Raw genomic sequence first — 65,720 nt, 5'->3', positions numbered from 1 at the left:
ATAAAAAAAATGGAAAATGAGTTATGATGAGGAGACATTGCTGATCCAGAAACCCCAGTAGCATAATAGTATTAATCTTTGTCTAAAAAAAATCACTTAAAAAGTGTATTAATAATCATCTTATTGTACAGATACATCCAAGTAGTAGGCCTACTTTAAAGAATAATGACCAGCGTACAGCCACTGTACACCTTGCAAAATTTACAGTACAAACTGTATACCAATTTAAAAAATGATCATTTCAGTGCCGTTGAAATTAAAGGTAAATGCCAGTTTTGGTAATGATATCAAAATGAGTTCGTACAGAATCCAATGAAATGACCACCAAAGTGTCTGTTTGTATAAATAAGAAATATGTGCCAAAGGCAAGGCTCGACATTAGCGGTGGCCCGGTGGCCCGGGGCCACCAAAAATTCATCTCGGGCAACCATTATTGAAAAAATGTTAAGTTTTGGTGGCCCGAATAGGGCAACCAATAATTTTCAAAGTAGCGCAATTTTTCTCCCGATTTTGCATGCATTTATCAACCTTCTACAGTTAAAATTGCAAGCCAATTCGTCATGCGCCTTTTTTGTTAATCTACACACAAATACACACACACAAAGATTGCATAGTCATGACAGTATGTAGGCCTACCGCTAGCATACAGTAACTATTATTCAGCCGGCCGCGCCGGCTGTCTGACTGAGCTTTGCATGCATGAAACCAATGCAGCTAGCTGTGCACGAGCAGACTATTCAGACCCAGGGAGCTGCGATACGAAATGTTACTGCTAAGCAGGGTGACCAGATTTCACAAAATGAAATACGGGACAATCGACAAAGCACGTTGCACGAGCGGATGAACCGAGCCAGGTCTTGAATAAAAATAGATCAACAAAAGGCTACAATGTTAGACTTGTGAACAAAAGTGTTAAGAATTGCAAGGGAGGGTGAACGAAAGAATAAAGGAGAGAAAGAATAGACGAAATAAAAGATTAATTGAGAAGAGAGAAAGAAAAAAAAAATAAAGGGAAAATGAAGGGGAAAAAATTAAAAGAAAGTTATAATAAAAGAAGGATGAAAGAAAGAATAAAAGAGAGAAAAAAGGTTTTCGTCATTCCTTGAAATGAATATGGAAAGAAAAAAAAAGAAATGAAGGGAAGATTAATAAATGTGCATGTGAAAGAATAAATAAAGGAGAGAAATGAAAAAGTAAGATAAAAGGAGGAAAGAAAGAATGAAATAAGGAAAGAAAAATGTTTCCTTCATTCTTTGAAAGAAAAGAAAGAAGAAAAACACGAAAGGGAGGAAGGAAGGAAGGAAAAGAACTAAGAGAAAGAAATATGAGAAAAAATTAAAGGATAAAAGAGAGGAAGAAAAGAATGGAGGAGAATAAAAAAGAAAGAAAATAAAGGAGAGAAAGAACGAAAAGAAATAGGAGAGGAAGGGAGAAGGAATCAAATAAAAGTTTAAGAAAATAAATAATGAAGTAAATAAATAAAACGTTAAAAAGGAAGGAAAGTACGAGAAAGAAAGAAAAATGAACAGAGAGAGAGAGAGAGATCAGGGGTGGTATTCTGAAAACGTTCTTATCTTTGTTCTTATCTTTTATCTTATCTCACTGAGATAAGAAGACGCTAAAATCATTGCAAATCGGTATTCTGAAAATCTTCTTAACGCGTTCTTATCTCTGTAAGGACTGCCCCCTTCTTATCTCCAACACGCCCATTTTTAAGATTTTACCAATCAAAATGCGCTCTATATTGGCAGTTTCACCAATAGACTGATAGAAGCGTTCCTTATGTGAAGAGAATATCCAGGTGCTACGCGTACACTGTTTCTGGCGCATTGCGCGAAATAGACATTTTATACGCAATGACTGATTTTATTATTTCGAGACGTCCACGTGCACAAAATAAAGAAAAAAAGTAAATAAAGAAGGTACGAATAAAGAATAATATATGAAGAAAGAAAGTAAGTATGTATTAAAGTAAGAAGACAGAAAAGGGTCAGAATGAAGCAGAAAAAAGATGAAAGGAACAAAGTAGAAAATAATGAAAAAATACAGAGTAAACGAAACAAAGCAAGCAAAACGAACTTAAAGAAAAATAGAATGAATAAAAGAAAGAAAGGGAAGAAAGAAATAGAATGATTATCAATGATAAATTGAAGGAACAAAAATGAAGAAACAAAGAAAGAAAAGAAAGAAACTAAAAGGAACACACACAAAAAAAAGAAAAAGGTCAAACTAAAAAGATGAAATAAAGTAACAAGGAACCGAAAAAGAAAAAAGTCTGAAAAAACGAATGAAAGAAGGTTAGAAAGAAAAAAAGGAATAAGAATGTAAAAAGTGAAGGAAGAGAAAAAAGGAAAATTAAACAAAGAAATAAAGATGAGAGAGAAAAACATGAAAGGAAAATTAACGCAGACATGAAGACTACAAAAAGATAAAAGAAAGAAAGGTAAACTCAAAGAAAGAAAGAAAGAGAAAAAAAAGGAAAATAAAAAGTTGTGAAAAGAAAACGAAAAAAATCATTGGAAAGAACAAAAAAAGTTTATAAAAGAAAGACAGAGAGAAGAAAAAGGAAAGTAAAGAAAAAGAATAAATAAAGAACGAACGAAAAAAGAATGGGCGAAATAAAGACACAAAAAGTGTCAGAAAGCAGAAATAAAAAAGAAATAAGAAAGAAAAATTAAGAATTATTAAAGAGAAGGAAGAGAAAAGGGGGAAAAGCATAAATAGAGACTTAGTAAAGGAAAAAAAAGAAAGAGATAAAACGAAAAGAGAAAATAAAAAAGGAAGAAAGATGAAGTATAAATGAAACAAATCAAAATAAAAAAAAATAAAAAAATAAAAAGATTCGAACAGAACAAAGGAAAATATATAAATGAAGAATGAAAGAAAAGAAGAAAGACAGACAGACAGAAAGGAAGAAAGACAAACAGAAAGGCCAGAAAAAAAGAAAAAGAAAGAAGGGATAGAAAAAAAAGACGGCCAAAATAAAGGGTGAACGAAAGAAATGGTGGGAGGAATACATGTGGGTACTTGTTACTACTAGTGGCCATCGATTTTGAGCAAGAAAAAACGCGGACATCGTGAGATGTGATAACCCTCTAGCTATCTTAAATATTATCTTAAATATCGTGAAAGATAAGAAAGAAAAAAGATAAGAACGTTTTCAGAATACCACTTATCTTGATTTTGTTCTTATCTTTTTAGCGCACTTTTGTATTATATGCGCGAGTGGTAAATTTACGCGCTCAGCATAGGATGGAAAGCAAGATAAGAAAAAATAAGAACAAAAGATAAGAAAAAGATAAGAACGTTTTCAGAATACGAATTTGAGATCATGACATAGATAAGAACAAAATTAAGATAAGAACGTTTTCAGAATACCGCCCCAGGAAAGAAAGATAGGAAATAAAGAACAAAAAGGCAATCAGTAAGGATAGAAGGATGAAGAAAGAAGGATAGAAAAGAAAAAAGAGGACAAAAGTTCAAATTTCAAGCAAACAAAAAATCTAATCATTAAACAAAAATCATAATGGTATTTGTTGTTTTTAATGTTTCTTTAAAATTGGAAAAAAATGAAATGTTTTAGAATTGAATAAAATTTCAAAGTGAAACGTCAAACTTAATAATTAGGTAAAAAAAAATGCGGCATCATACACAGGCATCTCTCCAATCCCATTATAAGTTCGCACCGACCACAAGACTAAAATCGAAAGTTGAGACAAGATTTAGTTATGAAAACTCAATAACTTGTTCCTCCGATTACATCTCCAAATCAGTAATATGAGAATCCATGATATGATTATGAATATTTCCCGCGTATTTTGTGATTATTTTGGTGGAAAAACTGTTTATCATGTGAGATTGTTTGCACCATTGAGAATCTGCTCCGATCCTACATAGCTAGTAGCCTGCGACACACAGGCAGGAGGCCAGTTTGTCTGCAATGCATTGGGTTAAGAAGAAAATTACCGCAGAACTTCCCAAAAGTTTACAATTCTCGATTTTATTGTAGTCTCTGCTTCGTCATAATTATGTCGGTTATTTGATGAAAATTTGACACTGAATGTATTGACTATATTTTGTTCAATATTCTGAAATACGGGACAAATAGGCGTCCCGAGAAGGTTTGTCGGGACGCCGGGACAAAGGAGCAAAATACGGGACGATCCCGGGAAATACGGGACGTCTGGTCACCCTGCTGCTAAGAAATCTTCCCCAGAGCTTTGGAAATCTACGTCAAAGTCACATTTTACACCAATGAAATGCCCTTCTACAGTCCATATTACTGAAACCTGATTAATTGCAAGCATTAAAAGGAGGAATTATGACCTCTCTTTTGACTCAAAAAGACCGATTTCCAAATGCATTAATACACATAAAACACATACATGCATTTGTATGTATGTTGATATTTGGTTTATTTCGAAGCTGTGTATCTTTGAGCCAAAAATACATAGGCCGCTCTTTCTTTCTTGTTTACAAATGACTTCTTAAACCATTCTTAAGGAAGTAAATACTTTGGGAAGGCATTTCATTGATATGACATGTGATTTTTTCCATCATTTTGTCAAATATAGGGAAGGAGTTTTCTCACTGTTTTTTCCAGATAACTTTTGCCACTTTATTTTTTTTTTCATTTTTTTCAGTGATTAAACCATTTATACCCCTTCCCATTGAAAATGCCTGATTAAAGAACATGTTTCTACTGAATAATAATAATTTTCCCCATTTTTTGATAATTTTTTTTTATTTATTTTTCTTAAATTTTCTTCTTTTTTTTCTCAAATTTTTTTATGACCTGTTCTTTGTTTTTTCTTTCTTCATTTTTTCTTTTGTTTTATTTCACTTACCGTATTCATTTTTACAATTTTTGTTTTCTTTTTTCAATATACTATTCTAAAAATTATTTTTGTTTATTTCCCCCTTTTACACATTGTTCTAATTCTGCAGCATGTGATTTTCTCCTGCTATAATATGCTGGAAAAGAGAAAATAAACTGGATTTGGGGCCTGCATAATCTAGGTTTTACAATCAAAAAGGAAGAAAGGAAAAATCATTGTTTTGTAAATCTATCTGAGTTTGATACATGTATATGCACTATTTATTTACTTTACCATTATGAGTATGTGTCTATACGGAGATTAAAAATCTACACAACCTGGGAACAATACAATTCTTTTATTCTCTTTCAATCATTTCATATTTACAATGATAGAACAATATATATTACCACAAAATAAGCAAAGTAAAATAACAGCAAGCACGATTTACATACAAGATGTACAAAGAATAGTGGTACGTGTTAGTGATTGCAGAATATTTCAGTTTGTTTTATTCATTTTTAATTAATGTTTTTCTTTATATTTTTCGGGCCACCAAACCTTATTAGTGGGCCACCAAAAAAAATTATTTGAAGGTTTTGGTGGCCCAAACGGGCCACCACCAAAAAAAGTTAATGTGGAGCCTTGCCAAAGGATTCTGAAAGAAATTGTGTAATTGCTGAGAAATTAGCAAATAAGCACATGATTCAGGTCAAGTGTCGGGCATGACATTCAAAGCAATAATAATACACTGTCCTACGTGCGCTTATCTGTGTTGGTGTTCTTTAGTGTGAACATTTTTCAGCGTAGATTTGAAGATTTCACAAAGTTCAGTTTATGTAACTGTATCAGATCTAGATCCTCGATGATATACTGACAATTAAGCCTTGTTTTACAGACTTTCTCATGAAATCAGTGTTTACTTCAACTACAGGCATTTCTCTTTAAACATTAATAGCAACATGTTCGCATTTACCTACAATTTAATGGCATATTTAAAAGTCATATGAATGACATGAACCTTGTTAGCACTTTCTCGTGATTTACGAAGACATAAGCATGCTTTAATCACATGCAAAGAATTTCAGAAACTGGATGGCAGAAATCCCTTATTTTTGTATAATAAAATGTCAACATTGTGTTTGTGCCTTTTCTGGTGTGCTGACCCACTAAAGTACTGTAAAGGAAAGGTGTGGGTGAAAAAAATCATGAATATAAACCATGGAAAATAAAGTTCTGAAAAATCTGAAGCACTTGAAATAATGGGTTCTCTCAAGGGGTCTTGGAAATAGGGTTACAACTTTAGGGAAAATCAGATCTAAGGTATTACATCAGCATTTCCCTAAAACACATGGTAATCCACATTTCTTGGCTGCATGAAGACGAGGCATGAAATCCCACCTTTAAGAGATTTGGGTGGGCAGCACAATCTCATCACATCACATTTCATCCAGCATGTTTTTTTTTTAAGGTTCATTCAATCATGTCAGCATGAAAGGGCTTCAAAGGCTCAGCGTTTGGTGCAATCTCATTCCAGACCCAATCATCAGCTTTGATCAGATCATCCCAAACCTGTTTGCGGTGTATTTTCAAAAACAACATAGGCCTACTATGTTGTAGAATGCAGAACTATACACATGTGTGTAGTTGGGGCATATAATGTACAGTATACAATATAACATTTCAATGTTGCTTCCCCCAACATGGTCTACGTTCATTGGCCCTACATGACTTTTGACCTTGGTCATATGACCTCAAACTCTGATAGGATGTTCAGGAATCCTTGATAACCCTTATTTCCAAGATTCATGAACTAGGCCTATACTTAAAGGGGACGTTCACCCTGACAAAAATTTTATTGTAAAAATAGCAGAAAAATAATTAAAAATATTGCCGAAGGTTTGAGGAAAATTCATCAAATAATTAAAAAGTTATTAGAATTTCAATTATTTGATTTGTGACGTCATATGCGAGCAGTATTCCTACATAGCGAATGGTAAAAAATCAATGAAATGTCATTTTCTCAGAAATTGAAAATGGTTTTCACTGTACCTTTTGTATATCAATAGACAAATCATTTCACACCTGATCATGAACAGAAAACAAATTTAAGTCATCAGGAACCATACAAAATTTGAAATTCATGCATTTTATATTACATAACACATGGGGCAGCTGCTCGTTTATGACGTCACAAATCCAAAACTTTGATCTCTAATAACTTTCTTACTCTTTAACGGATTTTCCTTAAACCTTCATCAATATTTTTTACTATTTTTTCTGCTATTTTTACAACAAAGTTTTCTTCAGGGTGAACTTCCCCTTTAATCCTAAAAAGACAGGGGGGATGATTCAGCCCCCAGACATTTTTCGCGATAAATGCGTCGCGCGAAATTTTTTGACCGCCTCACTAGCTGACTTTTTACTTTCGATTCTCGCGCGACTTTTGAGACCAAAATTGTGACCCCCGGGTACACAGTTCCAAAATTACACAACATTTTGTAAGTGCATGCAGACCAAAAATTACACAAAAGTGTGCATTTGTGTAAAAATCCAATGCAAATAGTGTTTTTTGCCAAAATTCATAAATGTACCATTTTTTTAATGGTCAAAATAAAATCCGAAAATTTCCATTGAAAAGACAAAAAAAAAAGTCGAAAAACAAAGAAATACATAAGAAATTTAGAAAACAATAGAATACATAAGAAAATGAATGTGATTTTGAAATTTAAAAAAAAAAATGAATTTGATCAGATGCCTATCTAGAGTATGTGAAACGAAAATTAGCATTTTAGGGGCATTATTTTATTAATTAGAGCAAACTCAATGATTTTACACATTAATTAGCATAATTAATGAGCAATGATATTTTTCGCAGAATTTGATATAATAAATTTGTAGATAATGCCATGGGTAACGCGCGTGCCAATTTTTGTCGCGATCGCGCGATTGACGGCTGAGATCATAAGGGGGACCGAATCAGCCCCCCCCCAAGTCTTCTTAGGCGTTGAAATAGCCCAGTCTATATAGGGTTAAGAGGGCCATCTGTACCATCCCGAGTTTTCAAATTAGCGCGCCATTTCTGATCCAGAAAATTATCCCAATCTGAACAATCTCAAAATTATTTGTAATGGAGACGCAGTTATCGTGCTAGTTCGTAGGATTAATCTCGAGATTGCAATCCCAAGTCAACTTGGGATTATTTGCAAAATAGCGCGCTATTGTACAAATCATCGCGCTAATTCACAGGTGCAGACCCACTCGGGATTATTCATTCACAGCGTCATACCATAATGCATCGATGCCTCGCTCGAGCAGGAATCAATCTTCTTGCTATGCTGGAGACGTGCTGGTTTCTTGAATCTCGAGATTAATCACGAAGAGGGCCGATCGGGCTAAAATCCCAAGATTGAGCAAACTCGGGATGGTGCAGCATTGCCTTATGATGACATTTCAAAAACTTAACCTTTGGTTAAGATTTGATGCTGACGATGACCACCTCTGCTATGCAGGCGAGACAAAAATGACCAAAATATCCTACCCTACGAAGAAGGCTTGTGCAATATTACACAGCGAGTTGTACATGTATCCGGACCATGCGTATGCTATTGTTCAATTTTCTTCTGTCAAATTAAGTTATTTTGAGACAAAATTTTGGATTATTGTTAGTACAGGAAGCTAAACAACATCTGCCAGACCAGGCCAGGTACCAGCATAGCAAGGTGCCGCTGACGTGGCTGGGCTCGAATCAGGACAACAGGAGATAATTTATTTCAAATGGACACCATGTATTCCTTCATTTTGCCGATAAGCTCGATATCTGAAAATAATAGGGCGAGGGTCACAACCATCCCAATTAATTCAGTATTCAAAGGGATATTGACATCATCTATAGGGAAGCAAATTCTAATGTACCAAACAAAACACAAAATCGAGGCACATGAACAATGAGCAAGGATTTGCAAAATGGACAGAATATAAAACTGTTTTCACGTTTCATGTAGTGCTGTCTATGGAGAAATCTAAACGGACAAAACTCTCCATTTTCTATTAACAATAAAAGAGCTTTAAAAAGGGAGAGAAAATGGCTATAAAGGGGAGCAAAAACTGGAAGTTGCTCACTGTGATGTACACAGTCAATATACATGTAGGTATCCTTTTTATCAGTATATACAAAGGAAAGTCTGTATCAGCCAGTTTTATTATTGGAATTCATGATGCATTTGTTTTCTGATCACACACATGTATATGTACAGGACTCCTTTTTGTAGTTCAGGTAGATAGGCCTACTGCAATAAGCAGCTAGACGTGAAACTGTTTACCTGGTGAAAATAATCGTTGTGGGAAAGTTCACCAGAAACTGAATCAAAATCCTACATGCCTAACGGCCAGCCACTGAGGGCAGTAGAGATTTTTCTGGAATCATGACAAGCACAGAGTAAGCCTTCCGGTACTGTACAGATGAAGTCCCACTGAGAATATTCCATCGTTGGCTGAGTGTGGCGAAAGGTCACTGAAACAGATTCAAATCTTTAATCATACATTCAAATGGTTCTTGGGGGGGGGGGAAATGGAGTGTGTGGTATAAAATTACTACACCAACGCACTCTTCAAGCGAAAGTGTCCTCTAAAATAAATTGAGGTCATGAAGACAGATATGCATTATGATGATGTATTTCTGTTAAAATGCTAAACATGGTCTTTATTCTTCAGCATAGTATGCTAATTATAGAAAACACTCAAGGCCTGGGAGAAATACATGGATGAATATACAACATGTGAATGTGTTGCAAACATGGAAGTATCATTGAAAGATCAAACTTTTTTTTTTAGAAAAAAAATTCTTTATAAAAATAAAAAATAACATGAAAATATCTTTTTTGATCTTTTTTTATTACAAAATGCAAACAAAAAATTGATCAAATATATATCATGATAGGTTCAAGTGATATTTAGTTGATGATTTTATGCAATTCCCACTCTATATTTTTCAAACCCTGGGAACAAGATTAAAGGGGAAGTTCACATTGGTGTACAGTTGGTTTAACAAAAGGGAACATACAGGTGTAATAATGAAAATTTGGTGCATATTTTTCACACTGGAATTTTGTAGTTTTGGTTCTGTGAAGTTACATGCAAGTAGCCCCCCCCCCCCCCATTCGTCTTAGACCCCTGTTACATCTGAGAGATTCCCTACCCAGGGCCAACCTTGGGTGGGAAAGAAATCAGATGTAAACATCCCAAACATACCACGGGCCACCTGTTAGCAAACCTACCGGAGACTACATCCAGAGGTAGTCTCGGGTAGGTATTGGGACGGCCCCGGTCCACCGATTCATAGATGTAAACGCACACAAGCTTTCGAACCTATCTGTCAAATTACGTCATAGCGTGCACTATCCCCGATCAGTTCTTGCTCCAGAGTACCCTGTCGCTTGTAAAGCCATAGCTCATCGCCATTATAAACATCATTGCCAGCCTTATTCTCTGCCGACACCTTTCCTCAAACCTTCTCACTCTGATTGCCCTTTCCCGAATAAATTGCTTACGACTTTCACTAATCAGGGAATACACATTAATTTCTTCATGATGTATTCGAGGGTCTGTACTTTTCGGGGTCTTAAATATCTAGAAATATCAACTAACGTACACTATCCAATCGTAAATAAATGGCGAGCTAGCAGCCGACGAGTGTAACGAAATGTAAACAACTTCAATTAGCGCGCGTAAATTATTCAGAGCCTAGATCGAGAGTGCCCTTTGGTGTCAGCAATCTGATACCGCTCAGAACCATACCGATAGGGTAGGGAATGAACGCTGTGATGTAAACAGACCACATTTCAGACTCAGTCCGTTCGCGAAGCTAATCCACCAACAATCCAGTCATGGTTGCTAGTGGACTAGGTCGGGTCTCGGGTAGGAAACTTTCAGATGTAACAGGCCTCATGGTCTGCTGTGCAAACCCTTCACTAGAGTAAAGGGTCTGAATTGCAGCCTACTCGTGCCTTGTGTACTGATGCCCTCTCGCTCAGGAACAACAAGTTTTTTATGTGCTAGTCTTTGTGTGGAGACACACTTGTTGATCATTCAATCAGGGTCTGTGCCTGCAGACTACATTTGTCATATGATACAGATTCAATAAAATGTACAAAAACCCCAAAAACATATCCAGTCTTCATGAACCATTAAAAACACAAGATGGTACAGAGCAAGCAAATCCGAGGAAATCGCAACGTCTTGGCATCAGTAAAGCTGGACTTAAGTGCAGACAGTGTGGTTTGTCATGTAGGCCTATCATTATGACTTGGTAATATTTTTTTTTAACCTGGTTGCTAATAAAAAGTGTACATGCAAATACTTATTAGCAGGCGTCAAAAGGCGATGCTGCACCAGCCCGAGTTAGCCCAATCTTGAGATTTTAGCCCGATCAGCCCTCTTTGCGATTTATCTGGAGATTCAAGAAACCGTCCTCATCGCGAGAGGAGTGATTCCTGCTCGAGCGAGAGATCAATGTATTAAGGTCTGATGCCGTGAATTAATCATCCCGACTGCAACTGCATTCATAATAGCGTGCTATTTTGCGAATGAACCCAAGTTGACTTGGGATTGCAATCTTGAGATTAATCCAGTGAACTAGTGCGATAATTGCGTCTCCATTACAAATAATGTAATCTTGAGATTGTTCAGATCGGGATAATTTCATGGATCAGAAATAGCGTGCCCATTTGAAAACTCAGCTGGTGCCGATGGCCCGAAAAAGACCAAGAACCTGGTGACAACTCAACCACAATAATTGATGTTGAGTCGTTAATAGGCACAACTACATATTTTACATGTATCTTTCATTTTCTTTAAACCATCTACATGTAATATCACTAATCCATACTATCCTTAAAGGTAAATGCCAGTTTTGGTAACGATATCAAAATGAGTTCGTACAGAATCCAATGAAATGACCACCAAAGTGTCTGTACGAATAAGAAATATGTGCCAAAGGATTCTGGAAGAAATTGTGTAATTGCTGAGAAATTAGCAGATAAGCACAGGATTCAGGTCAAGCATCTGACACGACATTCAAAGCAATAATAATACACTGTCCCATGTGCACTTATCTGTGTTGGTGATCTTCAGTGTGAACATTTTTCAGCGTAGATTTCAAGATTTCACAAAGTTTAGTTTATGTAACTGTATCAGATCTAGATCCTAGATGATATGCTGACAATTAAGCATGGTTTTACAGACTTTCTCATGAAATCAGTGTTTACTGCAACTACTGGCATTTCTCTTGAAATTGGTACTCCAGGGTGAAAATAATATGATTTGAACTGACAAAGGGAAATCTGACTAACAAAACACTGAAAATTTGATCAAAATCAGAAAATGAATCAAAGTCATGATCATGGCATTCTGAAAATTTGCATTATTCCAGTGAACCAGTTCTTGTCATGTCTTCATGAATATTCAATGAGCAAAATGGTGATGTCATATCCCCACTTATTCTTTTTGTATTTTATTACATGAAATTAGGTTTATTCAAGTTTTTTTCCATCAAGAACCAAAACAAATTGGAACGACAACTGATCTATATTACATTGTTGCAACTCATCCATTACAAGGGAGGGAGATATACCATTCACACATGTATGGAAAAGTGACAAAAAAATGATTTCATGTAATAGCAAAGAAAAACAAGTGTAGGTGTGACATCATCAGCCCACCTAATGACAATGTGCATGTAACTGTTTACACTATTCATTGCTAAACTTCAAATTCAATAACTTTGCTATGGGTTATCACATTTAGATGAAAATTTCAGTATAATACTCTATGAAAATTGGAAATATTTTCAGCCCGGAGTACCATAGCCCTGTACTAAATTGTTTCATATTATTACACAGGCCAAATTTTCGGCCCAAAACCCTCGCAACAAAATTCAGTAATCCCTGACAGGCAGTAGCCATTCATGAGCGCTTTTATAGAACAGCATGGCTCTGTTGTCCCTTGGGTATACACATCTTGTAAATCCAGTAAACATCCTGGGGGGGGTACACAAGCACTAGGTGGTTTCAGACCGCCTTGAAGTTTGTCAGTTTCAGCAGGTATTTTCTGATCGGGAAATTTACCCCGATCAGAAAAGACCAGGTAATATTGACAATGTGAAAGCAAATTATACGTAATCCCCCAAAAGAAAATACCAACTAAATAGCAGGTACTTGTCAAAATAACGAGAACTTTCGCAGGGATTTGTCTACAGTAGCAGGTATCTTGGCAATGTGAAAGCAATTTACAGGAACATTTAGCCCAGCGTGATGTTGAGCGCGGGCGCCTTGGGTGGCTGCTGAGCTAGTGATTTTGAAAGTCGTGGCTTGCTTGCTTGCTTATCAGACCATATTGTGCATGCTCGTAACTTCAGGAACTTATCCCGAAAGGTATGTTTAAGGGCCATGTGAATGCAGGAATAATTATGCATATTTTTTAGCCAAAAAAAGTTCTTGTAATTCAACAGGGATTATAGGACAAAATAATCTTGTAAATTACAGATGGGGTTAGCCCACATATTTGCAAAACAGTTGTGTGAAAGGGGCTAAGTGGCAAATTGGCCCCTACAGGCAATAAAGGATTAAGGAAATTTTTTGCATACCCCTACCGAAATTTAAGCGTGCCGCTTGCTAGTAACTAGCATGCGACTAGCAGGGCACTCGCTTAATAAGCGAGTGCATGCTAGCGAACAGTCCCTGCTCGCTAAAAGATCGCTTAACTATTACTCTGCACGCATATCACACGCTTATTAAGCTAACCGCATGCTAGTTACTAGCATGCCGCAAGCTTGCGCAAGCTAGTCGCACGCTTCCCGCAAGCTTGGAAATTTCTGTAGGGGTAAGTATAAATATATGTATCAAAGTCAGTTACACTTTGGAAATATGGTGTGCCATGTTATCATGACTTGGTGTCAGAGTTTTTACCTGCTAATTGCTTATATACTTTTCACACTGCACTTTTTGTCCTCGTTTTCACACTACGTTTTAGCAAAGTTGGCTAGCACGGTAATTCTGGCCCTGCAAAAAAGCAGGGTTATAGCCAGCTTATTATGGTGCTAGCACCACAATTGCGGTACTAAGATATGCAGTGTGAAAATGAAACAGGGCTAAGGAAAGTGGGGCTAAGCATTAGCCAATCACAGAAGTCGAATTGCACATTAATCAGGCTCTGTATGGGAAAATCATCAATATTCATGAGCTGAGGGATAGTCCGGGATATAGCATTAACCACGGTTGAGATGATAGTATGGAGTTAAAAAAGACAGTGTGAATCGAAGAAAAGATAGTATGGGGTTAAGAATAGTCTGGGCTTACATGTAAGTAAATGCAGTGTGAAAAGCATATTAGAAAACATAAATAGCAAAATAAGGTAGTGGATTGTATTACCGAACACTTTTCATGATTTCAATCTTATCAAACACATAATTCTCATAAAATTGTCTCCAAACTCTCACCATAAATACACAAATGCCTATTATATATTTGTGCAAAAATAATTTTTCTTTTTTAATGTTTCAGCTTCCAATAGGACCCCTCTTTGCATGTGAAACAGTTTGGTCATGCGCTTGAAATTGGGATCGCATTACTGAACGTGTGTTTTCTATGGGATGAGTTGAGAAAACAACAAATGAGCTATTTTTAACATATTATTTTATTTTGAGAATATTAGGACTTTGAAAGTGTGTTTTTAACCATTTTTCATTATCTTTCTATTCAAGTTCCCTTTGGAAGGATGTTGAAAAGTCCAGAGTGTATGAAATTATTTTCTGACGCGTATGGTGCGCTCATTCCGTAAACAAGGCCGGTCGGTAATACAATCATCTATACCAAACGGCTATAAAAGATGTTAAAGGTCCCGACAAGGGACCTGGTTGTGAGGACAATTGCCTTTAAATAAAGCATGAGCGCACTAACTTGAAGTGTAACCCAGCTTCCCAGGATCCCAACCCCCCAGGGGGGCCACATGTCATTTATAAGATAGGGCACGTTACATACGTAACAGACTGAGCATTTACGCGAAGAAGTGCATGTGAACAAAATCTGTGTGTTTCATAACAAATGTGCTGCTAAATTTCATCATCATTTCAGACCTAATATTCCTTGTTGGTAAATAATTTACTTTTCCCTACAGGCCTTTGGCATGCCACCACCAGAGAGAAATGAAAAATTGAGTAAATATTTAACTGATCTATGGATCCCACGCGCAGAAAGCATAATGGATTAATGATCTGTAGAATTGTGACCCCAGTGCCTGTATTTAAAACTCATGTTTAAATCAAACCCTGGTTTTAAGTGGTTTAACTATGGAGAGCCAATGGGAGCACAGCTCCCTAACAGTACAAATCCACATTATCATTTCATTTGACACTCAAAATTAATAATTCATCGGCGGTCATCCGAACATTGGTATCTTTATTTTTACACAAAAGTAAGGATCCAAGAAAATATGGCAAAAGAGCTTCATGCTTGTAATTTCAGTTTGAGCGACTTACATTTTCTCTGTACAAAAATGCTGTAGGGAAAAAGCGTTACGACGTTTTGACTGACCACAATTTTTAAATGCGTACGATCGGTCAAAAGTAACATTGTATCGTGCAAAGACTACAGTATGCATGTAGTGCCTGGTGCCGATACCAGTTTGGCTGACCACGCGCACTGAAATCACGGTTAGTCAAAACTTCGTATCGCTCTGTTAAAGTACAATGGAATTTGCACATTTTATAAAAAATATGTATGGCATCGCCATGAAAATCCTCTCATATATATGTATCTCGGAAAAGAAAATAAATTGCTGCCTAAAAATTGACTTATGCGACGATTCAAATGACCATCGACAAATTTTGTCTGGGAATGTATCTTTCTTCACTATGAAAGCAAAAGGAAACGAACTAGTAAATATAAGAAATATACAATATAAACACAATTCTTTGATTGTTGGCTCCCCCACAATTTTAGCATAGAGTAAGCTGACTTCAGAATACCGGCCCAGGTGTTTGAAGTTTATATCATTATAAAAAATCTCTGATACACAGACATACATGTATGTATCAAAGATTTAAAAAGTTAATAGATGATATATTTTTCAATTTGTGACATCATGTTAATAACTTTCTAAATCTTAGAGGTGGGCTATAAATGGGTGATACAATTACAAAACCAAGTTTTACATATACTGGTATTACATTTGAAGCAGATTATGTTTGAAGAGGCATGGACTAAAAAAACGCTAAGTCATCGTCTGTGGATAATAGAGTACCGAAGTGTGACGTGACTGACGTCATCAATTATCAAATTTTGCATTTCAACATTTTGATAGAGCATTTAAATACCCCACTACCAAAATTTGGTGCTGCGAGCCGGTGCAGACACAGCAATTTTTCTCCGTGTAAACACGAAGCCAAGTCTGCACCAGAAATACAATGTAAGTATGCGTGTCATTACCTCAATTTTATTCACTGATCTTTCTTTTTGCCCCGCGAGCTGAGTCTGCACTGCGAGCTGAGTCTGCACTGCGAGCTGGGGCAGCCTGTAAACACAACGCAAAATAATCCCTGAGCCGAGTCTGCACCGGGTCGCCATGCAGACCCATGAGCCGATGCAGAGTGTAAACACAATAACAGTTTACCAAAATATCTGTGACCTTGGGAAAATCCCAGCAAAAGTTCTTATAATCTGGACAAGTAGGCCTATCTAATATTTTTCATGTACGGCATTATTTTCTTTTGAAAATATTACAAGTATTTTGCTTTCACATTGGCAAAAATACCTGGTGTTTTGGTAGATTAAAGGATAAGTCCACCCCAACAAAAAGTTGATTTCAATGAAAAAGAGAAAAATACAACTAGCATAACACTGAAAATTTCAACAAAATCAAGTGTAAAATAAGAAAGTTATAACATTTTAAAGTTTCGCTTGATTTCACAAAACAGTTATAATAATATAATGGTTGGTAATGGTATGCAAATGGGGAGACTGATGACATCATCCACTCACTATTTCCTTTGCATTTTAGGAAATATGAAATATTCTCCTCAATTGTCAAGTGAAACAATGATTATTCCTCCCTGAACATGTGGAATTAGCAGTGTTTGATACTACATGTAGGTCTTGGGGTGACAGATCTTTTTCCGTTGCTGGTCCCCGTTTGTGGAATTCAATCCCATCGGACATTAAGTTGTGCCAGTCAAGAGAGCTATTCCACAAAAAATTAAAGACTTTCCTCATGAGGGAAGCATTTCCTTAACTGTTGTGAGATAAGCCCGAATTGTTATTTTGACTACCAACTTTAACTGATTTTGTATTTTTCTTGTCAGTTTGTTCATTTTTTTTTGTATTTATTTATTTCATTTCTGTTTTATATAAGTTAATTGTGCGCCTTGAGTGTCATCGACAGATATGTGCGCTATACAAATCTTTAATTATTATTATTATTATTATGTATATCATAATATCATGGTTCAGTCAAGTTGGTCCTTATTGTCTAATCTGTGAAAAATGTAAAATTCAAACAATAAAAAACTAAAAGAAATAGTGAGTAATGGACATCACTGACTAATCCATTTGCACGTCACTGACTTGTGCATATCACTGTTTTGTGAAAATAAGCAAAACTTTGAAATGGCATAACTAATTTTACATGTACTTACTTTTTATGAAATTTTCAACATATAATGGTTTGATTTTTCTCTATTTATTCAAATCTATATTTTCCTTGGGTGGACTTGACCTTTTAGGCAAATTTCCTGATCAGTGTACATACAATACCTACATGTAGTATTCTCAAACTTTGAGGCGGTCTGAAACTCTGAATACACCTACAAACAGAATTTGAGGCCTTGGGCCCATAATACAAAGTTTTGCAATTGACTTGACTTTGAGGTGGTCTGAATACACCTAAAAACAGTGTTTGAGGCCTTGGGCCCATAATAAAAAGTTTTACAAATGACTTGACTTTGAGGTGGTCTGAATACACCTACAAACAGAATTTGAGGCCTTGGGAATTTGGCCCATAATACAAAGTTTTGCAAATGACTTGACTTTGAGGCGGTCTGAATACACCTACAAACGGAATTTGAGGCCTTGGGCCCATAATACAAAGTTTTGCAATTGACCGCAATGTTAATTATCATAATGGGCTGGCTGAATGTTATCAATCCTAAACATTGTAGTGCTTCATAATTTTTATGCCAAAGATTTATGCAGGCAGTGCCAGGACATGGGAAGTTCACCCCCAACAAAAAGTTTGTTGTTAAATACCACAAAAAATATTCAAATAAAAAACTTAAAATAGAATTTTAAGTTTTTATTTGTTATGTCACAACAAAATATAGGCTACATTGCTAATTCATATACTGCCAACTTGTCCACTCATCACATAGTCCACACTCATTCCATCCAACATTTCGTCTATCAATCATTTGGTCTAATAACCATTTCGTCCTAAGATCACTTTGTCTATTCACCAGTTCATCTATGACCATTTCATCTAAAACCAGTTGGTCTAATACCCTTTTTCTTTTAGTTCATTTTGCCCAATTAATACTCATCCAATTTGACCAAATGGTTTATGGACTAAATGGCTACCGTATATGGGACCAGCTGGTAATTAGAGAAACTGGAAATTGGACAAACTGGAAATAAAACCATGTGAATAGTGGACGAACCGATGGTAGACTAAATGATAGTGGACAAATTATCTTTAGACGAATCGGAAACAAATTTGAAACCATCTATTTAGGAGTTTTCCCTGCAATATGTATTGTACAGCACCAATATTAAAAGCTCCCTGGTTGTATACATGCTCTGTGTGGCAGAATTATTCATTCCGTTCTATGGCCTCCTACCATGGTTAAATCCCTTTTTATAGGCTGTGCATTATGAAGGACTCGGTAGTAAAAATGAATCAAGACTGTACATGTACAGTATATCATTAGGTGGTTTCAAACCGCCTCGATCATAAGAATCCCCGTTTTTGAATTACACGAACTTTTTTAGACTAAAAAAATTCCACTAATTATTCCTGCATTCACACCGCCCCAAAACACACCCTTCCGGATAAGTTCCTGAAGTTACGAGCATGCGTAACTTCATGGTCTGATAAGCATGATTCAAATCACTACATGTAGCCCAGCAGCCACCCACAGCGCCGTGCCCAACGACACGCTGGGCTAAAAGTTTCCGTAAATTGCTTTCACATTGCCAAAATACCTGCGACATTGGAAAAATCCCCACGAAAGTTCTCGTAATTTCACCAAGTACCTACATGTACTACATGCATTTAGCGGGTATTTTCTTTCGGGGGAAATTACGCATAGTTTGCTTTCACATTACCAAAATACTTGGTATTTTCTGATCGGGGTAAATTTCCCGATCAGAGAATACCTGGAACTGATGAACTTCAAGGCGGTCTGAAACCACCTATTGTACATTCAGACAGTCTCTATGGTCTGTGCTTCAATCATTAAGCAATCTTGAGCTAAATGTAACAGAGGAGTGCCCCCCCCCCACCCAAGTTTCCTGCTTATTTTGGGTTCTCCAGGGTGAGAATAATTAAAATATTAAAACTAACAGAGCGAAGTGCTGATATCCCACTTTCCCTTTTTGTGTATTATTCCATGAAATCATAATTACTTCATACATGTACATGTAGTTTCATATGTGTGTATAATATGTGTCCCTTAAATGAAATAAGTTGTATATCTTATTCATTTGTCAATCCCATTGTTTTACATTCTTGAAGGACATAATTTGAATAAACATAATTTCATATGATAAAATACAAAAGAACGAATGGGGATGTGACATCATCAATTTGCTTGTTTAATATTCATGAAGACATGTTGCATAGAACTGTTTCCTTGTCTGATTAATCAAATTTTCATTGTTTTGTTTGTCTGATTTTTCTATCTGTTCAAATCATATTATTTTGAACCTGATTTACACTTACCCTTTTATAATAAGAACACAACACTGAAAATTTCATCGAAATCGGATGTAAAAGTTATCATGACATTTTAAGGTTTCACTTATTTTTTACAAAACAGTCAAATGCACAACTCAGTGATATGCAAATGAGACAGTTGATGATGTCCCTTACTCACTATTTTTTTTTATTGTTTGAATAATACAATATTTTATTTTTACAGATTTGGCAATAAGGACTAACTTGAGTGAATCATAGTATTATACAATGCTAATTCCCTATGTTCAGGGAAGAATTAATCTTGTTTCACTTGACAATGAGAAAATTAGAATATTTCGTATCATAAGATACAAAAGAAATAATGAGTGATGTCATCAGTCCCCTCATTTGCAGACCGACCAGGATGTGCATATAACTGTTTTGTGAAATTAAGAGAAACTTCAAAATGTCATAACTTTCCTATTTTACATCCGAATTTGATAACATTTTCAGTGTTATGCTTGTTGGATTTTTCAGTCCATTGGGATAGTGAAAAATGCTTAAAATATTCTAAAAAGAATTGAAGCAAGGTCATTTAAGTTAGAACCCTCAAAAGGCTAAGGGGCCATCATGGCCAACCTCAAAATCTTTCTCTGTTGAATGGAAACCAATGCAGGTCCACTTCCTTATTTTTGTTTCTCAGGTCTAAGGTCTTACATCTGTACACATATTTGTACTCCAAAAAAACATGGAATTTGGTCATACAGTTTAATTATGAATCATGTTACTTTTTGTGATACCACAGATGTACATGTATAAATCCAATTTCTGGTACATGTGCAAGGAGGGGGGGGTGCTGGTCAAGCGGCACTGAAGTCTAGAGATAGTCTAGGGGGGAGGTTGGAATATGCGGGCGTCTCCTGGGCTCCCCACCACTCAAAGTGTCAGTTACAGGGATGCTCTGTGCTGAATCATATAACAAAAAACTAATTAAAATTTAGCAATATTTTGTGAAAATAGTTATATACACACCATTATGAATATTCATTAGGTGGGTTGATGATGTCACTTCCCCACTTTCCCTTTTCTACGTTATTATATGAAATCTTAATTGTTTCATTTTTCCATGACATGTGAGAATAATGTATCTCCTTTATAATTTAAGTTGCAGCAAATGCCTTAAATCAGTTGTCAATCCAATTTTTTTCAGTTCTTAGAGGAAAAACAAGTGGAATGCATCTGGCGGTCTCACCTGCATCACGCGATTCAATATAGCAGTCAGTGCTGACTTTGAAAACTACTATAACTCGCACAAGATGTTCAGTGATACTTGGTTACTCGTATTTCCACGTTTTATGAACTAGACCATATCACTTACAGAGATATGATGGTAATTCAACAAATACCCCCAACGTGGCCACAGTTCACTGACCTTACATGTACATGACCTTTGACCTTGATCATTCAACCTGAAACTCGCACAGGATGTTTAGTGATACTTGATTACTCTTATGTCCAAGTTTCACGAGTCAAATCCATAAACTTTCAAAGTTATGATGGTAATTCAACAGATACCCTCATTATGGCTGAAGTTCATTGACCTTTGACCTTGGTCATGTGACCTAAAATGCACACAGGATGTTCAGTGATACTTGATTACTCTTATGTCCAAGTTTTATTAACTAGACCAACATACTTTCAAAGTAATGATGGTAATTCAACAAATACCCCCAATTTGGCCAAAGTTCATTGACCCTAAATGCCCTTTGACCTTGATTATGTGACCTGAAACTTGCACAGGAGGTCAAGTGATACTTGATCAAGCTTATGTCTTAGTTTCAAGAACTAGGTCTATATATTTTCTAAGTTATGATGACATTTCAAAAACTTAACCTCAGGTTAAGATTTTGATGTTGATTCTCCAACATGGTCTAAGTTCATTGACCCTACGTGACCTTTGACCTTGGTCATGTGACATGAAACTCAGGCAGGATGTTCAGTAATACTTGATTAACCTTATTGCCAAGTTTCATGAACTAGGTCTATATACTTTCTAAGTTATGCTGTCATTTCAAAAACTTAACCTTCGGTTAAGATTTGGTGTTGACGCCGCTGCAGTCGGAAAAGCGGCGCCTATAGTCTCACTGCGCTATGCAGGTGAGACAAAAACTGAATAAACCTAATTTTCATATACTAACATACATGTACAAAAAAAAAAATGGAAATATGACATTTTTGCTCATTGATATGCATGAGGAGATTGAGGACATGCCTAAAACACCAGAATAATGCAAATTTTTAAAATGTTTTAAAAATTTAAAGTGTTTTGTTTGTTTGATTTTTCTTTATCTGTTTAAACTATATTATTTTCAGCCTGGAGCATCCCTTTATTCATGTAACACTGAACTACTGTACATTGTAAGTCAAACATTTTCCTGGCAGTTTCATGTGGGTACCTTGTCAGCTGATCTCGCTCAATATTGGGGGGGGACTCAGCACTTTCGGGGCATCTGACGGGGGTGCCCCACCACTTAAACTGTCAGTTAAGTGTCATTTATGTACCAGTGAACAATGCCGAACATTTTCCTGTTGGTTTCAAGTATGTTTGTTATAAAATGGCCAACTAAAACAGACTTATCGCGAGAGGCCAGCCTAGCCAGGTGAATGCAAGCTCAGCCACAAGAGTGACAGGACCTTTAATAGGAACCTGACTTGGAGTTGGACTCTTTATGTTGATCATTGTTTCCGACTCGCGATCACTACCTAATCGGCGAGTGTATCATTTGCAACTGATGAACGCCATTTTGACCAAAGGTACATGTAGGGGATCAGGGTTAGTTGGAATGCGGGGTAAGTTGAAACATTGTAATTTTCTTTAATGCCTGTAAAATTAATTTACCGGTATGCAAGACTGCCCTCAATTTATTGCTATTACTGTTGTATTATTAATAGCAATAAATTGAAGGCAGTATTGCATAAATTTATTTTACAGGCGTTAAAGAAATTTACAATGTTTCAACTTACCCTGCGTTCCAACTAACCCCGATCTCCCCTACCCATTTCCATGATGTCACCAGCATCGACGGTGCTGATTGGCGCATCGACATGCTCTAGAATAATAGCATTAGCAAGCAGTGTGAAAGCCAGTTCTCTAGTGACCATTAAAGAATAAAAAGTTCATGACAACAGACAGAAAAAGGTGTATAGACATTATCACTGAATGTATCATTACCGGTAGCACAAGTCTGACATGTACATGTCAGACCAGCGCCTCTCAACCAGTGGGCCGCGGCCCACTGGTGGGCCGCGAAGCTCTCTCAGGTGGGCCGCGAGAAGCTCCAGAGAAGAAAAAAAAATTGGGGGAAAATTATGGTAAATTTAACATGTTCTATTTAATGTCCGAAAATGGTATGTTTGATCGGTCTCCGTGGGTCAAACAAAGCTAAAGGCACGCCTATCATGCTATAGGTAGCATGTTGTGATATACATACACATTGTATGATGGTTTTGATCTAACTTTGATGTGAACCTCAGCCTCAGGCCTCAAGTAGTGCATATTTTTTAAGTAGTTAATTATCGCCCATTCACCGGACCTTTGCAAATGCATTTATTTCTCAAACTGATTGCTTTGAATGTGTTTAAGAGCTTTATGTTCAAATTTCATGAAACATATACTTTCATCAAAATGGACATTGTTTTAAAGCGTAAGGGTGAGGGAGGAAACAAATCTACTGTAACTAAGGTATAAGAAAATGTGACTCTGAACACATTAATACATTAGATTTGGATTTATCACTGAGCAGTAATGCAAAAGCAATGTGTGTCGAATGTGCTGAATATATTCTAAAATAAGGCACTTGAAACCGTCACTCTGTCAGAGCTTCAGAGACACCTAAACACAAAACATCCAGGAGAGCCAAAAAGAATGTTTCGGTAGGAAAAAGACTGAATTTAATTCACAGCAGAACACTTGCGTACAGAAAAGGGGGGGGAGTTCTTGGACCCACATATTTCATGACGAAGAAAAAAAAATTGAAAAGGAAAGAAAAGGGATAAGGGTGAAATATAACATTATTTTTGGAATATTGTGTAAAAATCTATCACAAACTTGGATTTTTGAAATAAAAATGTCGAAATTTTTGCTTGCTCGCCATGCTCACAACATAATTGGACGTGATACGCCATATCAAGCCCCCTCATTTTTTTGGGCTCAACCACTGCTGCAGAAGATCATAAAGTTACGCACTAATATGCTCTTTATAATGGTCGAGACAATCTTTGAGTCGAGCCAAGTACATGTACATGTAGTCATATCCTTTAAAAAAAATCAGTAGGTGGGCCTCGAAAAAAATATGAGAGTCAAAGTGGTCCTCGATTCAAAAAAGGTTGAGAAGCACTGTGTTAGACCAAACATCACATCAGAAAACATTTACTTTGATCCACACACCGGCTGGATCCATATTAAAACTTCATCAAGATTTTTACACAGTAAACAAAATTGCATGTTGATTATTGAAGCCTGTCACTCTTTATACCATAAATTGTTTAAACTTTTTTTTAATTGTTTAAACTTTTTAAACAAGTTTTAGCAGTTGTTTAACAAGTTTAAACAGTTGTTTAAAAGCTTTAACAGTAGTCGTTAGAGCAACAGGCATAGACATTGTGCTTGAATTTTAACCAGCGTTTTTACAGTGTAACTCATTATTTTCACCAAACAGTAGAGACAGAATAAAACCGCTGATACTGATAAAAAAAAGTGATATCACACCAATGCCAGCCATGGCCACAGGGGCTCATCACCTAACCTAAGCATACTCAACTGCTCATCATCAATTAGAATCAATCATAAATATATATTCACATTCCTGACATCATCAAGGAAGGAAGTACATGTAGATCTAGGTCTTGCTGATCCTGTAGTCAGGTAGTGCTTCATCACTTCATGTGCTTCCAATTGTTGAAATTAACATTTATTCCAAGTCATAATAGACTGGTAACATTTCCTTTTTACTTACACTTTTCTGCTTGTCTTCGGTATTGAAGACCTCTTTCCGTAGTTCATATTAAGATCCAAACCTAATTCTTGAGCAAGATGTTGTTAGTACTGGGTGACAAGGAGTCGCCAAACTCAAAAGGAAGGATATTCATCATCAAAACCCTTTGTCTATTGTCTCTAATAAGTTTCTTGGTGTTGTCTGCAACGAGTCGGACGTTGGTGAAAGGCATCAAAACGCTGAAAACGGTCAAGCCTCGCTGACCAATTTGGTACACTTCATCCACTGCACTGAGCTGTGTACTGTTTAATACTCAATAGAATTGCGTAGAATTACAAGACATGTTCAGTTGTACGTAGGCCTATGTACGTTCACTGGCGTTGATCCCTTGCTTTTCGTTGGGAGAATCTGACCCAGGCAGAGGTCCTCAATCTGCACCCGTGCGTGCCCAGGCAGGTGTAGTGGTAGGACCAACTCAGCCTTTACTAGTATTTCGCAGCAAAATGTGACTTCCAATGTGGAAGAATTAACCTCAATGCAATCTTCGAGAGAGTATTTATCGTGCACAACAAGTATACAATGCACAAAAAGTACGATACATGTACGAAGTGTACTAGTTGTGCATGGTACATCAGGGTAAACATAATGTGGGGGAGTTTACGCCAGAAACGAAGCCACAGTTTAACCATAGATGGTTTAACCATGGAGCTATAGTATAGCTCTCTGTCATATGTAGGCCTATACATCGTGGGGGCAGTTTGAAGCGCCATCTAAACCGGGTTTTTGTAATAGGGGGGGGGGGCACTTACATTGACGAGTGGATACCATGCGCGACCATTCGAGACCCCATGGTCGCGCATGGACATGGTATCCACTCGTAAATGGAAGTGGCCCCCAGGGTGATATTCGAAGGGATCGATCTCGGATAACATAATTTTTCAAACTCATTTCAGATCACAAACAGATGTCCTGTTATTTCAAAACAATTTTCTTAAAGTGAACGATCTATATCTTCCCAACTCGTCGAATTAAAGTATAAACTAAAATCCCGATGTAAGTAAAGATGAGTCAGAGAGTAAAAACTCCTCCATACATGACCCAGGCGTGACAACCTAAAATTGTTAGCAAAAGATTCTTTCGACTTTCACTGCCCAATGACTTTAAAGAATTGCCAAGATATCAAGCGCAAACATAAAAGATGCCAATTTGTCAACACTCCACACCAAAAAGTCAATTAAGCTAACATAACTGTAACTAAACGTACTTAAATAGGCCTATATAATCTTTAACTCAGACAATGAATTAATGTTATATATTCTAAATAAAGTCTCTACAGTGCCTAGTGACCTGTGTACCTTCCATGTTCCTCTTTTTATTTTCAGTTTTATTTGCACCACCCTTGCCTCGATCAATCCCCTCTTTTTACTACTTGAAATTTTATCATTATTATCGTTATCATTGAGCCCGCAAAGTCAAAAAATTTCAGCACGCGCTTCGCGCTCACATTGTTGAATTCTTGAAATGCATCGTCTTCATGGCTAACTGCAAACACTTTACAAGTTCCTTTTTTATCAGGACTGATCGTATATCCAAAAAAAAAATTGCTCGCGCCTCACGGTCGCAGTACTTATCTAGTTATATAACATTCTGTTCAGGATCACATTCCGCAGAATATTCAATTTTTAAGACAGAATATATAAAATTTCTAAAAATAAAAATAAAAAAGTGCTATCTAAATAAGGTTTATGATATCATAATAAATTTATGTTGTTTTATAAGAATTACGCTAACAATTGACTGTTTCAAAGAAACAAATCAACAATGGAGCGGCCGCGATCGGGGAAATTATGGGTTAACCCCCCCCCCCCCCCCCCGTTGGCGAAAGCTGGATCCGCACCTGGGTATGGGCGTATGAGGGGACATCAATAATACACCAATACAAAAGATAATCCTTTGCACCGCCGCCCACGATTTAATATTTTGACCTTTTTAATGACAACTGCATGCAGTTGTCATGAAAAAGGTCAAAACATTAAATCATGAATTAAGTAAGTTTATTGTAAAGTAAATGAATGTAATTAAAAGTAATTGACAGTATTTTGAAGTCAATTACATTTTTCTCAGTTACAATTACAATTATTTCCCTTTCAAAATTTAAATTACAATTACAATTACTAAAAAATGTAATTAATACGTAATTGAGCCCAACCCTGATGCAGACTCTACTGTCTTTGGAACTTTGGAGTAAGTCTTTACACTGTATTTCCTTCATATTGGACAGTGCTTATAGAATTTCCCTTTCTGGTCAGTATTATACCAAAAGTTTCAGCTCGCTCTTTGCACTTGCATTATGTTTATTGAGATATAAAGCTTGCGGAATTTAGGTTTGTTCTTTGTACAAAAAGTCTGAAAATTTTAAGTTATAATATCAATAATTGCCAGCTTAATGTTCCATTTCGGGTCAATATAATTAAAACTTTCAGCTCGCATTATGTATAGTGAGATACACATCTTGTTCAATTACAGATGCAGAAACTGAGTTTGTTCTTGTGTATTTTACTATATGAAATTAGGTTTATTCAAAAATTTTCTTCGAAGAGAAAACAAATGGACTGACAACTGATTAAGTGCATTAGTTATTTATTGCTTTAACTTATTCCATGGAGACCTATCATTTGCACATTTATTAAAAAATGAAACAATAAGAAAAAGGAAAGTGGAGATGTGACATAATCAGCCAACCGAATAGGGCGATTCCACACTAGAACTTCAAAAATATCATAAATTTCAAGATGCTTTCAATAAGTCATAAATAGTGTAATATTTTACTATGATACCTAAATTTTATGAAAATTATGAGTTTTAACCAAAAGTGAAGACAGATATAGTTTTTTGGGGGGAGAACAATGGAATTTTAAATTTTCAATAATTTTGCTCATTGAATAGTCAAGTACAAATTCCGCCTGAAACAATTATTTGCAAAGCATGAGAAGATTGAAAATATTGCAGGTCAATAGAATAATATATCAATGATGGTTCCAAATAATATCTACAACATTTTCATGATCCATAATAGGGGCAGCCCTGATTTTTCCGAACCTATTTTTGGCAATGTCCCGTACGACACATGACAATGCAAAAGTTTTTCCTACAATTTTATTTTTGATGATGCAATTTCATAAAATCAGTTTCTCTTTGTTTGACCCATGGGTGATCGATTTATCCCATAAGGATCTAATTACTGCCCTTCATTTTTCAATTATTGTCTTATTAAAAGTTGTCCCGTACGACACACGCTGTGTCGTACGGGACATGTCCCGTACGACACACAATAAAATAATGCATTTAATTGCAGGATTTGGATTCAGAAACCATAAAGAGTAGGCATATTTAAATTCATTTAATTGATTTAACATAAAGTGAACTGAAAAAGGACTTTGTTTACCTCCATAGAACATGAAATAGGTGATTCTAAACATTTTAATTGATTTCATGTAGGCTTTAATATTCTTTTGTGAATCCCTTCAGCTAAACTGGTGATTTTCACTGATCAGAGCAGGTTAATTTCTTTTCATTGAGCATGAAAAGAAAACTTTTATAATCATTTCGACCTAGCCTGGAAGATGACTTCCTCTTGCATGCTAATGTGGAATTATTATAAGATGTAAAAAAAATACATATCAATCATCATGATCATCTATTTGGACTTCCCTTGATGATCACTATTTTTTAAATACAGTATTGAAACTCCTTACTTTTTTCAAGTTGTAAAAAAAAATCTGTAAAATAAGACAAACCATATGGTTTCATGAAATGCAGATGGGTATGAAAGAGTAGAACCGCATTTCTTTAGAAAAAAAATTGACTAAAAAAAGCAGAAAAAAGTGACAGTTGTGACATATATCATGTAGATATACATTTTATTAAAAATGATAACATTTTAGCCCCACAATTTACACAAAGTTTCATTCATTCATTGTTTAGTGTTTGGAAATCATCAATTAATTCCCTAAAATATAACTTCACACAAAACCTGAAGTTTTTCAGCTCGTAAAATGCTGTGAACACTTGTACATTTCCCATCATGAACAAAATCATAACAGATTGTTCCCAATTGTATATATTGAGGTTACTTAATTGTATTGTCCTGAATGACTACCTATAAAAAGATTTTTCATAAACAAGCAAGAATAGGGGCAATGCTCCTTCTGATTGATGAAAAGTTCATGTTTATTTATTCAGGCTGCCCAGTACAACACGCAAGTGCCTGTACACCACACAAGTGTCCCGTACGACACACAAGTGTCCCGTACGACACACAAGTGTCCCGTACGACACACAATTGTCCCGTACAACACATTATTTTGTTTATGGTATATTGACAGAAATATTCACCTAATAGTGGTTTCTAACCTAATGAATGTCTCAGTTTGACATTACCATCAGCCAAATAATGTGATTGAAGAAGTCAAAGTGACATAAAGTAAGAAAGTTTGGCTTCAATTTAGAGATGTCCCGTACGACACATTTTGAATGTCCCGTACGCCACAATGTTCTCGAAAATTATAATTTCCTTTATTTATTCATGAATGTTTATTTTGCTTTCTTTTATAAATGTGTTTGTTCTTGGGTAATTGAGTGTCAATTTGAGTTCAGTTTCTATGAAATTTATCTGCCCAACTCACAGACTTTTGAGTACAAACTTGAGGTTTCTAAAAATGCCACTTTTTCTGCGTCCGTACGACACATTACTATTTTTAATCTGTATTATACAGGATGTGAATTCAATTCATGTTAAGTCTTGGTTTTTCTTACACTCTGGTAGTAGTTGATGACCACCTATAGTTACTGGAATATTTTTTTTTTTTCTTGTCAAAAACTGTCAAATGTTCTCTAAATGTCCCGTACGACACGTATGGAATCACCCAATAAATGAATATTCATGAAAAAAGCCTAAAACTGTTTCACCGGAATAATGCAAATCTTTGAAATTCAATAACCTCGTTATCTGAATTTGTTGAAATTTTCAGCATTTTGCTCTGTGAATTTCATTATTTTAATTAGATATAAAAATCTTCAGCCCGGAATATCCCTTTAAGAATGTCAAATTTTCATGTTGTTAAAAAAAAAGGGAAAAAAATTTCGCGTTCCCGAACGTTACTTCTGCGTCCACATTCTTCATGGTTACATTGCTTCGAATGTTCTGTTTTTAGTTCGAAATCTTAAAAGAAAATCTTCAGCTCGTGCTTCGCGATTGTTTACTGTGTTTGTTCTTTATCGAAAATTTGCTCAACCAGTCCAGTTTTCAGGTGCAATATCTTAAAGAATTTCAGCACGCGCTTTGCGCTCGCTCTATTTGATGAGTGAGAAATGTATTCTTTTCATGATTCACTGCAAACAGATTAACATGCCCTTTTTATAACAGTTAATTAAAAGTATCAGTTCGCGCTCGCATGAATTGTTATTATTCAAAAAGTGCCAAATTAAAATTTAAGTTAAGTTGTGTAATTGATATAGGCCCTATCAACCCTACTCATAGCATGGTTACCATGCAACGATTTTTTTTTCAGCTCGCGCTTCGCGATCGTTAGGTAATTCATATTCAGGCCACCTTATGTTGCTTCTAAAAATGAAAATTTAGTTAGGACTAACCCCTTAAAAAGAAAATCAGAAATGTGGATCCCCATAGATGAAAACTGGAACTGATCCTGGGTATGACAAAAGAAATCGTGACTATATAAGGAGAATGCAGACTTGTAAGATACATGGTCGCCATACGTCGGTAATGGCTACCGATTTTGTCGGTAATCAGGGCATCTCCCCCCCCCCCCACAAGAAAGGCCTAGCGACGCAGCTGTGTGGATTAAATGGGTTTAACAGGGGAGGGGCTGGCAAGAGCCAAACTTTCTTGGTTAGAACATGGCGCGAACAGGATTTTTATGAATTTTCGCAAAGCGCATCATCACAGGCGTGCGTCAGCGCGGAGCTCTGTATGTGAAGGAGGGGTGGTCGGTGGGTGGGGGGGGCTCTCGAGATTAAGCAATTTTAACCAACCACTGTTAATTTTGTCTTATATGTCATGAATCTATGCACTATACGTTATAGGCCTATTTTTAATTATAAAAATGCCCCGTCCAACCCAAAACATTATTTCGCCAATAGGGGGGGGGGGTGCGAAGTTTTTTAACCATATTTTCCCTACGAGACAAAATTTGTCCATAATCCTTTTTAAAAAGAGACAATTTAATTGTAAGGAAGTCATGAAAACGTTAATATTATCTTATCTATTCTAATAAGCCTAATGAGAGCGCAAAATAATTTTATGTTAATTTAAGGCATGAAAACTTGAAGTTTTCAGCAATTTTGCAATTATGAATAGGATTCATGGGTTAATATATCTTTAACAATAATGCGAGCGCAAATCACGAGCCAAAATTTTGGATAAACTGTCATGAAAAGGGAATTTTTTAAATAGTTTGTTATAGAATTACTATAAAGGTATGCATTACTCACCACTCAAAATGCGTGCGCGCAGGGCTAGTTGATAGGTTTTGATAATCAAACCCGAAAAGGGATATTTTGATAACTTAATGGAACACACGAAGAGAGAATTATGTACTTGACGAATAATGCGAGCGCGCAGCTGAAAATTTGGTTACTCAGACAATAAAACAGACATTTTATATACCGAACACTATTTCAAAATCAATTTGTAAATCAAACAAAATAACTAAAGCTCGATGTCCGAGCTGAAATATGTTTTGTATATTGACTTCAAAACTTGATATTTTAAACTCCATATCAGCCTATATATTGAGCAAGATATATGTATCTCATCGAACATGCAATGCGAACGCGAAGCGCGAGCAAAAGTTTTATAAATTGATATGAAAGATTTTGTATCATTATAATTTTCTAAGTCTTCCCCTCACCTTATTTTATTCACTTATCTTCCTCTTTTTTCCCCTCCCCCTTCCCCTCTTTTTTCTTTCTTTCCACTTTTTCTTTTTTGCTACGCCATTAGGAGGGGGCGGGGCCCTCGCCCCCACTAGAGGGTCCACCTATGCCCCCATCCAATTATTTTTCTCGGTTACGAAACAAGGACCATCCGAATGCTACAACACATCGAAAATATAGAGATCAAAGTACGGTCGTGGTTCATGTACATGACCTTGAGGTATTCTTGTATTTTGTTTCGAAGGAAGTACACGCATATCTGGGCCATTATTGCGGAAGTGGTTTTGCATGTTTATAAGGAAAAGGACATTTGTTGTAAACATGAGCAAGTTGATTTGAGTGATTTGTTTTTCTTCTGCATAACAATACATGATAACACTTTACCATGGCGTAATAAGCCAAACAAAAAAAATTGAGGGGCACTACATCATGAAGGTGATGTTTTTCTAAGATGAATTGAATGATTTCAACTCGAGGTAATACTCGTCTCTTTTGCATCTCTTCTACAGTGGTCTCTTTCTTTCTATCCCATTCGCTTTCATCCTCGTTTTCATTCAATTTTTTATTAAGATCGGTGATATTTTTTTTCTTAGGTATACGATTTGTTTTTAATTATGGATTTTGTCCTTCTCTATTATGCTCAGAATGATTCAATCCTCTCTTTCCTCTCTCTGAAAGTATGATTCAACGTAATGTTTCACAATAATTATCACAATGTCCTCATAAAGTTTTTTTTTCATTAAGTTTTTATTGATCAATAAAATGATTACACAAATATGAAAATACAATCGAAATCAAAAATAATAAAAAAATAATAAAATGAATAAATAACGTAATCATAATGAATCAGACAAAGCAGTATTACATGGAAAAAAAGGAGCTCAGCTAGTAAACAAGTACATCTAATATACAAGCAGTTTCTTACACAGGTATAGGGGAAGGCGGGGTAAGTTGACCATAGGGGCAAGTTGAGCCACCAGCCCCAGGCCAATAATGAATGAGTCAGACATTGTGGTGGTGTCATGTATTGATGACCCATAGCATAACCTCTAACCCCACCACATTGTTTTCAACTTTGAAATAAAAAGTAGTTTTTTAGAGGGAAAAATATGAATTTCAGCCAAAAAAGTAAAAAAGAGTGTGAAATAGATAAGTGCTTTATAAACACACACGTCTTGAAATATAATAAAGACATGATAACAACATTATTAGTCCAGGTATGGATCTTCATTCTTGTCATAGTCTTTTATATGATGGATGCATAATAAATGTGTGGATACAAAATTATCACACTAAGTTCGAACTGGGGTAAGTTGAGCCAAACAGCATGGGGCAAGTTGAGCCATGGTAATTCCTATGGTAATGTATCTTAAAAAACAAACAAACCTTAAAAATCGATTGAAATGCTGGCTGAAAGGAGCAAATTTACATGACTGCTCTTTCCTTTTAAAGGATGTTAGTATTTATAGAGAATTAGCAAGTGAAAAGACTTTAAACAAAAAATTGACATGCTGGTTCTCCCCTCATACATTTTGTACATAGTTTTTGTGGCTCAACTTACCCCAGAAGGTGGTACAAACTTACCCCATATATGGGGCAAGTTGAGCCATTTGACATCGTTTTTTTCAAAGGTCACGATGACTTTCAGTGTGGGGATAGAAAGTTCTATATAGGTGGAAAATATTTCAGAAGAATTAAATTTCACGGCAAGGTACTTATTTCGACAAGATTATTAATCATATCAATTCTAACATGCAAAAAGCAAAAACTGTCACAACTTACCCCGCCTTCCCCTACACTGTACATCAGAACACATATTTCCACTTCCTAAAGTGAAGTGCAAGAGTACCTTTCTTTTTGGCAATGCGATATTCTGTTTCCTTACAAGTTTTCAAATAGACTTTAAAACCCTGAAATGAAGGAATATTATTTTTTAATTTACATAAGTAAATATAATATTTGAATATCAGGAAAATATAAGTGATAAATTTGTCATCTTTAACTTCAAAAATCTTTTCGAAGGGGGACGGATTAAAAACCTTCTTGGTATGTCGAGAAATTTCAAGAACTATTTCGTTCCAAATGATTTTCACAATGTCACAATCAATAAATACATGGATAATGGTTTCTGATAGGGAATGACAGCATGTACAATTCGGAAAATCCTTCCTTTTAATTTTATGTAAGAAGTCGTTTAAGGAGATAGCTTTATGAAAGAGTTTAAAATAGAAAGAACGTATACGCGAGTCTATTGAACATTTGAAATTTCTCAAATGAATCTTTTTGGGGACAAAGACAGTTCTTCCCAGAAGTCAGTGCGTTTTGTTGGAATAAAAATCCCGAGCAAGATAGGGTAAACATACTTTGGGACCTTTTTTGCTTGACATAGATTGTTTACTATTTTATAAAAAACTTCTTCATTGTCCCAATCTGACATATGTAACCAAGAATTTTGAATATTTTTCATTAGAAAGTTGAAGTTTTTCCTTCCCCTTGGAGAAATGTCAAAGTCAAGAATTAGTTCTTCAAAAAGCTTGCTTCCTGGGAGTGGGGGTTCAATAAATCGCTAACAAAATTTATTCCGCAATCAAACCACTCTTGGTTAAAAAATACTGTTTTGTCTTGGATCTAATATGTTTGTTATACCATAAACATTGGCATGACCCCATATGTGAAAATACTGTATTAAACTCCTTCTTCACTGCTTCCTCCCTGTAAATGTTCTAATACACTCTGACAGTTGAGAACAACGAAGACTTTTCAAAATGGAATCAGGAGCATGGGATTTCCACAAAATATCTTTGTTTTGATTAAATTTTTCTAGTACTGACAATTAAATTGTCTTCCATGGCACAGACTAACATATTCTTTATCAAGAAGAAGTTTCACCCATGCCATTTTCTGAGACAAAGCAAAAACATAAGGGTCAATCATCCTCAATCCACCTGAACAATAATCATAAAAACATTTTCTTTTTACCCTATCCCTCCCACCACTCCAAATAAACTTAAAGAAAATCCTTTCTAACTCCTTGAATAGCTTGGTTGGAGTTTGTATACATAGAACAGAAAAAAGATACAATAGCTGAGGCAATAATAATGTTTTAACGACACAAACTTTACCAACTAAGGATAAGTTTCTACAACGCCAACAGTTAAGGGTTGCCTCTATAGACTTCAGTTTAGGTTTATAATTAAGATCAAACATTGTCCTGGTATCTAATGAAAAAACAACTCCAAGAGTTTTGAATGTATCGGTTTTCCAATTAAGACCGTTTTCAGAATAGGGATTCACTTGTGAGCCCCTTTTAGCCCCCACCCAAACAGCCTCAGATTTAGATATATTAAGTTTGCAACCAGAACAAGCTGCAAATTTCTTAAGCAAATCAAAAAGATTGTTAAAAGAGTCAAGTGAACCATCAAGAAAGCAGGTAGAATCATCAGCTAATAAGGATATTTTTACCTCTTGACCTTCTACAGGGATCCCTTTTATGTTTACATCTTGTCTTACACTAAGAGCCATTGTTTCAATAACTAATAAAAACAAATAGGGGGAGATGGGACACCCTTGGAAAATTCCTCTTTCCATCATAACAGCTTTAGTAAAAAATCCATTATTAGCAACATAACTCTTGCGGTTACAATATAGAGTTTTGATCCAACCAATGATCTTATCCCCAAAATTATTTTTTTTTTAAACTTTCAACAAAAATTCATGATCCACACTATCAAATGCTTTCTGAATGTCTAATAAAAGAATGGCACCTGGAATGCCATGAAGTTCTGTGTATTCTATCAAATCCATAATCAACCTTATATTATTCCCAATATTGCGACCCTTTAAAAAGCCAGACTGGTCTGGGTGAACAAGATCATTGAGACATTTCTTTAGTCTGTTTGCCAGTGTTTTTGCTAAAATCTTATAATCCACAGTTAACAATGATATGGGCCTATAATTTTTCAAATAAAACTGGTCCTTGTCTTTCTTGGGAAGTAAAGTAATGATACCATTTCTTTGTGATGTAGACAAAAGGCCATTTTCTAAAGAAAAATTGAATGAATCCAATAACAGATCAGATATATCTTTCCAAAAAAACAATGTAAAACACTACTGGTAAACCATCATACCCTGGGGTTTTGTTATGCTTCATAGAGGTGATTGTCTCATATAATTCTTTTTTAGTAAGAGGATGCTCCAAAAATGATTTGTCATTATCTTTTAACTTTGGTGTTTCAAAAGACTCCAAGAAGGTGTCTGTACTGTATACAAATTTTGTGTATCTTGTTTTCTATACAAGTTTTGATAAAAGTCATTAATTTCATCTAATATGGATTGGGGATTTAAAATTATTTCACCATCAACATTTTTTATTCTATGAATGGATTTTTTTCTCACCGTGTCTTTTCTCTAAATTGCAAAAATATTTGGAGCTTTTTTCTCCTTCTTCTACCCAGCGCAATTTTGATCGAATAATTAAGCCTTGAGTTTCATATTCTAATATCTTGTCCAAATCACTATGCAAACTTTCTAGGAGCTCAATATGAATCACATTATCTGGGTCATTGTTTATTTGCATTTTTACATTGTCTATTTCTTTGAACAATTTATCTTTGGCAGCTTTCCTCTCTCTCTTTTTTCTGGAACTATACTCTATACAAGTACCTGTTATTGTACATTTGAGGGCATCCCACATAATATGTGGGTTGCACATACTGTTACAATTATCTGTTTTAAAATAATTAATTGTCTCTTTCATTGTTTTTACAAAATCAGCATCATTATGCAAATAATTACAGTTGAGTTTCCCAAACCCGGGTCCCTTCTGAGGATGAACATCTTTAAAGTTCAAGGTAACTACAGAGTGATCTGATTGGATCCCAGGAATTATTTTTGATTGCAAGCAATTGTTAACAAAATTTTCCGAAACAAGAATAAAATCTAATCTGGAGAGAACCTTTGGGTTAATTTGATGCCTAGTGTATTGTTTTAAATGTGGATGAAAGTTTCTCCAAATATCACATAAATTGTATTCTTCCATCAATATTTGAATAATTTCACTAGCTTGTTCATTAGCATGTCTTTGTCTACCACCTCGGTAATCCAGAGGACCCAACACTGCATTGAAATCACCAGCACAGATTAATGAAGTATAATTAAACTGCTCTATTTTAGCAAAAACATCTAGAAAAAATCTGGATCATCGTTATTGGGGCCGTAAATATTTGCAAGTAAAAGAGATAAACCAATATGGTTACAGAATAAATCGAAAATCTTCCAGAATAAATCGAAAATCTTCCATTTGGATCGGCGAACGAGGAGTGAATTACCAGCAAAACATGATTTCGAATCAAAATAGCGACACCACGACTATTGGAAGTATGGCTTGAGAACCAAGCATGCCCCCCCCCCCCCCACTGCTGTTTCCATGTCCTCATAAAGTTGCTATTGGTTGGAATATAATCTGATATTTTGTCCAGATCTTAAAATCCACAAGGATTATTTTCACTATGATGTGCATGCTTGCATGCAATATCACCGATCTTTGCCGTTAATGTATAATGTCATAACTCATTAAATCGATTTCGATCAGGTTTAAAGGGAAAAAACTCGGGCTGATCATTTTTGTGGAGCCAAAAAAAAGAAAAAAAAAACAAGGAAAGAAATAAAAAAAGGAAGAGGGAGGAGAAAAAAGAAGAGGAGAAAGACGATTGAATGAAAAAGATTAAAATGAGGGGAAGACTTGGAAAATAAAATGGAATCTGATATGTCACTATGTAGAATTTTCGTTCGCACTTGCATTGCCTGTTAGTTAATTTACATAACTTGATCAATATGGAGCTTAAATATCAAGCTTGGAAGTTAATATACGAACCATATTTCATCTCGGAAATCGAACTTTCATTATTTTGTGTGATTTACAAATTGATTTTTATAAAGTAAACTGTAAAAATTTCAGTTTTATGATCAGAATATTAACATTTTCTGCTCGCGCTGCTCGCTCGCAAATTTTGATTTGACAGGAACTTATCATTTTCGTGTATTCCAGAAAGTTTTAAAAATATTCCTTTTCAGGCCTGATTGTCAAAACGGAGCAGCTAACGCAGCACGCTTGCATTTTGATTGGCGAGTTGTGTATGTGTCAATATTGATTACATAACAAACTACTTAAAATTCCATTTCATGACAGTTCATCAACAATTTCTGCATTTGCACTCGCATTAATTCAGCACCCTCATTATGCATTAATAAATAAGATATCAATTTAACATTAATGTTTTTTAGATCGAAATATAAAATATTTCAATCTGGCGCTTCGCGCTCGCTTTAATTTTTCATGATAAAAGATATTTAGAATGCCTAGATTCTATAATTAAATCTGAAACACGCACGTGTGTCTGCTCGCGCTTTGTGCTCGCATTATTAATGTAGGAAGATCCCCTATTACTCACCCTTTTCATGATTTACAAAACATGAATAGAATGTCCCGTTTTTTGTCTAAATCTCGTTTTTTTTTATTGTTTAGTTCACTGTTCAGGATTACAAATATTGAATAAAATTTCCCATTCTTTATGTAAAAATGTCTAAAATTTTTAGCTCGCGCTTCGCGCTCGCAATATTTGATTGTTGAAATATGTAACGTCTTCATGGCTAATTGCAAGCAGTAGGTAGGCCTAACTTTTCGATCAGTTCAAAACGTATTATGATATTATATATTTATGTTGATTTATAAGAATAAAGGTAAGATTAGGACTACCCTTACAAAGAAAGAAACAAAATCATGTTCGAGCGGTCGATCGGGGAATATGGCTGAAAAAAATCCGCTGCCCCCCTTATTGGCGAAGGCTGGATCCGCCCCTGTATAGAGGTGGATAAAATAGGCTATGGAATGGCCCTTGGTCATTGAGATACAGAGTTAAATCAAATTTGAAATGATCCTTTAATACCTCGTGAGATCAGTGGGTATAAGTAAATGTTCATGTAATTGGAATTGATCAATATTCATTAGGGTTGTAGTTTAGGGGCGTACGTTTTTTCATGACATCTTTGATGGTGGAGTAGGCTATACATGACAAAATTGTCAAAGGTGCCTACAAAAAGTTTGATGCCGTACACGCCCTCACAAGCCAAACTATGACATTAATAGGCCTTCGTAAGAAATTGTTTTTTTTTAACATACACGTAATCTTTATTAATAGTACTTCAAAAAAAATGTTCAACCTCTTGTAATTTAAATATCTGCCATACACCATTAGGCTTTCACAGGTATTTGAATTTGAATTAGGCTAATTGCTTAACACTTTCAATTAGATAATGACATCGAAAAAAAAAAAAATCATTTTACAAGCTTTGCTTTTTAGTGGATCCCCTCATTTCCATTTCCATTTATGCTCTATATTATACTGTTTTTTTTTTACGAAGTAAGAATGCCCTTCTGTAAAATTGTACTTGATTTGTATTGTTTTATATTACTTTGTATTATGTTTTGAATGGAAATGAAATAAAAGAATTGAATTGAATTGAATTGAAAAAAAATCATTCTCAAAATTCGTACCCAAATTATCTTGTCCCAGGGCTCCCAAAGAAGGCCTATGGCTTGCATGGGACTACTCTGCTTTTTTTTTGTATAAAGAAAACCTAAATAAATAAATTAATGAATAATTTATTACAATAAGCACAGACGATCAGTTTTTGTGTTTTAAGTATTTAAAGGAGATTCATGAATATAGATTAATGCGATGTTCGGATATTATTATGTTGGTTTTATTTTTAAATAGGCCTTATACGTGTCTGGATGTCTGGCGATTTTGTTACAGATTGTAAATAAGAATAATATAATATTCTGAGAGATATAGACAAGAGGCAGAAAGATGGTATCAATTCATAGCATAAGAATTATTCACACTTTATTGTTTATTACACTATTGGTTCCCAATTTATCAATTAAAATTAGCAGTGGTTGGCAAAAAAGCTCCATTGGTTGCCATTATTTTAATAATAATTACAACAATTGTTGTGGGCGCTAAATAAAGACGTTTCTTAGCGCATGATATTCTCCCTATCAAATTGAATTACCTCAAACTTTTTTGGGGGGACCTGTCCCCTCCGTCCCCCCCCCCCCCCTCGAGACGTCCCCCCGCTTCCGCCGCCTATGGAGATATGTATATCTGTATTGTTTAACCAAGCTCATTTGAGGATAGTTTTGGGTATTTTTCACAGAGATACGCTCGATGATTGTTAATGCGCCCTCTTTAGCTGATGTGTACGAAATATTTTAGATCGGATGGCTGACTGATCGGGATTAGGAAAACACAGAAATGCCGGTGAGATTTAATTTTGTAGATTTTATTAAACTTTTCATACTCGAAATATATAACGTGGTTGAGACACTTATAACGTCTTATAAGATACCACCGTATGTTCAATATGATTTTTTTTCGCACGATTTGATCAATTCTTAACTGACAATAATCTTGCTCGGACTAGCGGAGCGATGAGCAATAGAAGCGGGCTTGTCGCCCGGCACTTGCCCACTCCACCTGCGGTCCGATCGTCAACAAGCCGATGGGGGTGACTTCAGACATTTGACGGGGATCACATGTCTGCGCATCTAACGTTAGATCTTGATATTAAACTTAATATTAAACATGGATTTCATTACATTTTAAGTTAAGAAAGTTTGTGGAAAATTTAAAAAATATAGACTAGACAGAGGTTTGTCACTTTAATAAACTTTGTATGGCCTACATGGCCTAGTCATATTTTATTAATTGGAGTGAATGTGTGTGCAGTCGTTCACATTCAGGTTTGATGCGAGGTTACCTCGCGCTAGTGTGAGTGGTTTTGATTGATGATACTAGATCTACACTGAAGTCTGAATAATGATAGTCTTTATTATAATAAAAGCATTCGTTGCAGCCAAAGGCTGAATTGCAAATGCTAGTAAAAATAAAAAAAAAAACAACTCAAAATTGACAAAAAAATGCAAAAATACAAACAAGGTATAAATCACTCATTCAATGAACAAGGTTATGATATAACCTTGTTCTCGGTTACATCTCTATGTGTGGCAAAATAAGGTTGACAATGTTTGGATTGTTTTTTCTTTTGGAAAAATGCTTGATTTTTTTACACTGTCAGTTTCCTATACAGCTTTTCACTATATAACTTGGCTCTTAAGTGAATTTGATTCTTTAAATTATTTTTTCTTTATTAAAAATAGAGCTTGAAAAGTGAACATTTTCTTGCCATATTACTTTCCACGAATTCCACCAATTGAGGGCATTCAGAAAAATATGCCCAAAATTCAAGTTTTCGAATGCTCTGGTCAATACAAAAATTATTCTATGTTACTAATAAAAATTGAATTGCAAATGTATGGAAATTGATAATTTTGGTCACAAAAGTGATATTTTAATGATTCTTAAAGTGTGTACTCAATACAGCACTGGCATACCATAGTCCTACCTGTAGATTCTCCACAGGCAGGATGGTAGCATTGAACAAGAGGTATAAATTATATATGGATAAAAACACATGAAACAGCCAGTCAATAAAGAGTGAACTCCATTCGACCTTGCAAGGAACTTGCAAAGGTAACCAAAAACACAAATGAGTGGCGATATGGAATTAGGTTGATCAAAAATCACTAAGTATTTAACACGTGTGCAATAGGGGAAAATAAATGCGAAACAATTTACATAATCATTGAGTAGCATTGTGGATTATTTATATTATGTGATTGTTAATGTATGATTTTTTAAAAAGAAATCAACGAGTATGGAAATATAACTGTGAAAGAAAAATTTAAGTCTGCAAGTAGATGCAGTTCATATTGTATAATTAATTTACGTGTATTAAAGGTCAAGTCCACCCCAGAAAATTTTTGATTTGAATCGATAGAGAAAAATCAAACAAACATAACACTGCAAATTTTATCGAAATCTGATGTAAAATAAGAAAGTTATGACATTTTTAAGTTTCGCTCATTTTTCACAAAACAGTTAAATGCACAACTCAGCGATATGCAAATGAGAGAGTCGATGATGTCCATCACTCACTCTTTCTTTTGTTTTTTTATTGTTTGAATAATACAATATTTCAATTTTTACAGATTTGACAATAAGGACCAAATTAACTTGACCATAAAATATAAAATAATGGTAATTCCACATGTTCAGGGAGAAATATAACTTTGTTTCACTTGACAACGAGGAGAAAAATAGAATATTTCATATGTCATATAATAAAATACAAAAGAAATCGTGAGTGGTGACGTTATCAGTCCGCCAATTTGCATATCGACCAGGATGCGCATATAACTGTTTTGTGAAATTAAGCGACACTTTAAAATGTCAACTTTCTTATTTTTCATCTGATTTTGATGAAATTTTCAGTGTTTTGCTTGTTGAATTTTTCTCTTTTTTTTCAAATCAACTTTTTGTTTGGGTGGACTTGTCCTTTGATTCTGTTTCCTTTCATTATTATCTTAATAAGGGAAAAATGAATATTAAACCCCACTCTCATTACCTAAATAATTAAATGTAGGGTGGTAGCAGCAGCAATGATAATGTGCGAGTGGTGGTACGATGTCGTCCCCTCAACTCCAAGGAGACAGGTCAAGGGTTCAAGCCTGTGGTCAAGATGGACGAGATGAGGGGCACTGTACAGGTCACCAACCCCAACGCGCCCAGCGGGGAACCCCCAAAATCATTTACCTTTGACACCGTGTTTGCACCGGGAGCCAAGCAAACTGACGTCTACAACCAAACGGCCAGACCTATTGTGGATGCTGTTATTGAAGGCTATAATGGTAAATCTCTTTTCCAGGATAACATGAATTTAAGAAAGAAGGATTGTTGTTGGTGGATTCTTTGCTGGTATCATAAAAATTAAGCCTGGCCTGGTAACATCATTCTGTGCAAGCCATGCATGCGACTTGACAGCATCTCTTGCAGGTACCTTGTACGCAGTTGCCTGCAGGAGCATATGCAAGTCTGATTTGCCTGCAGCAAAGAATTGAACATGCTCAAACGTTTGTAGCGGGTGATTGCACAGAACAATGTGACCTTGAGATATTGATGGATAATGAATGTAATGTGTACTGACCTACAGGGAAACATGACACTAATGAATTTCGTCCACCATTAACAATAAAGAATAGTCCCAGTATTACAAAGATGATGCATAATTAAAAAAACAAAAAAACTTGGGATACATGTTTTTCGGAAATAGTGTGAATTAATTTTTTTAAAGAATTACTGGAAGATAAAGATATGTTGCTTCCACAATGAAAGGCAAACAAAAGTAGTTGAAATATACACTGATTTCATGAGAATATCTATAAAGGCCACCGCACACCTTATGACTGTTAGCGATCTGATTTTGGAACAAATCACATTTTGCTCGTTTTCTGAAAATGTGAATGGAACATATCATTTGAGGTTTAAATTAATTGAAAGAATACTGATATAACCATTTTGAAAGATTGCAAGCCTTTATTTTGGAGTAAAGGCTAAATTAGTTTCAAATTGTAGCCAATCGTACGACTGCTATGACGTCATTATGACTGGATATTAAATTCGCTTTTATTCTAAGAAGGATGATAGCATAGGTATTTGTACGAAGATTTAGAACATTACACAGTAAGATATTCCAAGTCTCAATGTTAGCATTAAATTCTAATACATTTTATTCTGAAATCGGGTTGCAGACCAATCGTAAAAAATCCCCTATGCAGATAAGCACATGTAGGACAGTCATACTTGCAAAAAAGATCCTACATCATGCTCAATTTTATGCTTATCTTGCGTTTCCCAGGAATTACACTATATCATCCAGAATCCTCAGTGAAGGCTCCGCATTATTATTTTTTTACTTGGTGGCCCTAATACAATAGAAAACGTTACAATTTATAAAAACTTTGGTAGCCCAACTGGGCCACCAAGTGTGGGCTTTTACAGAATTTCGGTGTCCCGACTCTCATTTTTGATTGCCCCGGGCCACTGCGAATGTTGCTTCCTGACTTAGGTACATATTTTTATTGACCAATAGATAAACACCTGAGTGGTCACTTGTTTGGAATCTGTAAGAACTCATGTTGAAATCATTACCAGAAGTGGCCATGAACTGAGTGCAGAATATCAAAGTAATATGACCTTCATTCCTTGACAAAATTTTTTTTTTGTTTCAATTTTGATGAGATTTTTGTCTCATCTCCTTTAAGTACAAGTAGATGTATAGAAATGAATAATTGTGCTTTTGATGAATATTGAAGAGATTTGTGTTTTATCATTAGTCAAATTTCAGGTGGAGGACATAGAGCCTCTACCTTTCATATAATGTATCTGTTCTGATAAAATTCCTACAAATAAGAAAAAAAAGAAAGAAATGAAATATACATTTGATATACAGATTTATATAAATTACAGTTACGTATCAAACAGCTTAGAATTTTATATGAGCCATTAGGCTTGTTGAATGGATCTAGTATACAAGTTGTCCCAATTTCTGCTTGCGTTTTTTTCATTGCTTGGTAAGTTGTTTGACAGTTTCACTTTCACCTTTTTATTACATGCAGGAACCATATTTGCCTATGGCCAGACAGGCACTGGAAAGACGTTTACAATGGAAGGAGTTCGATCTCAGCCAGAACTCAGGGGCATCATTCCAAACTCCTTCGCTCATATTTTTGGGCACATAGCCAAAGAGCAAGAAAATGTCAGGTCAGAGCATACTTAGCTTGGAAAGTTTTTTTTTTGCCAGGATGGAAGTATGTTCTGCAGTGCTTGGCAAAGAGCTCTCTGTTGAACTGATGTGTGGTCCAGGCAAAATATTTTTGGGGCTACTAGTACTTTTCAGAACTTGCTGCCTAGTTCTACAACATTGGATGACCTTTAACATTGCAATGAATGGATATTTTCTAGGGCTTCCTTTTGAGTTCCAGTGCTCTTTTGAGCACTTTGAGAGGGAAATCACCCAGAGCCCCAGTGCAATTTTCCCCTTCCCTAGTGGTGTCAATTTAACATCTGGGACCATCTTACAAAGAATTGCAATTGATCCGATCAGTTGCAACTATGGAAAGCCAGCAAAGTCAACGTATGAAATGTATGTTTGTTAAAAAAAATTTCCAGATATGAATGCGTATCCATAAATTCATTAATTTCTTGACAATTTGGCGTGTTCTCCTTTGTTTACAAAAGACATTTTGCAAATTTCCTATAGAAAAATTATGACACTGATGGATTTTCATAGAGTTATGATTGATTGAATTAACCGTAACCGTGAACTACCAACCCATATATTTGTTTCAAAAGCCTGTCCTGATTATTCACTTTTTTCAGTTTCAGTGCCCCTCATTAGCTAAAGCAGTCTAGTATTATTTATTCATTCTTTCATCTTAAAAGACACTCTACTGTGTAAAGATTTTTTCCAACAATCCCCATGATCGATGTACGAGGTTGAGCTTATAGGGTTGTAATGCTAAATAGTGATCATAGTGGCTATGTACATTTGGTTGATTTCAAGTCCGGTGTTGGCTTTGGTGTTGGTGTTGGAATTTGGATTGATTCCCCTCTCTCCAAAAGTTATTGAGATTTTGTAAAACTGATTCAGATCACATGATTGACATCACAACAACTACCAAGTGACTTTCCGGAACCATCTTCCTTTTATATTTGGTGTTATATTGCGTAAAAATTGACCTAACGCCAACACCAAAAGGTCAACTCTGAACTTGAAATCACCCATAGCACACTGGTCCACCTTTTCTTTGATCATGATGCTTCAAAGAATAGTTAAAATAAAAAATCCTGAAGTTATTGGGAATTGGGACTTGAATGTTTGTGTTGATGATAGTTGCCAATGATCCCATTGCTTCGCTGAGGAGTTGGATTTTGCACTCCCGCCTTCTTACCTATGTTGTTTTCAAGTTGATTAATATACTGATATTTTTGCATGATTTTGCACATGTGTGTTATACTTTACTTTATTGATCAATTCTTTACTTGTTACTTTTAGGGAGCCCTATTAATAAGCCCAATTGCTTTATAGAGGGCTTCCTAAACCATATTTTATTTGCAATATGTTCTGTTTTGTTCTTTGAGCACTTTAGTAAACTTTGTTTTGTTTTTTACAATGATTGAAACAATAATGAAATGGAAATGAAATTAATCAGAATCAATTTAATTTTTATGTACTATTTTTGTGATTTTAAAAGATTATTTTCCATCTCCTACTATTAGGATGAGTGCCTATAGCATCCATAACTACTTGTTATTTTCTAAGTTTGTGTATGATGTGTAGAAGGAGATGAAATTGTTGATATGCAAGACATGTAATAAATATGTTTTAGTAATTCTTTTTTGAACTTTTTTTTGCAGGTTTCTTGTCAGAGTGTCTTATCTGGAGATCTATAATGAAGAAGTGAAAGATTTACTTGGCAAAGATCAACACAGCAGATTAGAGGTACATGTAAAATAGTTAATTCCTATTAAACCTCCAGTTCCTTCAATACACCGGGGGCCTGTCTTACAAAGAGTTGCAATTGATCCAATCAATCGCAACTATAGAAAGCCAACAAAGTCAACATATGAAATGCATGTTTGTTCCAAAAAATTTCTAGATATGAATGTATATCCATAGTCATTTATTTCTTGACAATTTGGTGTGTTCTCCTTTGTTAACAGAGGACATTTTTCAAATTTCCTGTAGAAAAAAATTATGACACTGATGGATTTCCATAGAGTTATGATTGATTGGATCAATCGTTACTCTTTGTAAGACAGGGTGTTTCATAAAGATGTTCACAAGTAACCACTGACTTTGTGCATGACTGGTGATCCTTAGAGTAAATGATGTATCCCTATGTAGCAGACTTTGCACCAAAGAACATATTCCAATCATGTGTCAAGTTGTGTGTAACTTTGCAAAGTGTTTTGTGAACGGGAGCGAGCGGTGATGATTTTTTTTCTCTCCGCTCCACGACCGCTCCAACAACGCTCGGGCGGTGTGACCATGCCTTAATCTAAACGGGAGAGAATAAAATCATGAGCCATCATTTTAAAATCTTGGTTCACATTTTTACAATAAAAATTCCTCATATTGGCAATGGATTGGAGACACTTAGATTGATATCTTTATGAAACATTGGCAGAGTTTTAAGGCTGATATATTTTCATTTTAAGAATATTTTCCATACATTTAGATGTGGCTTGAGATACGTGTATGAAAAGTAAAACCCATGATGGATGAAAACATTTTTCAAGTGACAAATGAATTTTTAAAAGCAGCAAGCCTTTGCAGAATATTAACGGTCATACATTGTAGTTCAAGTTTTGCAAGTTCATGTTGATTTATTGATTTATTGATTATGAACTAACATAAAGGATTTAGACAAATCACAAATCCAGCCGGGTCATTCTAAAGAATAGGACCTTCTGTCTTCTTGCTAGGCACTTGGAATTTAGGTTACCATGGGTAAATAGAATTTTATTTTTATTTCTTATCAATTCACAGAAAAATGACATTTATTTTGTCTGATTCTTTCACCAGGTAAAAGAGCGTCCCGATGTCGGTGTGTACGTCAAAGACCTTTCTGCGTTTGTTGTCAACAATGCAGATGACATGGATAGGATCATGACATTAGGGAACAAAAACAGTAAGTATCATTTAACATTGTGATGTACTCAACCCAGGTGAGATGAATGGGTACCTTGTAGGAAGAGATTCAACAGATGCTTGACTGCCTAGGTAGCCCAGCTAAAGCCAGGGTAATAATACCATCATCAATCACATGAAGCATGGGGAAATGAGAAAACAGTTTTTGGAACTGACGTGGCTACCCTGGGTAAATAAGATTACTGCTGCTACTACTGCTGCTGCTGCTGCTACTACTGCTACTACTACTACTACTACTACTACTACTACTACTACTACTACTACTACTACTACTACTACTACTACTACTACTACTACTACTACTACTACTACTACTACTACTACTAGGTCTTTTGAAGATAATTGTACATTCCAAAATTTTCTCTTTTTTTCTTTTGTTCACATGTTGATGTGCTTAGAGTCTGGAAATTTATAAAAAAAGGCATTAAAAAATCTCCACCTTTTATGAAAGGTTCATTGATTTCAGTCAAAATGGCATCCAAGGCCATGGCCATCAATGGACTTGGAGTTTTTTTTTTTCCTTTTACATGTATTTAAAAACCTGTTAATGTATACTCATACATTTCAGCCATTGGCTGCAGTATGATAATTATACTTGCTTATATAGCCCCGCTCAACACTTTATCAGAAGTCTCAAAGCGCTCTTTAAGTAATACAGCATGATTAATCTGGCTTTAGCACGCCAGCTGTTACGTGCACTGCGTTTCAAGGAATGAATTCCTAGGAGGTACCCATTCACCTCACCTGGGTTGAGAGCAGGACAATGTAGGTAAATTGGTGTATATGTATATTGTGTGTATCATTGTTATTTTTCAAATAAATGAACCATGAATATATTCATTTTAACAGCCTTGATTAGGTTGTCCATCTATATCAGTGCTCAACTTAAAAAATAAAAAGTATTGACAATGGATTACCGGTCCTTTCTGCTTGCAGGATCTGTAGGGGCGACAAACATGAATGAGCAGAGTTCCCGTTCGCATGCTATCTTCACTATTACCCTGGAGAGGAGTGATATGGGTCTGGACAAAGAACAACACGTTAGGGTCGGTAAACTACACATGGTGGATCTTGCGGTAAGTAGCTTCCCCTAATGGGGCTTTGCAAGAAACTTACAATCAATCACAAGAACTTGCAATCAGTCACAATAAAGTTACAATCAATCACAAGAAACTTGCAATCAATCACAAGAAACTTACAATCATTCACAAGTCAATCGTAAGTCAAGTTTGGGTCCATAAAGTCAGGCATAGGACTTTCAATTGATAGCATGTTTGCACACATTTTTCTGGGGCCATTTTACAAAGAGTTATGATTGATCCAATCAATCATAACTCTATGGAAATCCATCAGTGTCATACATTTTTCTACAGAAAATTTGCACAATGGCCTTTGTAAACAAGAAGAAGCACAGTTGATTTTTAAGAAAACAATTAATGCATGACTATACATCACTAGCTAGAAAATATTTTGAACAAACATGCATAATACATGTTGAAGTTGCTGGCCATCCATAGTTGCGATTGTACAGATCAATCACAACTCTTTGTAAGATGGGGTCCTTTGCCCCATCTTACAAAGAGTTACGATTGATTCAATCGCAAGAGTTACGATTGATTCAATCGCAACTCTATGGAAATCCATCAGTGTCATAATTTTTTCCACAGGAAATTTGCAAAATGTCCTTTGCAAACAAAGGAGATCACACCAAATTTTCAAGAGATCAATGAATTTATGGATATACGTTCATATCTAGAATTTTTTTTTGAACAGACATGCATGTCATATGTTGACTTTGCTGGCTTTCCATAGTTTGATCCGATCAATCGCAACTCTTTATAAGACGGGGCCCTGGTCTGCTTTGTAAATCAATGAGTTGAAATCAATTTGCTGTTATTTGATCTATTCTAAATTTGCAACTTGATTGCAAATATTTTCTTGCAATATCTTACACCTTATATTTTATTTTTAAGGCTGAAATAACAGAGCTGGTAATCATTTGATATTGCCCGGGGCCCTTTCACCAAATGCCTTTCATTACAGTAAATTTGCCACTATAGTAAGTAGAATTGTAGTAGCTCAGCAGCCAATTTAAAATAAAGGTTTTCCATTGTATATACTTAGTTAGTTACCATAATGACAGATTAAACTCAAATTGTAAAACCGTCATGGAACCGGCCCTGGTCTACTTGAGCTTGAAAAAAATGTCCAATATATAGGTGTTATAGTTTAGTCTGTGATATGAAAAAATGCTTGTGTTAAAATATGATTTTTTCTTCTGTTCAGGTTATGTTCCATTGTATGATATTTTAACTTTCTTTTTAAAATTCATGTCATTTTGTAATGGGGGGGGGGGAGGGGCAATATTCTCTGTGGTTTTGAGATAGGAGTGAATATATTGATTCAGCTCTTAATCAGAAAGATCTTTACCTTAAAATGGTAACTGATGTATTCACTAGGTATATAAGCAAATGGTATACTTCTCAGATACACTTTATACCACATGGACAAAATCTATTGGTGTCAACATGTTCCATAATTTGCCTTTGGTCAACAATTCTGCACTTAGTCTAATTCCCACCTAGTCTTATTCTCATTTAGTATAATGCCCAATTAATTAGTCAGCGTTCATCCGAACCGTCGTATCAGTAAATTCTGGTCATAATATTGATTTTGAGATTTTTGCAGAAAAATGGAAGTACAAGTCCTATTCTGTTCATAACATGAAATCGCTGTCAGGGTTGCTGTATCCCCTATGGCGTTTCTGTACTGGGGAAATCCAAACCGCTCAAACCAAAACTGCAAGCATGTAGCTCTTGTGATATTTTCTCTGATCCTTGGTTTTGTGTAAATTTACGGTACCAATGTCAAGCAACTGTCTTGGTCTTTCCAAGTACCATGTATTTTTCTAGCAGTGAATATGTTGTAAGGCTGGCGAACGAAGTGTGAAAATTATAGTCAACTTTTAGATTTCTCTGATATTGGTTTGCACCATCTTATGTGTGATTCAACAGTTCGATGATCGTTGACAAATAAGAGCAAACGTTCTTATTCTTCGGCAGTCATCAGAACTGTTGACCAATCAGCAATTAATGATAAATGCCAGTTGTAACGACTCAAATGACCACTAAAGAGTCTGTATGTATTTATGCCAAAGGATTCTAGAAGATATTTTTTTTTTGTTTTTATTCCTTAATTCAAATAAAACAATATCAATGTGACATGATCTTATGCAACATACAAAATCTATGAAATAAACAATATAGTCATAATACATAAGAAATATACAAAATAATGATGTGAGCTTAATACTATTACTAATGATAATACTTAATGAACGCATGAGCCTGCCATCGTGAGCAGTGAAATTAGCAAAGTAAGCATGTAATCCCATCAAATTGTCTGGTCTTTCTTCAAACAATAATGATGCACTGTCCCACATGTAGTTATTTGTGTTGGCAATGTTCAGTGTAATCGCTTTTAATTTTGGCTTAGATTTCATGATTTCACAAGGTTTAGTTTATGTAACTGTCCCGTAGCTAGATCTGGTGGGTGTTTCATAAAGCTGTTAGTAAGTTAAGAGTGACTTTAAGAACGACTGTTGAACCTTTACATGCTAGATAATCAGCAGTGAACAATGGTGAACATCATTTACCATAAGGATCATCAGTCATTCTTTAAGTTGCTCTTAACTTGCGAACAGCTTTATCAAACGGCCCCCTAGGATGATACAGTTACAGTTAACCTAGGTTTCACAGACTTACTTTAAAATCTTCGCTAACTCTAACTCTTCTCATTTATGCTTCTAATTGTAGGGTTCTGAGAGACAGACCAAGACTGGCGCGAGCGGGCAACGCCTCAAGGAAGCCACCAAGATCAACCTGTCCCTGTCAACCCTGGGTAACGTCATCTCATCACTGGTGGACGGGAAGAGCACTCATATCCCGTACAGGAACTCCAAACTAACCAGGCTATTGCAGGACTCCCTTGGAGGCAATGCCAAGACTGTTATGGTATGTTAGATGGTGGCAGCCATCAACGATGCAAATATAATAGATGAAGGAAAGCCTTAAAGGGGGAGTGAACACACCGACACTTTGTTTGTCTCTCATTGACTGTTAACCTCAGTTTGTCTTAAAAATATACCTTTTGAGATTACTAGTAGTAGTACAGAGGATAAATTAGCATATATGAATTTATTTGTATAGAGGAACTAAAAACTTTTTTTTTTGAGGATACGTATCTATTTTGCTATTTTGTAACATAATTATTGCAATATAAATGTATTTATAAAAGTGGGACTATATTATTAGACTATTCTGCTTAGAATGTTGCATTATGGGTAGTAACCCTGGTCAGATAAGGAGTAGTTAAGGACTTGAGGTTGGACTATTAGGGCTGCTCGTTCATATAAGACAATGGTCTTAAGAGATTGCTGAGAGTTTCATTGGATTTATACAGTATACACATCTTATGCTTTAGTGAACATCAGACTTCATACCTTGATGTCACTTTCTTGTTACTCGCTAACTAATTAATCATAGTAATGAAATGGATTGATCACTTTTTTCAACATATCAATGCAAAGAGCACAATCTGTTGTAAGATTATACTATATATGTATACAAAAAACATCACAATTAGCTCCACATTTGTTAAAAACTGCTATACATAAAGTCTTTTGTATAGCATATTTTTTACATAGGACTGTACATTACTTAGTTGAGAGCTTTTCTCTTATGACCAAAGATGCTATTCAAATTTGTAAAGCAAAATTATTCCCTGTCAGACATATTGTAAGTTTTTAGCTGGGCTTTCACAAACAAGAAGATATGAATGATGATAATGTATCCTGGTGATTGTGTATAATTTTATGATAAATGCATCTTGTCTCCTATAGTGTGCCAACATAGGACCCGCTGAATACAATTATGATGAGACCATTAGCACCCTGAGGTATGCGAACCGAGCTAAGAACATCAAGAACAAGGCGAAGATCAATGAGGATCCAAAGGACGCCCTCTTGAGAGAGTTCCAGAAAGAGATTGAGGAACTGAAGAAACAGATCTCCGAATGTGAGTCGTGATCAGGAATGTGAATCTTGCAATTTCCATGGGACTTTTAGTTTTATCTCGCCTAGCAGAAGCGAGACATAGGCGCGACTTTTCCGACGGCAGTAGCATCATCGACATTGCATCTTAACTGCTATATCAATAATGTTCTGAAGAGAAATATACATTGTATTCTGCTAGTTTTTGAACTGTTGCCTTTCTCAGTGATATGATTTGCAGTAAATCAATGAGAAATAGCTTTTGTGTGAATATAACGAGTAAATGCTTTTCATTAATTAATTTTAAACATGTCATGTTATTAATTTTGTGTCATTTATTATTAATAATAGACATAGTTGCAGCTTTTCCAACAATGTTTCATTTTTTTTCCCTTAATATAAGAGGGCTATGCAACATTTGTCATTACAATTGAAATGGTAGAAACTTTTGGCAGAACTGAATATTACTACATGCATTAAAATACAAGATTATGTTTCATATACTTGTCTAATTGATTTAAGTGAGATGTACAATGGAGGAGTGACTCAAGTAATGTGCCTTTCAACTTTTTTTTTCAGCTGGAGAAGGACTGGATGATGATGAAGGGTCCGGCTCAGAGGAGAGTGGAGAAGAAGAAGAGGGAGAAGGGGGAGAAAAGAAGAAGAGGAGGGGCAAGAAAAGTGAGTTGAAATTTTGTCTTTCTTCCAGGGGGGAAAAAATCACATGGGCTCTGGGCAATTTGGCCCTGAAATGCTCAAAAGAGCCTGGAAAAATCCCCATTTGCTGCAGTGTAAAGCATTTCAAATGTTTTATGAAGGAGGCTCTGAAAAGTAGCCACACCCCCAATTTTTTTTATTATAAAACAAGTTTTTTTTTTTTGCCTGCTTATTCATATGAACTTGGCGACTTCAGTCTGTTTGGTTCTTAAAGATTATCTCTCCAACAACAGATATGATTATTGTGGCCGATCCAGTGGCGGATTCAGGGGGGGGGGGGGGGGCACAGCCGTCCCGTGCCCCTCCTTGAAAAAATAATTAAAATTGTAATGTAAAAATGCTGTTAAAACAGAAGTGTCCCCCCCCTTTGAAAGTGAAGATATTTTTTTTTGCTGCTTGTCAAATTGTTTCAGGGATGAAATATCCTTAATTCTGGGTTGAAAACCTTTTCTTTTCTTTTTTCCCGGGAAAATATCTCCCCCCCCTTTTGGAGAATCCTGGATCCGCCCTTGTTCACATCTACATGTACATGTCACAAAATAGTACTTTTCAATCCTCGGTGTGCTTGATTGATTAATCATCTACATCCTCTTACCAAGGCCCTGTAACACAAAGTGTAGCGATCGATCACAGGGCTTTTCTCTTTCAAATTATTGCTTTGATCAATATGTGCAATCAATTTTACAAATCAAATATACTAAGCTTTGTGTAACAGGCGTCGAGAGTGGTGATCGTGGTTTTGTTCTTTCATCAACATGATTTCCCTGTTCAAAGGTAAAAGAAAGCTCTCGCCGGAGAAGATGGCTGCCATGCAGAAGAAGATCGACGAAGAGAAGAAAGCGTTGGAAGAGAAGAAGGACATGGAACAGGAAGATCGGAACATGGTGGAGAAGGAACTCCAGAGGAGAGAGAGTGAACTTCACAAGGCGCAGTGAGTAACCAGTGATGGGGCACCCAACCGAAAAGTCTGTGTCATGTCTTTTAGTAGCAATTGCTCATGCTCGCATTTTTTAACAAACTGGTGTTATGCCTGGGACTGATATTATAGTTATATGCAGTTCATAATCACAGGGTTTTCAATCATTGATCAGCTATAGTTACAATTCAAAGTACATGAAGATGTCGAAGATTTTGTAAAAAAACAGGAGACAACGAATATAATATTTGTGAAGTATAAGATTGAAATTCTGAAGTTAAATTAATATCAGATGGGCATCTATCCTGAAAGTCTTGAAGTCAGTCAGTCTATTATCTGGATTAGTGATGGTCTAGTATATCTATCTAATAATCAGGAAGTCTTATTTATATTAGTTTTGAGGGTGTAACAATTTAAAGTGGGAGTGATTTAAACTTGCTCTGATAGGTCTACAGGTCCATCAAACTTTCTCTGGTATAAGGGGTGTGGTGATGCTCTGTGCAGTCACTGGGGCTGTATGAGTCATACTTCTTAGAAATTTTGTTCCTTGAAGTTAGCTGACATCACTGAGGGTTGGTCTTTTATGGTCAGGGTTTAGGGTTTAAATGGTAGCGGGGGTTTTGGAATTCTAAGATGACATTGGGGGAGTGGATAACAGGAAGTTAACTACATAACACTGGATTAGGGTAAAAGTTTTTGTACAGACTACCAGATTCAGAAGAGTCCTAACTGCATTGGGTCTACAATTCATGTTGTCCACTAATCCATGCCCTTGGTTAACAATGTGATTAGATTAATTTGATGATTCTTCCCAATAAAGTATGCAATGTAGGTTAGATCTGGCAATGGCGGAGGCAGGAATTTTGACTGTGCACTCGAGAATCCATCTAATTCAAAGAATTGTATCAAGGAAAATTAGACAACAATGTGGGGAAGAAGGATGTTTCTTTTATGGCTTCAACTACACCTACCTTCTCTTCACATTTAGGGAGGACCAGAAGATCTTAAACGAGAAGCTCAACGCCATCCAGAAGAAACTGATCGTGGGTGGGGTGGACCTCCTGGCCAAGTCCGAGGAGCAGGAGCGGCTCCTGGAGCAGTCTGCCCTGGAGATGAAGGAGCGTGTGGCCAAGCAGGAGACCATGCGGAAGATGATGGAGGAGAAGGAGCAGGAGCGCCTGGACATCGAGGAGAAGTACAGCAGTCTCCAGGACGAGGCCCATGGAAAGACCAAGAAGCTCAAGAAGGTCTGGACCATGCTCATGCAGGCCAAATCAGAGGTGAGATACATGTACAACACAAGAAAGAGAGCTAGGTTGCTAGATAAAAACATTTGTTGACCATTTTGATTTTAGTACCAACATAATCAGTGACACCAATAGAGGGATGTTACTCCACTGCAATTCTGCAGTGGAGTAACTAAGAGTGCAGACGGAATAAAAATAGATACACCTTTGCAACTGGGATTATAACGTTTCGGGTCGATAAATTTAAGTAAGAACATTGAGAAATCCTACTTATTGTATCATTGTTTTCAAAGCTCTACTTGGTTGAAGTTTGGAAATACAGTGTCATGTGAAAGTTTCTAGAAAAGGAATTAAAGCCTGAAAATAGATGGATATTCATAGTCTTTGATGACTCTGAATTTCCTTATTTTGGCGGTCAATCGGATGTCACTGAAAAATCCATTGCAGTCACCAGTAAAAAAAACCCTAGGTGACTCTGGCTTAACCTAGTCATTCAAAGGTCAGATCCAGACATAAATGATGATATCTGATTGACACGTGTAGTATAAAAAAGTCATTGAAACACAAACACAGATAGCGTCTTCAGATGGGTTTTATATAGATTGTCAAACCCATGTAGGTGACCACTTTTTAGCAGCCACTTGCCTAAGTGACCACTAAAACAGAATCCCATGGAGTCGTGGGAATTGGTCATGATTTGAATCAAAATAGCAGCGATCTGTCTATAAAGGCCACATCCTATTTGTCCCATAGTTGCTCACTAAAGACCGTTTTGACTTTGTTTTTAAGAAGATTGAAACAAGAAACGATTTTGGATGATCATTTCCTTCTTTGAACCAGGTCGCTGACATGCAGGCGGAGCATCAGAGGGAGATGGAAGCCTTGCTGGAGAACGTCAGAGAGCTGAGTCGAGAGCTCCGTCTTTCAATGCTCATCATCGACAGCTTCATCCCGCAGGAGTTCCAGGAGATGATAGAGCAATACGTACATTGGAATGAAGACATTGGAGAATGGCAACTGGTAAGTTGCATCCACTCCAAATGACCAGTTACATGTAGTTTTGATTTGAATAAGAAGAATAATGGTAATAGTAATACATATATAGTGGTTACTACTACTTAATGTTTCTAAGCGCTTTACATTGTAAATTGTCCTCACACAATGTACAGGGGCCGCGGAAGCGGGGGCTGGGGGGGGGGCTTCAGCCCCCCACTTTTTTCAAAAACCATGTACAAAAACATAAAATTGACCATATGATTGTGATTTTTTACATGGTCAGCCCCCCCCCCACTTTGAAAACCGTTCCATGGCCCCTGATGTATATACTTTCTCCAGTTCCCTGGAAGCATTCCAACAAGAGTTCCAAAACGTAATTGCATGGCATTTGATTAAGCAACTCATGTTGTGACATAATTGTTGTTCCCTCAATTCATAAGATCGTAGAAATGTGACTTAAATGTAGTTCATTATGACGTATCATTGCGCTCATTGTTGTATATTTCGGGCATGTGCACTAGACCGTTGAATACGATCTCATATTGAACAGCAAGTTTTGTACAGGAGTCTACAGGATATTTGTCGGATTTGGTCCTTGTAGGAATACACTCTCATATTGAACTGCCGATTGTTGCAGACCAAAATACACATTTTCAAGTCATCGCTAAAACTCTATATAGATAATAATATAATTCACACTATTGACCCTTTACCAAATCTTTAGGTGGACATTGGTATTAATATTGACCTATTGACTAATAAATTATCTCGTTTTAATATGCATTGTTACATAGTAAAAGTGTATTGAACTTGTGTAGTTATACAAAATATACACGCATTACACCAATACTAAGAAACCTACATTTGTTACCAATTAGGCAGAGAATAGCATTAAAATTCTTACTAATTGTTTACAAAGCACTTCTTGGTCAAGCTTCTGGCTACATTTTTGCATGACTTATTGAGGTATAGAACCAGTAATCATGGTTGCAATTTGCGCAGTTCTAAGGATCCTCTGCTTTTACAGATCCCATCCATCAAAACAAAAGACATACTAGGTGATCGAGCGTTTGCTTGTGCAGCCCACAAGCTCTGGAATAGCTTACTCCTGGAAGTTAGGAAAGCACCATCCGTACATTAAATCAAATCTCAAAACACATCTAATGAATTAATAACAAGCATTTTAGGAGTCCTAAAAAGCAAAGTAGAATATATGCTATGGTGAATAGTTTCTGCACTCTATAAATTCATATATTAATATTATCATTATATCTTTTCCTTGTTCATTTTAATCTAGAAATGCGTGGCGTACACTGGAAACAACATGCGCAAGCAGACTCCTGTCGCAGACAAGGACAAGAACCTGGCGTATGGTGAGGCGGATCTGTCCAATGTTTACCTAACATATAATCTAGAGGGTGGCGGCATGAAATATAAACCATCGCAGGGTAAATCAGGAAGGCCAAAGACGTCATCAGGGAGACCAAAGACGGCTAAAAAGTAAGTGAATGAACATTTGACTGAATAGAATTTTCCATTGGATTTGTACACAAAATCACATTTGTGAGCAATTTGGGTCTGACTGGTGCTTCACATAATGCAGCACAATGTGGATTGATTTCTTGCTGAAGGAAACTACGCCATGGCTGGGATTTGAACCCACGACCCTCTGTTTCAAAGTCTGGAGACTAATCCACTGGGCCACAACGCTCCATGTTGTGTTGTGAACATCACACGTTCTGGATTTACTATGAAAGTGCCCTGGACTGAGTGTAGTGTGCAGTGTGCAAGATCTTCTCTGATATTATGTACAGATTCACCCATTATTCAAATTTGTATGTCATCTGGATAATTTTAGTTTTTTAATGCAAATCACACATCTTTTGATACACCATGACTTCAAATTGAATTGAATTATTATTAATGACTACTTTGCACTTTTGTTTCTGCAGGAAGCAAGCATCGATGGCGAGCTCTATTGATGCTCTCTTACAATAAATGGTGAGATGCATATTTTTTTTCACTTAAAGGACAAGTCCACCCCAACAAAAACTTGATTTGAATAAAAAGAGAAAAATTCAACAAGCATAACACTGAAAATTTCATCAAAATCGGATGTAAAATAAGAAAGTTATGGCATTTTAAAGTTTCGCTTATTTTCAACAAAATAGTTATATGAACGAGCCAGTTACATCCAAATGAGAGAGTTGATGACATCACTCACTCACTATTTCTTTTGTATTTTATTATATGAAATATGAAATATTTTTATTTTTTCGTCATTGTTATGTGAAATGAAGTGTCATTCTCCCTGAACTCGTGGAATATCATTATTTTAACATTTTGTGCTTCAGACAAGGAGGTCCTAATTGTCAAATTTGTAAAAATTGAAATATTGTATAATTCAAACAATAAAAAACAAAAGAAATAGTGAGTGAGTGACATCATCGACTCTCTCATTTGGATGTAACTGGCTCGTTCATATAACTATTTTGTTGAAAATAAGCGAAACTTTGAAATGTCATAACTTTCTTATTTTACATCCGATTTTGATAAAATTTTCAGCATTGTGCTTGTCTATTTTTTCTCTATTGATTCAAATCAACATTTTTCTGAGGTGGACTTGACCTTTAACAGTATTATGGACATAAGTAATGGTATCCATTATGAGAAAATGCTTATGGCACAGTAAAAAAAAGAATATAAATAGAAACCTATTAAAGAAGGAGGGAGGGGGAGTTAGACATACTTGAAAGCTTGCATGAATAACCAGATTTTTAGTGCATTTTTTAAGGTGGTAAGAGATTAAATATTGTGGATGTCTTTTGGAAGCTCAATCCCCTCCCATGAATAATGAGGTACAGCAAGTATGGATGAGCTAGTTGACATTAGCATATCAGAGGGATTGTATGGATTTATCAGTCATTTCAGTTATCTCCTGTGTGTGAGGTTTTTGTATACCATATAAATGGTTATTTAATCAAACTGAAACTTGGTGTTTTATATTTTGAAGTAAGTTTTATGGTGCAAACAAAAAATCTCCCATCTTGCCCTTCACATAGCTACCAAGTAGTACTGATATTCAGTATTTAGTACTGAAAAATGAAAAGAATACTGATGGTTTCATACAAAATACTGATTTCTAAAGTTCAGTTTTATGTTTTGTCCTATGGCATATCTTTGAAAATACTGATTTCCTTGCCAAAATGCTGATTTTCAGCTTTTGAATTACTGAAATGAACTTGTTCAGGTTGGCAGCTCTGCCTTCATTATTTACAGACACACTTCTCTGTCCACACTTTTGAGGGCTGATACTTTTTTAAAGTCCTCTTCATTTTATGACAAGGAATAAAGGTTGTTTATCATGGCACAAATTTTCGGCATTACTCCTATTTGTTTAAGATCAGTATGCTCGATCTGTAATGAAAATCATAAGATCAGTATGCTCGATCTGTAATGAAAATCATAAGATCAGTATGCTCGATCTGTATGAAAATCATAAATTATTTTTCTGACTTATAATTTATGATTTTCATACAGATCGAGCATACTGATCTTATGATTTTCATTACAGATCGAGCATACTGATCTTAAACAAATAGGAGTAATGCCGAAAATTTGTTAAACAAATTATAATCTCCTCCTATAAAAGCCTCTTAATTTACTATCTATTGTCCACGGCGGACGGCATTTGAATAGTAATGAGTCAGAAAGAAGAGGATCGAGGGTATTTGAATTCCAGTTCATCGTGGCTTAACCGTGAACCAGAATAGCCTGGTGGTTGAGTCGCTGCCCGGAAAGCAGTAGATGGCAGGTTCGAATCCCACTGGTTCCAATTTTTTCTGACTTATGATTTATGATTTTCATACAGATCGAGCATACTGATCTTATGATTTTCATTACAGATCGAGCATACTGATCTCAAACAAATAGGAGTAATGCCAAAAATTTGTTAAACAAATTATAATCTCCTCCTATAAAAGCCTCTTAATTTACTATGGAATAAAGGTTGTTTATCATGATTATTTCTTTGATCTTATGCAAGTTATTAAATTATTCATGGTTCATGGTGGTTTGCCAGACCATTTTTCAAAATCATACTTATGCTTGTTTATTTTCATGCTTTTAGAGTTGAGCTCCCTGAAGCATTCTTGGCGAGCATTCCTAAACCATCAAAGATTTGTAGACTGTCTTCATGCCAGAGGTCTAGCATACATACCATCCAGTCACCTTTGGATGATAGAGGGCTGTGTCTACCTGGACAGCTAAAATCTGTCCGTTTGGAGGAGTTTTAAAACAGTCCTTGATGCAGACGGCCAGCCATCTTGCACAGAGTATGAGGACCCATGGGCTCAATGTATTAATCCCCCCCCCAACCGGGTGTTTTGATTTTGAATGATTGTTACATTGTTATAAAAATGCACTAAGGTGGTGTACACAAATTATTCATATATCATTTTTTTAAATAAAAATTGTATTAATGGTAAAAATCAAGAATTATATTTTGGGCCGTAGGTCCCCTGTACACAGTGTTAAGGATGACTTATATGTATGGATGAGGTGTAGCGAAGCAAGATTCACTCTAGCTGAACAACCGATGAAACAGAGACTGAAGCTTTTGATCATCGTACAGACCATCCAGCCATCTCTAATTGAAAAAGGGCTACGCTTACCCTGCTCAAATGACTTATTATAGGTGGTGTCTTGGCAAACTCAATACAGTGTTGTGACTCGTGTTGGTGGTGTTTACACAAAACCAACACCCACCTTTCAACCCCATGGTCGTGCTTCATAAGACTTCTAAATGCACAATTACTATAACAAATTTGATATCAGCCAATCAGATTGGAGAATTTTAGTAGCTTTTAACTGTTAGTGCAAATTTGTTATTATAACAGGTTTTATGAAACAGGCCCCATATTTAGAATCACCCACTGTGCATATTATAGACTGCATACATATACTAGTAGTACTATCACTGTTCCAACAAATACAACCCGATTGACCAATCCCTTCAATATTGGCTTGTCCTATTTCACACAATGTATTATTTTGTTTTTCTTGTATAATTATAGCTGTCAAAGATATCGAATCTGATATTGTTTTGATAATATTGAAAAGAAGTGAAACTACCATTTTAATTTAATTTATCATTTTACATTCCACAGAAACATACATCTAAAAAAATGAATTCATGATTGACAAAAATCACATTGACTGTTTAAAAGAAAAATAGAATGATGTGAAATATGAGGATCCTACAAGAAACATTTGCTTGTATAGGTTCCCAGAAAAAGTTGAATCAAATAAGGAAGAATAAATACATTATATAGAGGTCTACATGATAGTTACATGAAGAGAGCATTATTTACCTCCATACAAACATCTGATTGTAATAAAAACTTTTTTAGTCAATATTTAAAAGAATACAATGAGGGAGACTGAATTATATCCTCCGAATTATTCTGGAAGGAAGGCCCTGTGTAGGTAAATCTTTTGTGAGCAAGAAGAATATGTACAGAGAAAATGGGGAAATTGTGGACTTGTCGAGTACGGTAGGCTTGGATTTCTTGATTTTCAACAAGCAAAAAATAAGATACACTTTGTAATTCATGTGTATTTGGTTGATACATACATACATACATATACCAACAAATTAATAAAATAAAGCTGTTACCTTCAATAACTGATACTGGTTTGAATGAATTAGTGGATTCGTACGAGCCAAAAAGTCAGAAGAAGAAATTATCTTTACAGCACTCTTTTTTTTTTAAGTATGGATACAAGTTTTGTCTCAAAAGCATTTTCCCAGGCTTAAATTCCATTATTCGGAATGGTAACAATATAGTAGAAAACAATAGTTTCAAATATGATAGGAAAATGAGGTTTTGGTTTATCAATTCTTCCAAGATTTCTTGAGAAGAGCTTACATACAGTGTAGGTGATCAGTTAATTTCCAGCACAATTTACAATCAATAAAGATACCTCTAATACTGATTTGCTAAAAAACGTATAATTTATCTTTTTTTTTAATTGAGAGATAATTTACTAGCTTGTATCTAATCACACACAGAGCATAATTTAGTATTAATTCTTTCAAGAAACATCCGAGGATTGTGTGTATAAAATAAGCTAGTGTCATCTGCAAAAAGAAGAAATTATAATGTTTGATGTTAGGTATTACATGTGATGCATTAATATCTCATCTCCTGTCGAGCTTTTTGCTTGCTTTGGCCAACAAGACTAACATACAGCGGAATGTCAACTTCAACTGGAGTCACATTTTCAGCCACAACACAAACAAGAGTACATGAAGTATATTGTACATACACACAGACATCATCATTGTACACACAAAGCTCTACTTTTGCAATAAACCAATGACAAGTCATTGTGAGTTGAATTGGCTTAGTCCATGCAAAGTCCCTCTAAGGTTGCAACTAATGTGGCACAGGATGGACTATGTGGAAGAGCCATGGTGTAGTGGTTTTGACTCTCGCCTTGTGAACAGAGGGTCGTGTGTTTAAATCCACCGCGGTCTAGCGTCCTTTGGCAAGGCGTTAATCCACACTTTGCCACTCTCGACCCAGGTACTTAATGGTTACTTGGTAGGATGCAAAAGATGTATGTTTGATTTTGCCTGCGCCATATTCGGATGCGACAAATGCAAGGAATGCTCTCCAGGGAGTGGAAATTGTGCACTTTTCGTGTAGGATTGAAATGAATCCAATGACTGGGGTAATATTATGCTGCAACGCGCTTTGGGCCATTCTGGGAAAAGCGCTTTATAAAAATTGGCTATTATTATGTCCACGGCGCGTTAATCAAAGCGTTAATCTTCTGTGTATGATTATCATCATATATTCTTTCCCTATGTTGATTTGATGGCTGTGTATTGCAAATAATGGTTATATGAGACCTACCACCCCAAAACCACCAATAAGTTGCCAGGTAAGGTTCTCAGTCAATAGCCAAACTAGTAATTTAGTTTCAAACATCCAAAAATTATAGCTTACCTGAAAGAGTAATACTTCTTCATACTGTGAAAATTTGAAGTAAATAAAAAGATACAAGAGTTTCTTGTATTACTACTCTCTTAGACTGCTGGGAAGTTTCACTGCAATTATACAGTATGCACATCTCATGCTTGAGTGAACCCAAAACTTCAAACCTTGTTTTCTCCTTATTTGCTAAGATCATGCTGAATTTCCTCAGCAGTCAATCAAGTACTTATTGTTGGTCAATTTTAACATATCATATATCATTTTATAAAGCTTAGGAAATGAATTTTCAAGCTCGATAAAAATCTTAATATTCATTGTTGGTTTTGTTGGTTATGGGGTGGCAGGTCACATGTGTTGCCTGCCACCCCTAAACTGTCCTCCAAAATGAATTTTGAGATTTATTAAGCTTGATAAAGCACATCCAAAGCTTTAACATGATATACAATTTGTCAAAATTCATAAAAAATAACCCACATGAGTACTTCATTGAACATGGGAGAAATTCAGTGAATTCATTTAAAGAAAATAAGATTTAAAATTTGGGGTTCACTCAAACATGAGATGTGCATACTGTGTAATCTCAGTGAAACTCTTAAGCTGTCTGGGAGAAATGGTTAATAAAAAAAAAATCCTGTACTTTACAGTTTCAAAATTTCACAACATGAAAAAGAAGAGTTACTCTTTGAGACAAGCTAATTTTCTAATTTTTACTATTTGAAGACCAATTAATTGTTGTAGCTATTAACAGAGAATTTTCCCTGATAACTTATTGTTGGTTATGGGCTGGCTGGTCGCATTTATTAGCCAATATAAGAGTTTTACTGTCAATATGAGTCTGACTGTAATATGGACTAGGCTGCCAGGTGTATTCTTTCTATCAAATTCATTGAGACTACCATAGACTGCAGTGTAATAATTATTCCAAAGGATACACCTTTATTGATTTAGATGATGTCATCTAAATTCTAAAAATGCTGGCAAATTTGATGGCACTTCAACATGCAGAGCAATACTGTTATGATGATCGGTGTATTTGAAATCAATTTTTTCCTGGTATGTGTTGAACTCATGTAGAGTTATATTTGTATTCTATTCCTTTGCATATTTGATGTTATTTATTGTACATGACTGACCAATTTATACCAATATGATGTACATTTATTTAAAATGTGTGAAATTAGTTGTATATTAGCTTTGTGTGCAATAGTATTTATGTGGACACAGATTCACTTTATATCAAGAGCCCAGCGCACACTATGCAATGCGATTGCACCAAGATCCGAAATCACAGAATGTGTGCGCCAACGGACATCGCTCTGCAACTGTGACCCGCTTTGTTTCAGTGGGATCGCAGACCAAATAACTGACATTTATCGTGTCAAATCTTTCAGTGATTTTTCAGCGATTTTGCTAATTTCAGCCAATCATGTTTGTCCCAGACGATGAAGTCATGGCCATTTTGCTGAGCACTTTGGCTGCATTGCGCAGACAGCATACGCCCGAAAGAGAGCCGCGATGAGATGCAGCGTGTTGCAGAGCTGTTGCAATGTGTGCGCTGGCCTGCAATGCGATTGCACTGGTATGTGATTGGCACCTTATTGCTCTCCCAACTTTGTGCATTCGCGTAGAATAGTGTGCGCTGGACGTGGGAATCGTATTCTCCATTTTCTATAGGCCTATGCATCTTATTGTTAAAAGCCATTTGTTGATAGCTTTGGATTTAAAGTTTGTTATGATTCAAATGTTTTCTGTGCTTTGTGATTTTTGCAGCTATCCTAATAGAAACCTTGTCGTTTTTGTGCCGTCCTGTGATAATCTGTATTCAAGTTGGTTTTGTCTTATTTTGAATTGATGAATGTTCCATCTTTTTATATTAATAAACTATTATGAAATTCAAATGGTAATGTATGATTTAAATGATTTGAATAGTCCAGATGAGAATAAATCTATGAGAAGAGGAGTTTGCAAAGAATTGTGGTGAGGAGGGGGGGGGGTTATGTTAGGAGGGGATTGCAGGAGTGGTGGTGACAATTATAACAAAAGGTCCATTTATAATCACATAGTGTCTGTATGGATATATTCTCTACTGCACTTAATACTTACACTGGTACTCCGGCTGTAGCTGAGCTGAGCAAATGCATGCAATGAATATGCTCCTTGATTAAAGCTGTTGTTGATACATATTTTGAAGAAGAAAAAACAAATCTCGTAGTATACCCATTCACTTCACCTGGGTTGAGTGCAGCCAATGTGGATATTTTTTTTGCTGAAGTAAATTAACTCCTGAATTTTTAAGACTAGATACAGACCACTACATCATGAAGTTTCTTTGTGTTTTGATTTTGATGGTAGTGATCTTGGTTGTGGTAGTGATGCGTGTAATTGTGATGAGGATAATGATGGTTGT

At 35.7% G+C, this 65,720-nt stretch overlaps 1 protein-coding gene across 1 annotated transcript; it reads left to right on the top strand.

Annotated features, from left to right (window-relative positions):
- The first annotated feature begins 39,931 nt into the window (after positions 1–39,931).
- On the top strand, positions 39,932–62,191 carry LOC121406440 (kinesin-II 85 kDa subunit). Its single transcript, XM_041597465.1, has 15 exons — positions 39,932–40,029; positions 42,254–42,518; positions 44,286–44,430; positions 46,087–46,171; positions 47,258–47,363; positions 48,320–48,459; positions 51,199–51,396; positions 52,284–52,458; positions 53,013–53,114; positions 53,925–54,081; positions 55,055–55,346; positions 56,154–56,333; positions 57,607–57,809; positions 58,262–58,310; positions 60,439–62,191. The coding sequence occupies exons 1-14, from the start codon at positions 40,024–40,026 to the stop codon at positions 58,305–58,307; spliced, it is 2,100 nt and encodes a 699-aa protein (XP_041453399.1). The 5' UTR covers positions 39,932–40,023; the 3' UTR covers positions 58,308–58,310; positions 60,439–62,191.
- The last annotated feature ends 3,529 nt before the right edge of the window (positions 62,192–65,720 follow it).

Source organism: Lytechinus variegatus, chromosome 1 (genome assembly GCF_018143015.1).
Source record: "Lytechinus variegatus isolate NC3 chromosome 1, Lvar_3.0, whole genome shotgun sequence".
NCBI lineage: Eukaryota > Metazoa > Echinodermata > Echinoidea > Temnopleuroida > Toxopneustidae > Lytechinus > Lytechinus variegatus.
Note: the sequence above shows the minus strand (reverse complement) of the source record. Positions and strands in the feature narration are given on the sequence as shown.

What these genes read in the sequence shown, in the direction of transcription:
- LOC121406440 (XM_041597465.1), top strand. An exon ending in ATCAACACAGCAGATTAGAG is followed by an intron (nt 46,172 to 47,257) that starts GTACATGTAAAA and finishes TTCTTTCACCAG; the next exon opens with GTAAAAGAGCGTCCCGATGT. An exon ending in TCATGCAGGCCAAATCAGAG is followed by an intron (nt 55,347 to 56,153) that starts GTGAGATACATG and finishes TCTTTGAACCAG; the next exon opens with GTCGCTGACATGCAGGCGGA.